General features: G+C 38.0%; 3 protein-coding genes across 3 annotated transcripts; all 3 read left to right on the plus strand.

Moving 5' to 3' along the window:
• Positions 1-21,503: 21,503 nt before the first annotated feature.
• LOC113562436 (histone-lysine N-methyltransferase SETMAR-like) lies at positions 21,504-22,007 on the plus strand. The gene has a single exon (XM_026971872.1). The coding sequence runs from the start codon at positions 21,504-21,506 to the stop codon at positions 22,005-22,007; it is 504 nt and encodes a 167-aa protein (XP_026827673.1).
• A 9,350-nt stretch (positions 22,008-31,357) lies between these two features.
• On the plus strand, positions 31,358-36,652 carry LOC113562437. Its single transcript, XM_026971873.1, has 4 exons — positions 31,358-31,912; positions 32,153-34,121; positions 35,838-36,330; positions 36,475-36,652. Exons 1-4 carry the CDS (start codon positions 31,358-31,360, stop codon positions 36,650-36,652), a joined length of 3,195 nt encoding a protein of 1,064 aa, XP_026827674.1.
• Positions 36,653-41,951: 5,299 nt separating this feature from the next.
• LOC113562403 lies at positions 41,952-43,584 on the plus strand. The gene has a single exon (XM_026971838.1). The coding sequence runs from the start codon at positions 42,685-42,687 to the stop codon at positions 43,135-43,137; it is 453 nt and encodes a 150-aa protein (XP_026827639.1). The 5' UTR covers positions 41,952-42,684; the 3' UTR covers positions 43,138-43,584.
• Positions 43,585-72,089: the final 28,505 nt, after the last annotated feature.

The raw sequence follows: 72,089 nt of genomic DNA on the forward strand, positions 1-72,089 counted from the left end.
GTTTGAGGATTTGTAATTTAAAATAATACTTGGCGTGCTCGGGTCGCATTGGACATGCATTCTTCTAAATTTGTACTGCCTTGAGTATTTTCGCTAATGACTCGTAAATCTTTGTATTTGGTAATAGTAAAACAAATACGTTTACAGTTTTGCACATTAGCGGAGTGATTATAAATATCCCTTTTCATTACTCACTCAATACAAATAATTTACACATACAGTTTACACAAAGTATAGGTAGGACGTACGTTTTAATGCGACCCGGGCACGCCAAGTATTATTTCAAATTACAAATCCTCAAAATGAATTGCTTCTAGGTACTTGGCTAGTTAACTATGGATTTCATCATATTTGGTTTTGCTTTTTTATGTACTTGACGTATTCTTTTACCTTTGTAAGGTTTTTTAGAGGGATCTCATTACTTTTTCTAAACATTTTTTATATTTCATTAATTTTTAATGTTTTTATAGAAAAGTACATAAAAATAAAAAATAAGGTACCGAACAATGAGAGTCACTGCATAAACATCGAGCGTTACCAAGTTCAGTGCATAGACGTCAAGCGCTAACGTATAGCTTATCTGGAATTCATATCATTTGACATGTCATAAACTTATGATTAAACTATTTCAGGAACTAAAGCCGTAATAAAAAATCTAACGACACTTTTATAAGATAATATGGGTGCAAACTTTCGGTTGCGACCACTCCAAATAAAAATGGTTCAGTCAATCCTGAAATATTGTAATTGAATGTTAGAATTGTGACGTTTCGTTCTTCTCCTTTTCCGAAATCAGGTTCAGACTCACGTACATATGTTCGCACATACACATTCAAAGCGATTTTGTACTTTTTTTTTCGTTGCACCACATCGACGACGACGACGACGTTGCACCACATCGACGACGACGACGAAGTTGCACCATGTCGTCGTCGTGCAACGTCGTCGTCGAATAAATTAAATCGTGCATGTATGAACGCATGTGTGAACGCAAGCTTGAGGGACAAAATCGCTTTGCATGTGTTTGTGCGAGCATACGTACGTGAGTGGTCTGAAGTCTATGGAAACCGAAACGTCACAGTTTTAACATAACGATTGCAATATCTCAGGATTGCCTGCACCAATTTAATTCTAATTGATCGCGTTCGAAAGCGTGCACCCATATTATATTATAAAAGTGCCGTTAGATTTTTTATTACGGCTTTAGTTCCTGAGATATTTTAATCACAAGTTTATGTGACCTGTCAAATGATGTAAATTCCGGATAAGCTACTTGGTAGCGCTTCGACGATGTCACGCCAGTGTTGTATCAAGCGGCTATTTATTTTTTTATGTACTTGGCGTCGCGACGCTACCGCGTCGCTTAATTATTTCAATATATTTCCCAAATGCACCTGACATTTCTTACAATCACAGTTTATTTATAATTTCTAATAATAAAGATTTACCTCATATATTTAACCACACATATTTTATAGTCACCTTTACAGTCTGAAAAACGCCAGCAATCCGCGTCACATGTTGTCTGCAATGGCGTCGCAACGAACAAATTAGCCCATATTGCCGCTAGCCAATCGCGATGACGCTGGTCACATGACCTCGTGTCGCCTCTCTCTCCTAGAGGCTCTCTAGCTAAACTGATAACGTAACTGGGATAAATGAGGCCATTCTGATAAATCTGTCATAGTTCGAGGCGCGTATTTTGTCAAGGATTTGAGATTAAAAGCGGTGGTGGAAAATCTGGGTTCGGTTTTATCGCGTGGCAATAATGTGATTAAAGCGGCTTGCTTGCAAGTACCAATATTGGCGCATCCTACGGCTGAAATCGTCTTAAAAGTGCGAGTGCGATTCAAGCGCACAGATTGCGCGAGGTTTTCACTAATAAATGTTACCTCTGAGCCTTGATCGATTAACGCTCTGATGGCCAGTGCGCGTCCCGTCGGAGCGGTCACGGTGACTTTACCGTTGCGAATAATACGACAGTCGAATTCGCAGTCAACGAGACAGATGACATGGCTATTGCAGCCGCAGCGCTTGAGTTTGATTCGGCCGGATCGAAAGCGACGGATGCTTCACTAGCTGCATTTGTGTTCCAGGAAGAAACCGAGTCAAGGTGTAAAAGAGAGTGATGTATACGTTGGCAAGTCCTACAAGCATGCTGGCTTTTGCAATCAGCAATAGAGTGTTTCGGGCTGAGACAGTTGAAGCATCGCTTCGCCTGCTTGACCCAATCCCGACTTAGGTTTTTACTTAGAAATTGAGAACACCTACTTAATTGATGTGCAGCTTTACATAAGTCGCACTAAGGTGTTACAGTATTCGCCGTGGTCGCATTATTTGATTTGATACTTCGAGACAGTTTCGAACTGTTCGCTGGGGAAAGTTCTTCTAGCGCGATCGCGCGCGATGAGAGAAAACGTATAAAGTCGTCGTATTTCGGCAATGATTTTTCGGTACTGCATTTTAATTTCCACGCCCGACGTGTCACCTGGTCCAATTTGCTGGATACAAAATGTATGAATATATCGCTCAACATTTTTTCACTAGTCCGATTAAGACGCTTAAAGGCGGATATGTTTTGTTCCGCCTGATCCCTGAGCGAATACAATTCGAATGCAGACTCACGATTGGCGGCTGGTAAGTCACGAAGAGCAGATATGTCTCGACTAACTTCCGTTTGTTTTCGAACCGCTCAGTTAAAGCTTTCCATGCTACGGTGAAATTATGGGCTGTTATCGGGAAGCCAGCAATTGTATTACGAACAAGACCCGTTAAGCTAGGCGCGAGAAAATGCATACACGCAAAATCATTAAGTTCGTGATTTTGTATGATTAACGCGTCAAAGCGATCGCGAAAGGTTTCCCATTCGTGAGCCTTCACGGAAAACGGAGATAACTGAATGGGCGGGAGATGGTTTAGCGAGAACGATGAATAGTCGGCTTTAAACGAATTACACTGATCGACAGCTCGGATCGGACTCACGCAAGGCTCGAGCTCTTCTAACCACTCCGCCATGAAGTCCAACGTCGTTTGGTAGATTTCCTCATGGATGTCTATCTGGTTCCCTTGGAAGTAAGGGATGACTTCCCTTTTCGACTCGGGGAACTGACTGAGTAGTTCGGCGTGTCCTTGGATGCACTTAGTCTACGTCTCCTTTAGCGATGTTATTCGCGAGCGAATCTTTGCCGCGATGTAGTTTGTGCGACCGAATTTCTTAAAATTGTCCAGAGCCTTGGTGACTGAATGCAGTAATGCAGACTGCTTGGTCAGTAACTCGCTCATGGTTCTGATTCCTTCTTATAAACAAAGTCACAACTCAAGAGGTAAATAGCCACTCGCGACACGGTCGCAATTCAAGTAAATAGTCACTCGCGACACGTTCGCGGTTCAAGAAGTAAATCAGTGACATTTATTGACATTTTCATTGATCGTGCCAAAATCAACGCTCAGTGAACGTCCGGGCAAATGCATACAGGCCGTAACAGACCAGTTCCCGGGAACTACCTCCAAATAATTCAGAGTTCATCGGGACAGTTTCTGTGATCGAGCGTATCGTTCTAGTTGCCAGTGACTATAAATCCGCATTCCCGGCACGAGTTGTGACCTCTATATGACGTCTAAATGGTGACATTGTCGCAGGTGAATAGTCAAACTGCAACTCTTTACACGGGTTGACGACTTTAGAGCTCTAGATATTACAAGAGTAGCGCAAGCCCCGCCATGTTGGACCTAACTGGGCTGCGTTCCGATTCGTCGCCAGGGTTGGTTACAAGTGACTCTGTCTTCTCATTGGACGCCAAGGTGATAGGTCCAACATAGCGGCATCGCAAAGATCAAACGTTTGCGCTACTCTTGTAATATCTAGAGCTCAAGACGACTTGCGCTTAGGACGTCACGTGGTCCACCGTAAGAGAAAGTTGAGACAGAGGGGTAGACAAAAGAGAGAGCGACTACTGCTCCAATCCTTCACCCTCACACCGTTCACGTTAAAATCGGAGTCTCGCTTGTAAATCGAACTCGGAGTTTCCACCGCCTGGCGGATGGATAAGGTTGTCCCGGATCCGGCACTTCGCACGCGATAATCCGGTCATTAGTTGCTACTTAGCGAGACGATATCATAACGAGCGCCGATTTGGACAACACTGAACAGGCTTCTGAGGGGACCGCGTCCCTTGGCCTTTTCTTTCCCGGTAGCGAGATATCGCGTGATCGATCAGACCAATCAATAAGCGCAACGCCTTATCGCGCGATTGTCACGTGGGTCGATCCTGCACGCAGGATCTAGTGTAACACGTCGAGGGAAACTTGGTTCCAGTTACATAGTTCCGCGGGGTTGCTTCCGGATGGCGCTATCGATCCGTGATCGATCGATGAGTCATCCTGGGAGCACTCGATGTCGTCGGATCCGCAACACATTTGTTAAGAACATTAATTTTATTGGAAAATAATTTTGCTAAATTTGCAAATTGTTTAGCTATAAGAATAAAATGATTTCTGTTGTATCAAATTCTGCTGTAATGTTGAATGTTAATAAGTTATAATAGAGAAATTTCACATGTACGTCGTCAAAGAAAATATCACATCACATATGCAGCAGTAACAGAAACAGTTTCGCTGCAACAGCAAAATTATGTTTTTTCGTGCAAAATTATTTTATTATTGAAACTATAAATTATTATTATTCTTATAGCTAAACAATGTTAATTTAGTAAACTTATTTTTCAATAAAATTAATGTTCTTAACAAATGGCATTGTCCATATAATAACTGACCATATAATAACTGAAAATGTACTTAAGACATAAGCATAAAATATACTGTGCGAATCTAAATTATTTTTCTCGGTGCAGATATCTGTAATTCGAACACATTTTTAACTTGTCTGTACATCACGTCGATCCAAGCAACTGCTATCTACGTGCCGGTCAGTTAACCAGAGTTGCAGTTGGTAATCTATATCTCATGATAAAAGGTTGGGACAGTCATTAAGATTCACCCTCTCTCTGTGTGTGTGTGTGTGTACAGGGTGAGCCATTTTAAACAGTCCAGTTGAATATGTCGAAAACCGAGTCCGATAGAACAAAATGTTTTAGATGAAATTTGTAGGATTCCAAGGGGGTCAAAATGTGGTGACCTTTAGTTCATACTTCCCTATGTATCATCCGGGATCCGTGCCGTGTATCAGGTGATCAAAATCTGTACGGTAAAATCTGTTACACTGGTTCTGGCGGGGGGGGGGGGCGAAGCCCCTGCCCCCCGCCCTCCCGCGAAGCGGGCTGAAACCGAGCGTATGTGTCCGGGGCTCCAGTTTCGGAAAATATATCCTTTTGCTTGTCGTGGACGGCTGAAAAATTCGTGCAAAATCATTAAACTTCTTTTGTTAATAACTTTTTAGTAAACAACGACCGACGGCTAAAACCTTTTGAAGGTCACTCAGGAGGGTGACCTCTATAATATATGTCAAAGACAAGGTAATAGGAGGTGGGTATGTTAATCGGTAGATTTACCATATATACAATACTAATATATACAATAATATATTATTATATAATAATATAATATTTATGATAATAATAATATTTATGATAGTATTCCTTTTTACTCGACCGAACTGGCAAATTTATTAATATATATTACACGACGTTTCGACCAAGATTCTGGTCCTTCTCAAGTATGCACACGGAATTAACAAGTCATTTTCTGTAATATAATAAAAAATAGGATCAGAAATAACTGTCAAACTAAGCGATGCAACCTTCAATAATCGATAATTTATAAAATATCGTGACAAGAACACTCCACGGTGTTCAGCAAGCAAATGATCAAGGAATACTATCATTCTTCCTGCCGATACAAATATTATTTTGAATAATAATATTTATATTACGTATATTTTATTATATATATTATATATTGTATTTTTACTTATATTCATTTAAAGCGGTAATTCAACTTAAAACCTGAATTTAAATTAAATGAAAAAATAGTCAGTTAGTGAAATAGTAAAATAAAATTATGTTATTTCAAGACTGTTCAGATGAAACGAATGAACAATTAATGTGGGCGGTAGCACAGGTTGAGGAAACTGAAGAAATAAATATTTTAAGAGAAAAATTAAATCAATTAGAAAAATATTAGAAGCAAAGAAGGTCATATCACCATCGCCACCAGCACCACCAGAGACAACTAAAAGAAGAAACTGACGGACCATCAAAAATTCCTCCTTCTCTACCTCCTACAGAAACAGAGACTTACAATGCGACGTAGGTATTGCATAAATTTTAAATCTTATATGAATTCGTACAACATGATAACATAATTAAATATTGTTATGTCCGGGTTGGCCACCCGGCATAACGAAGAGCCGGTCAGCTGCCGATCAGCTGAGCGTCGTCGGATCGGCCGTCGGCGAGGAAGACGCGATCCTCCTGGCGACGGGTCGCTAGGGGGAATAATAAACAACAGCGAAGTGACAGATTTGGACGTGATCCTGTGAACGGTGGGCGTGTGCTGTATCCCGCTCCTCATTATAATAAAGCTATCGTTCTTTCGTAAAAGTGTCGTTTCTTCTGGTGCGCGAGTGTCTCTGCGAGTGTGTGAGCGAGTGCGAGTGGTGCGTCGAGCGGAATCCGCCGCCCGGGCGTAACAATATTATATAATATTTTGAATATATAGAATATGCAATATTTTTTAGCAAACAGATGGAAACGCGCCGGACGTAGCACCAGAAATTTTAACTTTCACCGAAGAGGACGCGGAGGGCGTGGCCGACATTTTTCTTTAAATTTATATTTTTCTTACTTTTAATTAGTTTATATTTTAAATGTAATTGTTAAATGTTAAATTGTTAATTTGTTAAATTTTAAATGAAACGTTATTTCTAATTTAATTTTAATTCGAATTTTTAGTTCAATTAGCGTTTTAAAATCAATGTATAATCTAAATAAAATAGTTTACAAGTAATTACAAATAAATTATTTCCATAATTTAATAAAATAATTTTCTAAGTATAATTTAGATATTTTATTATCAATGTAATACAAATAATTTCTGCTATCGTCACTTATATTAATCACATCTTGATCAATTACGATTACAGATACGATTCTCATTGCTGGATAATATGATCAAATTCTCAAATCTTTCGTGATACTTCCGTCCTCGAAATTTACATCTGATACATCTGATAGGTTACTCGTTTTTAAAATTTCTTGTGCTTCGTCGGGTACGTTTCAATCTTTTTGCGAAAAAATATTGCATATTCTATATATTCAAAATATTATATAATATGTTATCATTTGGTATGAATTCATATATTTTTATTTTATACAATACTTACGTCGCATTGTAGGTCCTTCTGTTTCTGTAGAGGGTAGAGGAGGAGGTATTGTGGCTGGTGCGTCATTTTCTTCAGTAGACGTTTGATTTGTCCCTGGTGGTGCTGGTACTAATGGTGATGTGATCTTATCTGTTCTTAATTGTTTTGGTAGTTTGTTGAGTTTTTAAAAAAAATTTATTTCCTCATTCTCCTCAATCCGTGCTGCCGCCCATATTACTTCTTCGTTCATTTCATCTGGAAAGTCTTGAATTAATATAATTTTATTTTACTATTTCACTAACAAGGGGAGGCCACAGGATGTACCTGGACTTTTTGGACGAAACTTGGTGAGTATTTAGAGAACAATATGTAGATAACGGTAAGAGGGGTCTCCACCTTCGGAACTTTTCGGAACCCAAATAAATAAGATTACAATAGTCATTTTTTATTACATTCAATTTTTCCTTTCCCGAACAAAATTGAGTAAAAATTACTTCTGCAATCTTCTTTTCTAATCAAAATGGAACAACCAAAATTATATGTATATACAGGGTGTCCCGTAAAGACCGGATGAACTCTTAAGGGTAGATTCCTGAGATGATTTTAAGGCGAAAATCCTAATACTAAAATGTCGAGGCTATAATAGTTTTTGAATTATAAGCATTTATAGTAAGCGAATCAGATCGCCTAAAGTTGGCGCGCTCAGACGTGGCACAACGTAAAGTGCTAAAGGCGAAAAGTAAATGTCGCTCTTCTTGTTTACATCGATACAAAAATTACTTATGCGAAGATAAGATTACTTTTATTAATATTTCTGCAAACGCGCATTGCGCAATGTAACCTTTTACCGTTTTTTTTAAATATTGGAAGTGGATATTTTTGTATTTTTATGTGATACATAAAGCGCAAGCTGTCAGATGACATTTCCTTCAGAAATCCGCTGTCAATTTCATATTCTACAGGCAAAACTATAGTTATCAAACAGAATACTTAACAGAGTACTTTACTTGAATGAGTTTCATTTGGATATTAGCAATAATAGCTGCTTAGTTTGTTAAATAATTGTAAACTAAATACATATTATTGCTAATTACATAGTTACTGTTTGATAACTATAGTATTAGGATTTTCGCCTTAAAATCATCTCAGGAATCTACCCTTAAGAGTTCATCCGGTCTTTACGGGACACCCTGTATATACATATAATTTTGGTTGTTCCATTTTGATTAGAAAAGAAGATTGCAGAAGTAATTTTTACTCAATTTTGTTCGGGAAAGGAAAAATTGAATGTAATAAAAAATGACTATTGTAATCTTATTTATTTGGGTTCCGAAAAGTTCCGAAAGTGGAGACCCCTCTTACCGTTATCTACATATTGTTCTCTAAATACTCACCAAGTTTCGTCCAAAAAGTCCAGGTACATCCTGTGGCCTCCCCTTGTAAGTGACTATGTTTTTCATTTAATTTAAATTCAAGTTTTAAGTTGAATTACCGTTTTAAATGAATATAAAATATGAGTAAAATAAATTTACAAGTAATTACAAATACTTATTTCCATATACTTTAATAATTAGTTTAAATAATAAATAAATCAAAGGAAATTAAAATAATTAATTCCTCTTACTTGGCTCGAGAGGGCTCCGTTTGCCTACATTCCCAATTGCCTACAGCTTCGTTTGCCTACAACATTTTGCCGACAGCTCCGATTGCCGACATTCCCAATTGCCTACAGAGCGATTGCCTACAAGCGCTATTGCACACATGTAATAATTAAAAATACGAATGTACGTTTGCGCACATACATATTGCACACATGACTTTATTGTACACATACATATTGCACACATGACTTTATTGTACACATACATATTGCATACATGACTTTATTGCACACAAGAAATAAGAAAGTTTCATTATCATTTTGTACACATGACTTCATTGCGCACATGCATATTGCGCACATACACATTGCACACATGGCTTTATTGCGCACATACACATTGCACACATGACTTTATTGCGCACATACACATTGCACACATGACTTTATTGCGCACATACACATTGCACACATGGCTTTATTGCGCACATACACATTGCACACATAATTTTATTGTGCACATACACATTGCACACATGACTTTATTACATACATGAAATAAGGGATAAAGTTCCGAAAATGACTTACCTCCGATTTCGATGAAACTTGGTACAAACCTTCCTTTTTGGTCAAAATGAAAGCCCTTAAAAGGATTTTGTGCGACTAATATGGAAAGATCATTTTTCACCATCAAATACCAGAAAGAATATACGAGGCGCCCTAAGCGAGGTATGACAGGTTTCTATAAAAAATTGAATATTTCTATGCAAAGTAGGATGCTTTTATTTAGATTATGAGAAGATTAAGTTAAAAATAACCTAACCCAACCCAATCCCGATTTTTTATTTAAAATCGTCTTTCGTCTTGTTCATCTTTTATTGTATCTAAATAATTACCCTCCTTTGATATAATCAAACTCAATTCATAACTTCTTTCATATAACATAATAATAAGAGTATATAACAGTCAAATTCCAGTTTCTGGTATTTGATGGTGAAAAATGATCTTTCCGTATTAGTCGCACAAAATCTTTTTTAGGGCTTTCAATTTGATCAAAAAGGAAGGTTTGTACCAAGTTTCATCGAAATCGGAGGTAAGTCGTTTTCGGAACTTTATCCCTTATGTCATGCATGCAATAAAGTCATGTGTGCAATGTGTATGTGCGCAATAAAGTTATGTGTGCAATGTGTATGTGCGCAATAAAGCCATGTGTGCAATGTGTATGTGCGCAATATGCATGGGCGCAATGAAGTCATGTATACAAAATGATAATACAACTTTCTTATTTCTTGTGTGCAATAAAGTCATGTATGCAATATGTATGTATACAATAAAGTCATATGTGCAATATGTATGTGCGCAAACGTACATTCGTATTTTTAATTATTACATGTGTGCAATAGCGCTTGTAGGCAATCGCTCTGTAGGCAATTGGGAATGTCGGCAATCGGAGCTGTTGGCAAAATGTTGTAGGCAAACGAAGCTGTAGGCAATTGGGAATTTCGGCAAACGGGACCCCCCCTTGGCTGAACTGAGAATTAATTAAAAACTTGAAAATAAAATAGTTTAAATAATAAACAAATCAAAGGAAATAAAAATTATTAAGTTCTCTTATTTGGCTTGACTGTACGTGATTCTCTTATTCCAGAACTTAATATTGTGATGGTGTAAGTATAATTTAAAATGGAATACAAGAAATTTCTGTTATCCTCATCGTCACTTATATTATATTAATCACTGAAACTGTACTCGTAAACGACGTCGGACGTCGCTGTGCGCGTGAACTTGGTACGAGACACTACCATGTCTCTTGATACTTTAATCTGTCAAACTATAACCATAACAACAGATTGACATAAATAAATATAGACTTTTTTTTTATTAAAACAAAATATAAATACATATGGCGCTGGGAACTAGACCATATTGCCCACTCTTTACAAATTAAAAAAAAAACATTTCTTAAACTCTTAAGAAAAACATGAGTGATATGAACTCTTAACCTCTCGCACATATGTTGTAAACAATAACCACTTCAATAACTATGAAAGTCAAAGATTATCGAAGAATACAAAACTCATTCAGTACACAACCATATCATTACTTATAAATTCCTTTGCATAAATCTCATTATTAGACTGCGATTTTAATCGTTCCTAGAAAGTTAGTTAACGCTGTAATAGCGCCTAAGTTCATTGTATATAAAATTTGCTCGATACTATAAGGACTATAAAACTTATGCCTCTTTAACTCCCTGAGGAGCTGTTGTCTTTCATTATCGAATAGAAAACATTGCCAACAAACATGATTCGCTGTTTGATTGTAGTCATTACACAAACATAACGGAGAATCAACTATGTGGTGATTGAATAAGCTTTGATTTAGAGAAGTATGTCCGGAACGCAGCCTATTGATTATAACCATTTGTCTTCTATCTAAGTGTACATCGTGAAACCACGGTTTTCTGGTATTACTATAAAAAATATCACAGTATTTCATCCCCTTACTCCTATCTTCCCTTCTAACATAATTATCAAGATCAGAGAACATTTTTTCTTTCCAATGCGCTTTTATATCTTGTGCTGGTATAAGCAAGTCGGTATCTATACCCGTTCTAATTGCATTCTTCGCCAACGTATCCGCTAGTTCGTTATACTGTATGCCGACATGAGCAGGTATCCAGTAAATTGTGACCTGTCTGCCATTTTGTAACAGATTTTCTACTAAGTTAATGATTTCTCTAATTAAATAAGATCTATTACTTAAAAGATTAAATGATAAAATTGCTTGTAACACGCTAAGAGAATCTGAAAAAACCGAAATCGTTTTGACTTCCGTTGATTGGGCATGTCTAAGGGCACCACAAATGGCCATCGCCTCACAAGTAAAAATTGACGCTAAATTACTCGTTCTATATTTCCAACTTCTATTACTGGATACTTCCACTATCGAGAAGCCGGCAAAAGGGCCCTCTCGTGTTTTTGACCTGTCTGTAAAGTAGTTTGCCTCTCCGAACTTCTCATAAAAAATCTCATGAAACTTCGCACTCGGGTTACAAGACTTTTTAATAATCGTACCTTCCTCTGTCGCCACTACTGATGACCAATCTAAATCTAAACCTTCGTCTAGAAAAGCCTCTACACTGAATGAGGAAATCAGATGAGCAACTGTCTGTTGGTTTCTATAGTATTTCACCAATGGAGGCAAGCCGATCCTACTTACAACCAAAGGATTATCATAATGCTCGCTCATACGGTTTAAAATAGGACCGAGCGCATGGTTCTCTCTAGCAAGTGCCTTAGTTACATAATTCCGACCTAAAAAATTAAAGCGATCCTGTAATGGCGGTATCTTCGATTCTCCTATTATAACATTGATTGGGCATGATTTCCGGTAGCCCATTGCTATACGAAGAGACGCATTTTGTATTATATTCAACTGGGATTCTAAATATTTCGGCAAATCATTCCATATACAGGCACCGTATTCAATTCGTGATCTAACTAACGCTTTATATAATGATAATAATAATGTAGGATCGGTTCCCCACCATGTCGTTCTTAAAAATCTGATTAAATTCATTGAGCTGAAACATCGCTCCTTTATATGTGCAACTTGTAAGTTCCACTTGAGGTTTGCTTGAAAATATAAGCCCAAAAACTTTACATATGGCTTAGCTAAAAGTTCAGTGTCTCGAAAATGAAAAGACTGCGGACGAATGGTCGCTTGCGCGTTTCTTTTGAAAACACAAAAATTAGATTTGGAAGGAGCCAGTTCAAGACCTAATGACCTAAACCATGCATCCAACTGCGCTGCACCTTCCTCAACTGACCTAATGGCTACTCCCTCCGTTCTGTGAGAGAAAAATATGCACACGTCATCGGCAAACTGTAGAACTTCTAGGCCCGGTGATCGCGATACGACAGCCTCCAACCCCAAAACATATACAAAATACAAAAGGGGGCTCAATACGCTACCCTGCGGAAGACCTTTATTAACAAATCTCGTTTCCTCAAAAGAATCGAACCCTATGAAAAGAATTCTTTCTGAAACTAAATTATCTATAAATTGTAAATATAATTGAGGGACTTTTAATTCACGTAATCTATCCAATAAGATGTCACTCAAGACCTCATCGTATGCTCTCTGTATGTCCAAGAAAAAAGCCGCAGTCACTTCTTTATTTAACCAGCCCTTCACTATATAAGAGTGAAGAATCGCTAAATTATCCACACAGGATCGATGCCGTCTGAATCTATATTGACTGTTAGGTATAATCCCCTGACTTTCCAGCCAACCATAAAGTCTGTTATTCAATATTCTTTCTAATATCTTTAACGTACATTGTGACATAGAGATCGGCCTAAACTTAGTACTATCCTTTTTTGGAATAAAAAAAACCTTATAGTACTTCCACTCAATTGGATAAATACCCGACTCAAAAATTTCATTAAAAATCTTTAACACACATTGTTTTATACCCACTGGTAATTGTTTTAGGATATAATAATCAACCCTATCAGTTCCGGGACTAGATTTTCCTTTGGCGAAACTTATCGCCTGATTAAGTTCTGTCATTGAAATCGCTCTCTCCAAGAAATCATCCCTGATCCCCCTATTAAAATTAGGAGGCGCAGTTCTAACCCAAAGTGGGCATAAAACATCTACTACTGACTTTACCGCTAAAACCTTTTCCTCACAGTAACTATTGGCGGATTCCGTTTTATTATAAGACCTCGACATAGCCCTCACCTTTTGCCAAACATATTTCAAATTTGAGAACTTATTGAGGCCTGAACAAAAATTTAAAAAATACTCCCTTTTAAATCTTCTAAATGAACATTTGACTTGAGCGTCTAATTTCTTGTAATTCAAAAAATTATCTCTATTCGAAACAAATTTAAATTTATGAAGGGCTGCTTTCCTCAGCCTTATCAATTTACTACATGATTCATTCCACCATGGCGTAGGCTTAAAGTTCTGATTTGTCGAAACCTTCTGTTTCTTAAACTGACCTGTGTCTGAAAGTGACTTCGTCTTCTTTACTGGAGTGCCATCTTCGACACATTCCATAATAATAGCCATAACCGTAGAATACTTAGACTGAATGTCAATACCTGAATTGAGCGCAACCTCCTTACATTCCTCGGATCTTTTTTCAAAATTTGACTTAATTTGGCCCCAATCTGATTTAGTATAAGCGTGATGGTGCATAATTCTTCTTGTTAACTTTGATTCTACCAAATAACTCTATCTCTATGGAGTAATGATCACTACCCCACGGTTCCTCAATTACCTTCCATGTAATGTGAGGAATCAAACGCGTGTTACAAAACGTTAAGTCTATTGCCGATCCTCGACAGGTTAAAGAAGGCATAAAAGTGAGAGAACCGTCGTTTAAGACTCCAAAAACGGAAACCGATAAGACATCAAAAATTTTTTTCCCTACCGGACAAACACTCAAATTACCCCACACGGAATGATGCACGTTGAAATCACCGCCAACAATTACATCACCATCAAATTGCTCAAAAAATACCGACCATTCATTATCGGACACTGTGCTCAACGGAGGACGATAAACAGAAACTATAATTAATTTCCTACCATCAACCGTTAAAGAAATCGCACAAACCTCAAGCTTATTGTTGCAATTTGAAAGATTACGTACAATTGAATATCTGAAATTCTCTTTGATCAGAATGGCGACACTACCACCTCTTCTGTCTTGCCTCCCCCATTTTACTGTGTCAAAACCTTTAATTTTCAAAATATCATCCTGTTCAATCCACGTTTCAGATAATAGTACAATATAAAAACTCGGGATCTTAGCCTCTAAAAATGGTAACTTTCTTTTAACACTTTGGCTATTCCATTGAAGAATTTTAACCATTAATCTACCTAAAAATAAAAGAGTTTTTAACCCTATCTATTAGAGCAATGCTCTACATGAAGTGAATAGGCTTTCAAGATCCTATTAAGTAAAAGGCTAACATTAGGACACGATTCTATAATATTATTAATTTGGTTCCAAATATCCTTATCTTCTAAACTAAATTTCGACATTACCAACTTTGAGGCATAACTATTCTTATCGTAGGTTACTGTCTTCTGCTCTTGGTTATCCTTGGAGATCGGGGGTAATGTATTATCAGGGCTCCTCAGCCATGGGAAATCCTTACTTCTCTCGCTCTGGAATGCTGTAGCATGATGAGGCAACGTCTTTTCTCTGACTAATCTTCTGGCCTTGTTAAAGTCTATATTTTCCATAACCATTAGCTCGGTGATCTGCTTCTTCAAAATGACTTCCGTGCAGTCCATCGAGAGGGTCCTGTGATCACCTCGACAGTCTATACATGAGGTTTTCGCAGTACATACCTCTCCTGGGTCGTGTTTATTTTGACCACAGCTGAAACATTTAGCGACATTTTGACAAAACTTAGTGTTATGATTCAGCTGACCACAATTGAGGCAACAACGTATTCTTGGAATGTATAATGATGCCTCCACTCTCACTCGGGACATATAAATATACGACGGAATACTTTGTGTTCTTATATCAAGTTTAACCGATTTGCTATCGACGTATGATGCTGTACCATCCTTAGTAATTCTTCTTCTAAGCCGCGACGTTCCTTCTTCATGGACTCCTATACCAGGATTGCTACGTTTAACTTCGTCGTTAATTTCTTCTATGGATATATCCAGCGGCACATCCCTGATAACTATTCTTCGATACACCATAAACCATTGGATGAATATATCGAATTGCGATTGTTGTAGATATTTATTTTTAATAGCATCATTCGCTGCAGACCTATTACTGAAACAGATCTGCCACCTGTATCTACTGCATTTCTCCACATAATCATATTTAATACCCATTTTATATAGGTTACGTCCGACTTCTAAGATAGACAAAGGCTTTGGAGGGTTTTCCTTGTCAATTTTCCTATATGATAAAATTGCCCGAAAGGGGCCTGTGTCCGTTTTCAAATACAGAATGTCGTTTCCTTTGTTAGATCTCCCCTGAGTATCCGTTGGTATATTTACCGTCTTATTGACCTCGTTAATTTTCCTCTTGTTTGGAACGAGCTTCTTGTTATGATCTGGTACTTCTCTTTTTGCCGACTTAGCTTGCGCCTCATCCTGTAGATCATCACATTTCGGGCCTCTCTTGACACCATGGTGAGATTCCTCCACCTCCATCTTCTCAGTTTGTCTTTCGATATTCGAAGTAACTTCTACCTGGACCTCCACAATATCCTCTTCCGTTACCAGAATTGGCTGACTACTTGATTCGTCGTAATATACATCGTACGGTTGCCACTCACCCGCCATCGGGCGGGTGAGGAGAAGATGCTGATTGTTCAACCCTTAACTGTCGTTGTAGAAATTGTGGAAGAAATATTAGTTACCTCCTCTACCGTCCGACAACCTTCGGACGTCAGAAAGCCAGAGATAATACTCAAAATGCTTCTATGCAAAAACAAAAGGCTCAAATATTCCGACCAGCTCCCAATATCTCTAAATATACAGACTATAGCAACTGAGAGCAACTGCCCTCTGGCGACAAATGCTGCAGTTGGACGTCGATGACGACGAAATATGTCAAAAAATTATGACATAATTATGCAAATACAAACTTCACATCAAAATATCTCCGCAAATAGGGCACGAAGAAGAAAGGTAAAAGCAGTTGAGGTATGTAAAGCAACCCTCAGCTAATGATTGAGATTATTAAAAACTTGATCCGGTTAGTTGTTATTGAGATCTGATTATCGATGGCACGGGCAACAAGTTGCTTCGCGTATAAGATCCGATATTCGCTGCCAATCGCGTCCGCTGAATTAGCGAACTTTCTTTACCTAATTACTCGAAATTTTACGTGGTTGTCCTCAAAATGGTACAGGACTTTTTAATTCAGTTTGAGATCTACCTGTTGGCGAGAGGTTTTTCACCTTACGTCACACACCCTGTGTGTGTGCGTGTGTATGTGGAATTATTTATTTAATTAATGTAATATAAAATAATCAATAAAATCAAACGTATTAATAATACGTAAAATAATATAAAATATAATAGGAATAAGGAATAAATTTTGGTAAATGTTTACTTTGACCCGCTCACCTCAAATTGCGATGAAAATGCACTTATTCGATGTGTTTTCGCGTAAAAAAAAAAGATTTCGCAAGAGAAAAGCGTCGCTCTGCCCCACGAAACGAGATATTACTCGTTAAAGTTGGGCACCGCGTAGGTTAGGAAACCTGTCATATCGACGGTCTACAGGCGTAGCGCACACAAACCGAGTACCGAATGAAGTATTATTAGGGTGCTTTTAAAAGTAAGTTTTGAAGCGTAGTAAAAAAGAAACGTTTCTGCAAAAATTTTGATGCATACCAGCATACCTGCATACAAAGCTAGTGAAAAAATAGTTCACTAGCAACTCCAGGATCGCCTTAAGGGGATCCTGGAGTTGCTAGTAATACCGAAATCTAGTGACTTTATTGTAAACGCTTTACTCTTTATTGGTTTTACAGAATGGAAAATCCTTCTCCACGATAAAAGTACATACTGAAATACATTCAAAAGTGCTTGATTTTATATAAAAAATAAAGAAAAATTTTTAACTTACAGTTTTCTTACAGGCTTTGACCTAACCTCGTAAAATGATTTCCTTAATATAAAAGTTTGGCAGCTTGTACGCACAAAAGTGAGGCACATTTGAATGAAGACAGAATAAACGAATATAATGCGGCTTTTAGAAATGAATTTAGAAACGTAAGAGAAAAGAAGAGCGTGTTTGAAAATTTTGTACATACATCTGGGTTAGAAATCATGGTCAAAAGTCATGCAGACTACAAAATTAGTTGCTCGATATTGCGAGAGATGGCGCTACTCGATATGTCCCCTCGACGGGCGCGTATTCGGGCGCTGGGACCGGCGTTGCCACATATCCAGAAGGAAAAAAGCAAATTGTGGCAACAACGCGACGGACGATATGGCTACGGCAATGATAAACGTGGAATACGGGACCGTGCCGGCATCAGTGCCGCGATACGCGCCTCTGGCCCCCGCACCAGCATATGCTTTATATTTTCTACAATACAATACTTTATGCACTTTGTACGTACAAAATATGAATGACCCCGACTCGGAATAGAATGAAGGATTATTAGGGCGCTTTTAAAAGAAAGTTTTCGCGCGTAGTAAAAAAGATACTTTTCTACAAAACTTTTGATGCATACGATTTGCGTGAAATCACCCGGTAAAAAATTTTTTATATATCATCATATGAAACTGTACATAATTATATAGAAACATAAAATTATGTATCAAATATGTCCATACATGTCCATACATACTTCTTTTCTCTTGTGTAATTTCTGATCACATATCTGTAGAACAAATAATAAGAAAAATAATTGAAAAATAAGTAGAAAAGTAATTTGCGCATTGTCTTTTTGTAAAATTGTGATTTTGTATAATTGTGAGATAATTTTTATACATCATCATATATAATCGTATATAACATATTTCTATATATAGAAACATGTTATGTACGATTATATATGATGATGTATAAAATATTATTTATTTATTTATTTTATTTAGTTAGTAAGATAAATCTACCCTCTAGTACAATAAGAATAAGACCTGATAAAATGCAAAATACAAAAATCTCCAAATATAAACGTATAAAAATATAATGCAATATAACAAGTATTATCTCACAGTTATACAAATATTATATTTCTATATATAAATATTATATTTCTATATATAAAAACATGTTATATACGATTATATATGATGATGTATAAAATATTATCTCACAATTATACAAAATCACAATTTTACAAAAAGAATGCGCAAATTACTTTTCTACTTATTTTTCAATTATGTTTCTTATTATTTGTCTACATATATGTGATCAGAAAGTATACAAGAGAAAGAAAGTATGTATGAACATATATGAACATATTTGAAACATAATTTTATATGTTTCTATACAATTACGTACAGTTTTATATGATGATATATAAAAAATTTTTTACCGGGATTCGAACGAGTAACGTCCAACATTTCACCTCGACGCCTCTCTCGCCGGGCTACGCTCACAACTTGCAAAGTGATTCTACGAACTCGGTATATTCTTATTCTTGTAAACTATTGCACATTGCCAAGAGCTGTATGACAGTTTGTTACAGGCAGAACTCTTCTACTCAAAAGGTTGAACGACATCTGAGGTGTCAAACCTTGGATGTCTGCATAATAAAATATAAATGTCAGAAATATAAAGGAAACGGTATTTCTTACCAACAATAACATAATAGACTTCTTACCAACACGAAAGACAACACAAGGTGTTTATTTTACAATTTGTAAGAAAGGGGTACGATATTTTTGGCGCAATGGAAGGGAATTATAGTATTAGGACCATTATTATCGGAATAGGAAGATTCATGCAAAAAATATTGATTTTATGTGTTTATAAACTTATTTATTTATATTTATTATAATAAAGGAACTTTTTGTGTATTACATTTTGTGTGTGTGTGTGTGTGTGTGTGGGTAATCCATTTTTTAATAATAATAACCGTAATATGGTGGTGGCGCGTATCCCGGGGCTGGTGGTAGCGCGTATCCCGGAGCTGGTGGTAGCGCGTATCCCGGAGCTGGTGGTAGCGCGTATCCCGGAGCTGGTGGTAGCGCGTATCCCGAGGCTGGTGGCGTGTATCCCGCGGCTGGTGGCGCGTATCCCGGCGCTCGTGGTGCGTATCCCGGTGCTGGTGGTGGCGCGTATCCCAGGGCTGGTGGTAGCGCGTATCCCGGAGCTGATGGTGGCGCGTATTGATAACGCAACATTTTTTTGCGTTCACGCCGTCGCATATTTGCGGCAGCGTGCCGCACTGCATTTTTGAAACGCTGTAAATTAAATATCAGTACAATTATTATATTTTCATAATACGAGCTGTCCTAGAATAATCTCATGTGCAGTTTAGCAGTTTATGTGCGAGATCGAAATTGTCTAGATAATAGTCTACATAATATGAAAAATAGTGGGAGTGATGCGAGCGAGACAAGACATTCGATAGAAAGAGACATCAATAGCAGAGGTAATACCCTACTTTCCGTGTCCGTATGTCTCGCGCGTGACTACGGGATACCGAAAACCGGGTTCACATCTAGTATGGCTGTCTCTTTCTATCTCATGTCTTGTCTCGCTCGAATCACTCCCACTATTTTTACTATTATCTACACCAAAATTTCGGTCTAGCACACAGACACTCGACGCGCTTATTCGTGTATGTCTTGCGCACGACCATAACGCGCACGCGCAGGACCATAACTGCTGGTGTGTACACATTGCAGTATTACTTACTTTAGTTTCAGCATCTTTCTGCGCCACCATCGGGGCCACCGTCGCCGTCGTCGTGGCCATCGTCGCCGGGGTCGTCGCCGTGGCCGTCGTTTGCGTCACCCTCGGAGCCCCAATTCGCTTGCGAACCATTTTTCGCGTCGTACCGTATTGTTTTGTTGTAACAGTATACACGAAATACATTTAGAGTTATCATCAATGTGAGTCAACAATTTCTAGAGCGAAAGAAAAAAAGATTGACAAAAGAAAGAGAAAGAGAATTGTATAGAAAGAGATTATGTATAACGAAAAAATAGCAATAGATATACTTACGTCTGACTATCGTGGAGAGAACCATCCAACTGATCGTTTCGGATTTACACGAGCGCAACGTCATCAACAAAAGACAGTTGCTTCAGCGAGCGCACATTGTTGTTTCGCACATTCGTGCATCCATGTATGTTTATGCATATACTGGGAACTATGATTCTTACTCTCGTTCAGAAATCGATGTTGCCAATTCGTGTCATCTTTCAGATCATCTAACTTCATTATTACTCTTATTCGTTCACAACCACACAATCATTATATATATATATATATATATATATATGTATATATATAAAGTGTTTTAACATGCATCCTACAAAATAAAATTTTCTCGTTACTATATAAAATAAAAATAAATAAATATATACACTAATAAGAAAAATTATATATCGTTAACAAATTTTCTATTATATAATATGAAATAAATAATCGCAATTTATAAATAGCATTTTTTTCCTTGTATAATTTTTCAAACATTTTAAAAGTTTCCTAAAAATATTTATAGCGCATTTGTAGCGAAAATATTTAAGATTGCTAAACCCGCTGCAGTTTGTATGTACTTTATTAAATATTACATTGAGAAAGGAAGATTTTTTATGCATGGCAATTTGGGACCATATGAAATCATAACTCCTTTTTAAAATTATCAATATCTAATTGAAAATATATAACGGGTTTAGCAATCAAATAGTTTCGTGTGCTACAAATATCAGATGATTGCATAAGTTCGTGCCCGATTTTCAGATAGATGGGGTTAACTTACTGCGTGGCGGAGCTCCGGTGTTTTTGTGTGGTTATATTGCATGCACTGAATAGGTGACAGTGTCTTGTGTCACTTTAGCGTCAGGCATCGTTCAGATAAGTCAATTTGTGCGTAAGAGAAATTTTTAAAAATGGAGAACGAAAAGGTGCATTTACGGCATGTAATGCTATACGAATTTCGGAAAGGCGTGAGTGTTGGGACTGCACAAACAAACATTCAGAGCGTTTATTTGGACCGTGCTCCTGCTCTCCGGACAGTTAAAAAGTGGTTTGGCAGATTCCGAAATAGTGATTTCAACTTGGAAGATCAACTCTGCTCTGGACGGCCTTCTGGCATTGATGACGACATTGTGTGTGCCTTAGTGGAAGAAAACTCAAGGATTACAACTGAAGAGATTGTTGAGAGGCTGAAAATTGATAATTCGACCGCGTTTCGCCATTTAAAAAAGTTTGGATACGTTTCCAAGCTCGATACATGGGTGCCGCATCTCTTGACTGAAAGGAATAAGCTGAACCGCATGAATGTGGCCATTTCTCTCCTCGCACGTAACAAAAAAGAGCCTTTTTTGGATCGAATGATAACAGGCGATGAGAAGTGGATTCTGTACAACAACGTACAGAGAAAGAGGACCTGAAAAAAAGCAAGTGAAGGTGCAGAACCCGTCGCAAAAGCTGGCCTGCATCCAATGAAGGTGTTGCTGTGTGTTTGGTGGGATTGCAGGGTAATTATTCACTTCAAGCTACTCCGACGCGGCGAAACAATCACGGCGGACAAGTACTGTGAGCAACTCACTAGACTCGATGCGGCTATTCGAGAAAAACGTCCAGTTTTGGTCAATCGGAAAGGCATCATCTTCCACCACGACAATGCTAGACCGCACGTCGCCCAACAGACGCTGCGAAAACTGCAGGAGTTGCAATGGGAAATTCTCCAGCACCCATCATATTCTCCAGATATTGCGCCTTCAGATTTTCATCTGTTCCGGTCTTTGCAGAATAGTTTGAATGGCGAAAATCTTAAGTCCGAGGAAGCTGTCGAAAACCACCTCACGAACTTTTTTCAAGGAAAACCAAGCTCTTTCTTCAAAAATGGAATCAACAAGCTTGTAGATCGTTGGAAAACAATTGTAGAGAAGGGTGGAGACTATATAATTGATTAATAAAACTGTATTCTTTCGAATTTAACCTATTAAAGTTTATCTTTAAATCGGGCACGAACTTATGCAATCATCTGATATTTTTAGTAAACTTTTAAAATTTTTGAAAAATTATACAGGAAAAAATGCTATTTATAAATTGCGATGATTTATTTCATATTATATAATAGCAAAAACGATATATAATGTTTATTATTAGTCTATATATTTATTTATTTTTATTTTATATAGTAACGAGAAAATGTTATTTCGCAAAATGCATGAAAACACTTCATTTATATACAGGGTGTTTTCTAAGTAAGTAGACAAACTTAAGGAGGATATTCCTTGGCTTATTTTAAGAAGAAAAAGTCATATAAACATATGTCCTAAACTGCTTTGTTTTCCAAAAAAAGTACATCACTGTTTTCGTTCACTTTTCGGATAGCGTGCTTTTGCAGTACGAGTCAACAGCGGTGGGGATGGAGTGGGGATGGTCAATTTTTTAACAGGAAGTTTGCCAATCGATGGATCGGCCGAGGTACTCAAAGACCAAACCATTTATGGCCTGCAAGATCCCCAGACTTAAATCCAGTAGATTTTTTTCTATGGGGACAGCTTAAATCTTTAGTTTACGCTACACCTATTCAAAATGAAGAAGATCTCAGAAATCGCATAATAGATGGATGTGAAAGAATACGTAACACTCCAGGTATTTTTGAGCGTGTACGTCAATCAATGGAAAGGAGAGTTGAGGCGTGTATCATGGCTGCAGGTGGACATTTTCAGCAGTTACTGTGGTGTTATTATTTTTCTTTTTAGTTACTATTTTCTTTTTCGTTATAATTTTTCTTTTTGGTTACTATTGTTTTTCATTTGTTTCATTTGCAATAATACAAACTGTTCTATAATAAACGAAAAGTGAACGAAAACAGTGATGTACTTTTTTTTGGAAAACAAAGCAGTTTAGGACATATGTTTATATGACCTTTTCTTCTTAAAATAAGCCAAGGAATATCCTCCTTAAGTTTGTCTACTTACTTAGGAAACACCCTGTATATATATATATATATATATATATACCCTTAAGGGGATCCTGGAGTGACGGCCGAACTACGTCGCGAAAGCGTCATCATTTCGGTGTAACTAAATCGGTAATTACCGACATGAATACTTCGACATGATTACTGACATGGTTGACATGATCAATTATAATCGATAATATCAATATTATCGATTGATATTATTATGTTGGGAAGATGTCATTTATGACAAATGTTTCGAAATACTCTTTATTTGCTCTCGTTCTTTTTCTTAGAAAGATGAAAAGAAATACAAAGTATTTTGAAATATTTGTAATGTCAACTGGACTGCAGCCAGCATCCCAACATTATTTCGATAATGTGATATAGTGCAGTTAATGCATGCAACAGCGTGGTAATTAGCGTTCTGTTGCAACGACAATTTGCAACAGAAAGTAGCAAATTACAAAACGTCTCGCTTTATTTTTCATAAATGCCAGCCCACGAAATATCGTTTCTGGCTTTAGTTTTAGTAAGAGCCAGCCCACGAATGACCGTCTCTGACTTTATTTTTTTCAACTGCCAGCCCATGAATCACCGTCTCTGGCTGTATTTTCTTTTTATAAATGCCAGCCCACGAATAAACGTATTTGATTTTATTTTTCGGAAATGCCAGCTCACGAATGATCGTCTCTGGCTTTAGTTTTCGTAAATGCCAGCCCACGAATTATCGTTTCTGCCTGTATTGTTAGTATAAGTGCCAGCCCACAAATTATCGTCTCTGACTTTATTGCTAGTCCACGATTCGCCGTCTCTGGCTCTACTTATGATATCAACTCACAAATAAACGTATGCAATTATAATTCGTGTTATGTTGTAACGACACTTTGCAAAAGAAAGTAACAAATTACAAAAGTATGTGAAATAAGTATTTTATCGTGTATATATACAGGGTGTCCCATTTTAAAGTTTCCCCTAAAATATTTCAGAAACACTGCGTTAAATCGAAAAATGTTTCAAACAAAAGTTTTGTGACTTCGAGGGGGACATAAAACGGTACTATTGGTTTGACCTTGGGTGGCGTTGTCAAGGTCATATGGAGTTCAACTGTTTTTTTAAACGGAACCCCATACTCTTTATTGTAGATTCTGATTCTTCGTCGAAAGGTAAGTAATTTTAGTCCGAAACATTGTTTTTAAAAACGCCCTCCTCATCCCGAAAACTCAGGTTCAACCTTTAGCGGACCAATGATAATACTCGCTTTATAACAGACACTGAAGTTTTTTTTAGTATTTTACTGTTTACCATCAGCATGTGCGTGCGTGCGTATGCGTGTGTTCTACATCCAGCCAACTAAGGTAAGATCGATCACAGATCCGGCCAGTTAAGGCAAGATCGATCACAGATCCGGCCAGTAAAAGCAAGATCGATTACAGATCCGGCCAGTTAAGACAAGATCGATCACTGATCCAGCCAGTTAAGGCAAGATCGTGCTCTGATCCAGCCAGTTAAGGCAAGATCGTGCTCTGATCCAGCCAGTTAAGGCAAGATCATGCTCTGATCCAGCCAGTTAAGGCAAGATCATGCCGTTATGTAGTCAATTAAGGCCAAGTAAGGTAGTCGTAAATTAGTTTTGTAGGTCGTCTCTCTGCTCATCTGATGAGATGTTCAAACGTAGTTCCGTTGACTTGTTGACAATATTGAATCCATCTCTCGAAGTTTGTAACAGTACGTAAGAGAACATCACGTGGAATAATGTTACACGCTGCTCGGATCCTCTCCATCATGTTTTCTCTTGTCGTTGGTCTCTCCCGATAGACTACATCTTTCAGGTAACCCCATATATAAAAATCTGGAGAAGTTAAATCTGGTGATCTTGCTGGCCACCTTACTCGACTACCCCTTCCAATCCATACATCACGGAAGGTCTCGTTCAGATAATCTCTGACGATATTGGCATAGTGAGGACGTGCACCATCATGTTGGAACGACATTCTTCTCCGTGTATTAAGGTCAATATCTTCAAGAAGTATTGGAAGAATATCTCTTAGAAATTGTAAATAGTTCTGAGCATTAACCATACCATCAAAAAAGTAGGGACCAATTACATAGCCATTGACGATTCCGCACCAGACAGTGAGACTCCATCGATGCTGATTGTCTATTTGTTGCATCCAACGAGGATTAACTGGAGCCCAATAGTGAAAATTATGACGATTCAACGTTCCATGACTATGAAAAGTAGCTCATCGCTGAACAAAACGTACTTAAAAAAATCGCCATCGTGCAGAAGTTGCTGTGTTGCCCAGCGACAAAATAATAGCCGTTCTCGATGATCATTCCCAGTCAAGGCTTGATTTAGTGTAATATGATAAGGGTGGTACTTTGCAGCCTTCAAGTATCTAGAAGCAGTCGATCTTGGAATCCCCACTGTACGCTCAATTTCACGTAATGATACATGAGGGTTCAAATGAACCATCGCCAGAGGTACGAGGAAACGAGCATTCAGCGCGTAATCATCTACGTTGTAACATCTTTTTCGTCGACAGAGATTCCCTCTCCGAATCCTTATTTCAATTTTACGTATTGCAGTATGACTCGGATGTTGTCGTAAAGGAAATCTTCGGTACAATGCTGCTGCTCTTTTGTAATTACGTCGACATTCTCCTAGGATGAGAAGAATGTCGGTCAACTCGTTCGACGTGTAATCGGGCATTGTTTTTGCTTGGACAACAATGAAATTTTAGAAACAAAAAAATTTGAAAATCATTCACGAATGACGTGACGAGTTAAAGAGGAAGTGTCGAGAACAGAAAACTTTATGCTAATTTCTCAAGGACTCATACGTTGAGAAAGACACCAGCTGTCAATCGATAACTTTCAATAAGATGTATCAAATCCTGCAGTAAATAAGAATAACCAATAGTGTTTATTATTGAGATGGGAAAGTAATAGTGCAATAATCCTCAAACTCTCGAGCCGATTAAAGCGGCCCATCCACGATCAAACATGTTGAGCAACAGACAATGTTGCGCAACATATTTGATCGTGGATGGAAGAGATTGACGGTTTGTGCAACTGTTGCGGAAAATCAGAATCGTCCTGATATTTTTTGCGCAACATGCCTGTTGCGCAACTCATTTGTCTTGTGGATGGTGACGTTGCGCAAAACCGGTGCATCTTGGACCGCCAAAGTGTGTGCACGTATTGCGTGATTAGGTTAGAATGGTGTCTTTTAATGATAATAAAGAGTTTTGGTGCGACTTTATTGAAATATATAAAGGATTACCGGTATTATGGAAAATAAAAAGTGACTGTTATAAGAACCGACGCTTGAAGGATGAGGGATATAAAATTCTAACTGAAAAATTAAAAACTATTGTGCCAGATGCAGACAGAGAAATGGTAAAAAAGAAAATTAATGCTCTTCGCACCAGTTATAGAAAAGAGTTGGACAAAATTAAAAAGTCTATGCGCTCAGGTGCTGGAACTGAAGAGGTTTATATACCAACATTATGGTATTTTAAAGATATTGATTTCTTAAGAGACCAAGAAACTCCGATCGCAGGAATTTCAACTCTAGACCTTACTGAAGATGATGATAACGAAAAGGATGAAATTAATGCACAGTCGGTACGTATCAATTATTTTATTTATATACCTAATAATATGCAGTATTTATTTATTGTTGATTCTATATATACCGATACATTACATATTACTGATTTAGTACATATTTATTTTGCCATGAGACAGAGCCAACAGTATTAAAATAATGACAAAAATTGTTTCGTATTATTTTCGCAGATATCATAGGATTACGATTTTGATTATGTGCTAAATTTATTAACTGATCTGTATCTCTTCGCCAATCTCCATGTTCAATTCTACCATTATTAATATTTTCTATATCAAAACCATTATGAAAATATTTTTTCTCTTTTTTTTACCGTAAATAATTATGCAAATGACAGCATGTTAAAGTTATAATACGAGCCTTTTCAGGGGAAAGATTAATTGCATTTAAAAGTACTCGAAATTGCGACGCCATTATACCAAAAGTATTCTCAACAATCCGACGACTACGTGATAACCTATAGTTAAAAATTAATTGCTCCTTATTAGTTAAATTTTTTCTGGTGTAAGGTTTCATAATATTGTCCATAAGTGGAAATGCGTCATCGGCTACAAAAACATATGGCATATTATCATTGAAATTTAATAAAAGTTCTGGGGTAATACTTAAGGAGAGTCTCTTCCTCACCGATTTCCTTGAAACTTTGTATAATTGTATATTTTGGTCCTAAAACACGATTGCGAAAAGGAAAATCGTCGCTCTGAAATAGAAAAAAAGTTACAACGTACTGAAAAGTGACAGTTTCGGGGTTAGGAAATCTGTTATACCGGCGGTCTACGGGCGTAGTGCACACTGACTGAGCATGCGTGGTGACGTGAAGTGCGCGAAATGAGACACGTGACCGCTTTTGAATTGGTAAGTTTAATATATGTATAATACGAAATGTTGATTTTCTATTGTTTTCAATTTGCATTGCTTTTTCGTTTGTTGTCTGCTTTGTCATTCACGATGCAGCTGCACGCATTCTTAGCAATAACGCATGACAAAGAGAAATTGGTAGACTTTTTGGTGGAAAATAATTTGATACATGGTGAAATACAGTGTCCAAAGTGCAATAAGAAATTAAAAGTTAATAAAAGTAACCTTTCATTTCGCTGTCAGAAAGTATTTTATGAGAAAAATAAGCATAAAAAGTATGTAAAGAAACAATGTGCCTTTACAACAAGTGTAAAAGTTGATACATGGTTTAGCAAATCCAAATTAAGCTTGGAAACAGTATGCAGACTGACTGCATATTTCATCATGTTAAGGCCTCCGCGACATAGTTTTTTATGCACTGAACTTCAATTATCAGAGCCATCAGTTGTAGATTGGACTTCGTTTTGCCGAGAAGTAAGTATAGTTTGATACATTTAATATAATTGAATATAGTAATATATTATATACAATTAAATTTGTAATTTAAAAACTGATATAGGTTTGCTTTGATTGGTGTCTAAGGACCTCGACGACACTTGGAGGGCCAGGCAAAATCATCGAAGTGGACGAAGCAAAAATCGGCAAGCGAAAATACAATCGAGGCCGGATAATTGAAGGCAAATGGATCTTCGGTGGATACGAACGAGACACAGGGAAAATATTTCTTGTGCCAGTTCCGGATCGTAAGGAAGAAACTCTCCTCGAATTAATAAAAAAGTGGATCCTACCTGGGACGACAATACTGTCAGATTGTTGGAAGTCTTACAACTGCTTAAACAGTGAAGGCTTCCAACATCTGACAGTAAATCATTCCAGGAACTTTGTCGACCCAGATACTGGTAAGTACAAACATTTGAAATATAGTATAATGTCCTTTTATAATGTCAAATGAAAAGATAATTTGGTAATTATCCATTTATTTGGCAGTTTACTAACTGTAATTCGTAATATCGTATATATAATATTTATTTTTATGTATTACTTCTTCAGGAGCCCACACTCAACACATTGAACGTGTTTGGAGAGAAGTAAGAGCTAATATCCCACGATATGGCACGCGAACAACGCACTTAACGGGGTATTTAGCGGAATTTCTCTTCAAACGCGTTCATAAATACGAAGAGAGAATAAACAAGTTCTTCCAAGCGATTGCGGAACTGTATCCACCAAAGACCCAAGAAGACCAAGAAGAAATGTCGGAAGATCCATAAGGAATTTTTGTTTTATTTTTAATGTTCGCTGTCGCGGAGACCTTAACATGCTGAAATATGCAGTCAGTCTGCACACTGTTTCCAAGATTAATTTGGATTTGCTAAACTATGTATCAACTTTTGCACTTGTTGTAAGGGCACATTGTTTCCTCACATACATTTTATGCTTATTTTTCTCATAAAATACTTTCTGGCAGCGAAATGAAAGGTTACTTTTATTAACTTTTAATTCCTTATTGCACTTTGGACGCTGTATTTCACTATGTATTTATTATTTTGTTATATTATCTATATTATCTATGTATTAAATTATTTTATGTGTTAAATTATTTTATATGTGTTAAATTATTTGGCTGCTCTCAGGTTCCTCTCTGGTTCTCACTTTAATATTAAAGTGAGAACGTTTATAAGACCTGGACACGGAAAGATGGACATAGTTTGTTTGCGCGCGTGCGCACATACACACACACACACCGAAGGAGGGGTGCGGGGGGCCTTCGGCCCCCCACCCGCACCCCCCCTCACAGGATGTGTGGGTGGAAAACGCTTTTTTTCATGTCTTTCCGTGTCGAAATAAACGGTGTCCAACTGCACGGTGCACAATTGAACACTAATTTGCATTGCAAGTACACACGCGTTTAATTACGCGCACTTTGACGTCACCGCGCATGCTCAGTCAGTGTGCGCTACGCCCGTAGATTGCCGGTATGACAGATTTCCTAACCCCGAAACTGTCATTTTTCAGTAGGTGATAACTTTCTTTCTAGTTGAGAGCGACGATTTTCCTTCTCGCAATCGTATTTTTTCATCAAAATAAACGATATTGTAAAGTTTGAACGAAATCGGCGAGGAAGAGACTCTCCTTAAGTATTACCGGTTCTGGCTCTGGAATTTTCAACAGTTTGTCTTTTAGTTGAGAAAAAATGTAGTATTTGCAAATACTCCCCCATCAGAGCATCGACCGTTTGATCCAACATCTACCATAATAAACTCATAATTGACATTTACAATTGCCATAAGTATAACACTAAATGTATTTTTATAATTAAAATAGTATGAGCTATATCCGACAGGTTTTCGTATCTGTATATGCTGCCCATCTATAGCTCCTATGCAGTGGGGATAATTCCATAGCTGTTCAAATTCTGTAGCTATTTGTTTCCATCCATTTTCGTCTTGTGGAATCTTAAAAACAAATTGCAAAATTAATTAATATTGTGATCGAAATTGCTACTAGAGAATGCAGTAATTGTCTTAAAATGAATTACATTGACTTAAAAAATAGTCCCTCATTTATTGTATATTAATATAGCTCAGTGTATGTATATGTATATTTCCTATTATAATATTATTTATTACATTATATAATTTCAGGAAAATACTGCCATTGAAGATGATACGCAATCTAGGGAGAGGTCAGCAACACCAATTCAAAATCCTCGATGAAAAATATTTAAGAACAAGTGTTCGGACAAACCTACTCAACCTATGTCTAAATATCCGCTTAAAATATGTTTGGCGAACAGCTGTTTCACATCTGTAATGTAACCCTGAACTCGAATCACTAGCGCGATGTCGCGTCTCTATTTTTGTTTTGAACTTACACATCAGCAATGTCCAGGTACCCGATCTAAACCCGCGTAGTCACTATCTTATACCCCCACCATCTGAAAGAACACTCGAGTGATCGAACACAAAGCAATCACCTTCTCGAATCTAGTATGTACTCGGCAGTTGGCTTAAATAGACATAGAATCTAATCTACAAAATAATCGGCTAATTCATTTCTACCCAGCTCTTCCTGACTCACCAGTCACCGGATTACCGTTCCTCTCTTGTTCTATCTTTCAACATAAATTTTGGTCCTTCGAGCCGGATACGGTACGGTCTCAAATTGAGAAGAGCTACGGAATTCCGTTACCGCATGTAAAGAGTGGCCGCGTGATACGGACGCGAACGGTCACGAGTGGTGTGAAAGTGACTCGATCTCGCGCTTACTCCGAGGAGCGCTCCCTGTGCGGAAAGGTAAATTGCTCGTTTATAAAGTGAAAAGAAACCACGATGGCATCTGGTGAAAAAATGAAAAAGGTGATCGCGAAACAAATGGATCTTTTCGGCCTCATCTCTCGAACCATCGAAAACCTCGAAAAGAAAGGCGCCGCGAAGCGCACGCGTGGTAACGTAACCAGCCGTATCGATAATTTAAAGATGAACTGGGCGAAATTTGTAAAAATGGATGAGGCAGTGCGGGATTACATGGATGCCGAGTCGGCCAAGCTTCTTTATTTTATGGAAGGAGTTCGTGAACAATGCGAGGAAAAATTCATCGAGGCGCACGGCGATCTTCTGGACATTCTGCATGAACTGACAGCACCGGCCGGGGAAAAACCGTCGATCTCGGACTCACCTCAGGCTATCTCTGGATGTTCTCACTCACGTGATCTCCCAAAAATTTCTCTGCCAACCTTCGCAGGCGATTACCTGCAATGGCGAAGTTTCCGAGACTTATTTTCGTCCATGATCATCGACAACTTGGACATTTCAGAAGTAGAAAAGCTCCATTACCTCAAGACCAGTCTTCTCAACGAGCCAGCTCAACTGTTAAAAAACATCCCGGTATCTACAGAAAACTTCCAACGAGCTTGGACTACGCTCACGGCTCGGTATGAAAACACCCGAATTTTAATCGATACACAACTCGTGCAATTCTTCTCAGCTCGCTGCGCGAAGGCCGAGTCTTCGCAAAATCTCAAGCGACTTCATGGCGATATAACCGAGGCAATCGGCGCATTGACCTCTCTCGGCTGTCCCACTGAACATTAGGATCATATCTTAGTCTACATTGTTGCTCGGAAGCTCGACACGGAGTCTCTTAAACAGTCGGAAACGACAATAAGCGAGTCCAGCGTTTACGCGAATTTCGAGCAGCTTGACAGTTTTATTCTACGAAGAATAAATACTCTCGAAGCGGTTGAGCGCGCTCCCGGCCGGAAGGGCGGATCTGCAAACGGCAACTCATCTCGTGTCGCGACACCAGAAGCCCGCGCTCATAATGCCATTTCTCATGATCAAAAGTGTGTGCTGTGCGGTGCGAATCATTATATATCGAACTATCCGCAATTTATTGCGAAGCAGGCAACTCAACGACGCGAATTCGTCATCTCACGAAAACTCTGCTTTAACTGCCTCGGGCCGCATCAAGTAAAAGCGTGTCGATCGACCAAGCGATGTCGTCAATGTCAAATAAATCATCACACTCTACTCCACGGAAATCGCTCTTCCGCCGACAACGAATCGCCTTCCGCGCTCCCGACGGCTCAATCCTCGCCGGCTAGCAGTCAAACCTCCTCGACTGAAAGCGCGTTGCGACCCTCTCCGAGCACGCGAGAATCTACTCTCGGCTCAGCAGCTCTGCAAATCTCGAGTCATCTAGCCTTGCTGACGGTAATTCGTAGATCACCCGTTATTTTCGCAACGGTTCAAGTTAATGTGACGTCCCGAGCCGGAAAACAAGTTCGCGTGCGAGCTCTTCTGGATCAGGGCTCGGAAGCCTCCTTTGTATCGGAATCTCATGTACAACTTCTTCAGCTTCCACGACGGCCAGCCTCCGTTCCAATCATCGGAATCGGAGCACATCGATCCAGTCATGCTCACGGAAAAACAACACTTAAGATCTCATCACGAGTCATCTCAACGGTTCATCTCCACGTCGAAGCTCTTATTTTGTCGAGCATCACAGCCTATCTTCCACCTAGAGTAAGTCTGCCGCTCAATTGGCCACATCTCTCAGGAGTACAGTTGGCTGACCCGGACTACCTAGCACCAGGAAAAATCGATATCCTTCTTAGCGCCAATGTCTACTCCAAAATCCTCGAAGAGGGACTTCGTCGTGGACCGCCAGACGCACCAATCGCTCAACGTACCTCACTAGGGTGGATTCTCTCGGGACCCGTCGCGGCCGATGACGAGCAACCAACATCACAGGTTTCCAGTTTTCAATGTACTTCCGACTTCGAGCTCTCGACTCTCATGCAAAAATTTTGGATACAGGAAGACACGGTTCAAATGGCGCCGTCACTGTCGCCTGACGAAATTCAATGTGACAATCACTTCATCGCTACACACATCCATGCCTCGGACGGCAGATTCATCGTGCAATTACCACTCAGAACTCTTCCGGCTACCTTTGGCGACTCAAAAGACATCGCGCTTCGAATGCTCCTGCGTATGGAAAGACGGTTCCAATCGGACAATGTTCTCAAAACTCAGTATATCGAATTTCTTCGCGAATATGAGGATCTCGGTCACATGCGCGAATCCTTCAGCAACGAAAAATCAACTTTCTCGTGCGAATTCTATCTCCCACACCACGGAGTGCTTCGACCCAGTAGCTCGACTACGAAATTACGAGTAGTCTTTAACGGATCGCAAAAAACGAGCTCAGGGAAGTCATTGAACCAGTGCTTGCACATAGGACCGAAACTCCTCACTGATCTCGTTGATGTTCTGCTTCGATGGCGCCTCCATCAGTATGTTTTCGCTGCCGACATTACAAAACTGTACCGACAAATCCAGGTGCATGAAGACGATTGGCCATTACAACAGATACTCTGGCGAGAATCTTCTCATGACAAGATTCGCTCGTTCGTTCTGTGCACCGTCACTTATGGGCTCGCCTGCGCACCTTATCTAGCCTTACGCTGCTTACACCAACTCGCGGACGAGAATTCCAGAACTCACCCAAGAGCAGCTAACATCATTCGTCGGCAATCTTATGTGGACGACATTCTAGCCGGAGCTGACTCTATCGAAGACGCTCAGGAGAGTATCCGTCAAATCCAACACGTTCTCAGGGCGGGCGGGTTTCCTCTACGAAAGTGGATGGCCAATTGTCCCGCAGTTCTCGCACAGATTCCTGAACAAGACCGGGAAGAAGCAACTCTCTCCCTTGACGATCGCACATTTCGAACACTAGGAATAAGCTGACATCAACAGTCGGACCTTTTTTTCTTCTCAGCACCAACTCTATCAAACGCTGACGCAGTAAATAAACGTACAGACCTCTCTCAAATCGCGCAGCTGTTCGATCCGCTCGGGTAGCTCGCTCCGATTATTATCGTCGCAAAAATTTTCATGCAAGAACTCTGGGTTATTCGACTCGAGTGGGACGAGGATCTTCCCCACGAACTCACCTGCCGATGGAGATCATACTTACAAGGTCTTACATTCGTTTCCGCGATCACCATTCCGCGATGGCTCGGGTACTCAGACTCGGTGCTTGACGTTGAAATCCATGGATTTGCGGACGCCTCCCAACTCGCTATGGCTACCGTTGTCTATCTGCGTGTTCTCCGGGATCTCGATGATATTCACGTTAGACTCGTGTGTTCTAAAACGAGAGTCGCACCTCCAAAACACGTAACCATCCCGCGACTCGAACTTTGTGCGGCTGTCCTCCTTGTGCGACTCGTTACTCAAGTGCGAAAGACCCTCCGTTTCGAAGAAGCCTCAACGCATCTGTGGACGGATTCCACGGTCGCGCTCTTGTGGATTCGCAGCCATCCATCCCGGTGGAAGAATTACGTTCGCAACCGAGTCTCCAAGATTCAAGAGCTATCGAATTCACGGTGGCACCACGTACCAGGTGATCAGAATCCTGCCGATATAGTGTCAAGAGGCACTACTCCTTAAGTTCTCGGAGCCAATGAACTCTGGTGGTCCGAACCGAGCTGGCTGCGTCAATCATCGGCTAGTTGGCCTGAGCCCACACCTCCGGTCGACAGAACACTAGCACTCAACGAGAGCTCAACAGCTTGCATGACGATCCAACTCGTGGACAAAACACCATCAAACTTCCTCATCGATTGCTACTCCTCTCTGTCTCGACTGCTCAGAATCACGACACATTGCCGACGAGCAATTCAACGATTTAAAAAACCAAAATCATCTGAGGCATACTCCCGCCCGCTCAACCCGAAGAGCTCGAGGAATCCTTGATGCACTGGATAAAATACACGCAGACCAGATCGTTTTCAAAGGACATCGAGCATCTTAAACAAAAAAGGCCTCTCGACAGATCGTCGCATCTACACAAACTGACTCCATTTCTCGACTCAGCTGGACTACTGCGACTAGGCGGTCGACTGCGCTTTGCCCCGCTTCATCCTGATCAACGGAACCCGTTCATACTCCCTCGTGAATTGCCGCTCACCACTCTTCTTATCCGCCATCATCATCTCGCGACGCTCCACGGCGAAACCCAACTCACTCTAGCCTCCCTACGACAACGATTTTGGATCCTCGGTGGACGAGTACCTATTCGGATGTTCATACATCGATGCCTAACGTGTGTGCGTCATCAGGCATCCACTCTTCAGCAACGCATGGGTCAACTGACCCTGTCCCGTGTAACTCCGGCTCGCGCCTTCCTTAATACTGGAGTAGACTACGCCGGACCGTTTACTCTGAAAACTTTTCGCGGACGAGGCGCAAAACGGTATAAGGGATTCTTAATCCTTTTCATATGTCTCCTCATCGGCAGTACACCTCGAGGTTGCCACCGATTACTCCACGGCTGGCTTTCTAGCTGCTTACAGGCGTTTTGTCAGCCGCCGAGGGATTTGTTCTACGCTCACCAGCGACTGCGGCACAAATCTCATCGGCGCTGATCGGGAACTACGACAATTATTCGCGGCCGCCTCTAAAGACTGGAGTCATCTTGCTAATGTCCTAGCAAACGACGGAACCTGCTGGAAATTCAACCCACCCGCTGCCCCTCATTGCGGCGGAAAATGGGAGGCCGGAGTTAAATCGACTAAGCATCATCTAAAACGTATCATCGGTGACACGGTCTTAACCTACGAGGAATTCGCCACGTTGCTTGCTCAGATTGAAGCGGTTCTCAATTCGCGGCCACTCGGCGCGCTCTCTGATGATCCAAACGACCTCTCAGCATTAACTCCAGGGCATCTTCTCATCGGCACAGCGCTCACGACGATACCGGAACCTACATTGATCGAGCTGCCCGACACTCGGTTGTCTCGTTGGCAACTTTTACAGAAAATGACCGAATCCTTCTAGCTGCGATGGTCTCAAGAATACGTACATCAGCTTCAAACTCTACCGAAATGGCAAAAGGCTCAAACATCTATCGGAACGGGGTCCTTGGTGCTTGTCAGGGATGAGCGTTATCCACCGACAAAGTGGCCGTTAGCTCGCGTTATTGAGACGCACCCCGGCCAAGACGGTCTAGTGCGAGTCGTAACAGTGAAGACTCAATGCTCGATTTTGAAGCGACCAATCACAAAACTGTGTCTGTTACCTATTGAAACCCAATCTAATAAGACCGCGTCATAACATTACAGCACTACTTCGGAACACAACCCTTTCGTTGAAACTCGCAGATTAATATGTAGTATACGTTTTCTTCAATAATCAGGCGGCGCGAGATTGTCCACTCAGTTTGTCAACCAACAAGGTTGACAAGTCGGGAGGAAATGTTCGGGCAAACCTACTCAACCTATGTCTAAATATCCGCTTAAAATATGTTTGGCGAACAGCTGTTTCACATCTGTAATGTAACCCTGAACTCGAATCACTAGCGCGATGTCGCGTCTCTATTTTTGTTTTGAACTTACACATCGGCAATGTCCAGGTACCCGACCTAAACCCGCGTAGTCACTATCTTATACCCCCACCATCTGAAAGAACATTCGAGTGATCGAACACAAAGCGATCACCTTCTCGAATTTAGTATGTACTCGGCATTCGGCTTAAATAGACATAGAATCTAATCTACAAAATAATCGGCTAATTCATTTCTACCCAGCTCTTCCTGACTCACCAGTCACCGGATTACCGTTCCTCTCTTGTCCTATCTTTCAACAACAAGGAAATCGAAGATAAAAGAAATGAACTCCTTTCAATGGCTTGTGAACATCTACGTACGAGCAATGATGAAGCTAATATTTTAGGGAAATCTTGAGCACTAGAATATATGAAGTTACAACCTGACCAACAAATATTAGCCAAAAAAGCTATCAATGATATTTTATTTGAAGCTCGGCTTGGTACATTACATAGATATTCAATAGTTATCAATGGCCCTTCGAATTCTCCACAAATGCCAAGACCATCTTCTACATGTTCTAATCGTACTTTTGCTTATAACACAACACCTGTACCTATGCCTCTATATCCCCCTTTAGTTTCTACGCCCCTCCCTTCCCCTACCGACACATCATACAATGGACAAGAATATATTTATAATGTTATGAGGGATTCACAATATTAATAATATTATGTTCCAGTTATTATAAGTATATATATAAAAGCATTTAAGGGGTAACACCTATGTAACCGGCTGAAAAAGAGGTCTATTTTTGGAAATTTTTTTTGATTTACTGAATCGTGCTGTCAAAAAATGAGTTTGATAACTTAATGAGGCATGTCAAAAAGTACAAAAAATAATTTTTTCATAATTAAATTTTACAAAATGGTGGATTTGCAGCAGTGTGAAGGAGACAGTCGATTTGGCAAGGTGGTCCGCGGCTAGCAGCATAAATGCCGTAATTTTTGGTTTAGAACCAAAAAACAATTTTTTTCATTTTCTTTACTTCAATACCTAGAGAAATACGTAGCCGTTTTTGAAAATATTGATTTTTGATAAAATGGCGGAGTTTTAAAAAAAATCCAATTTTTCACAAAAAAAGTTGAGTAAAATCAGCTGTAACTAAAAAAATTTTTAACTTATCAAAAAAATCCTACGTATTTCTGTAGAAAATTGTATTTTTTAGATACTGTTAAAATTTGAAGTAAATTGGTTAAAAATTATTTGAGTTCTACTGCTAGCCAACTTTAAAAATGCTGTTTTGAGAAAAACGCGTTTAAAGTTTCGAATGTTGATATTTTTAGATTAACTATTGAAATTTTTTACTTGTAGTGAATTTACCTTTAGTCTGCGATCCCAGGACCATAAAGTTGCCCTTCAACAGCAAGATTTTCATCCTCTTCGTCTTTTCTCGCAGATTTTAAGCTCAAGCGAGCCTCTTTCGCTGCATCGCTGAGTGAGCGATCGGAGAGCTTGATGCTTTTTGAAGTATATACTTTCTTTCCTTTGTCACTCATTGTCACTTTTACACGAAACTTTACAAAATAATTATTAAACAACGGTATTTAAATTATACAGTAAGAATCAAGGAGACGCTCAATGCGCGTCCGACTAGCGTCTTGTCAACAGCTGTAGTGCGAGAGTTATACTAATACATCTGAAAGAAATAGAGTACTCATAACATCAATACGCTTATTCGACAGCTTAGAATCGTCACAGATACCTGCAGGTAAAAATATTTGTACCCTACGAACCCAAATGTTTCGAAGTACCGCGCGCTCTAGCAGCACTGTGGTGAGGCGCTTGGCGCGAGAGCCTATAACTTTGGGAAAAAAAGTTTAATCGCCATAAAACCACTTGCACTTCATTTTTAAGACCTTAAAGTGTATTTTAAAAGAAAAAAACGATTTTTTGAAAATTTTACATAGGTGTTACCCCTTAAGTTACCTTAATATTCTTTTTGAGAGTCTTTATTAAAGCATCACAAGTTTCCATTATTATTTTTCCAATTGTCTGCGGCGCTAGTGCAGTTGAAAATTTCAGATCTTCAAAACTCTGTCCGGCTGCAAGAAATCGTACTGTTGTTGAAAGCCTCTCGTTAGCAGAAATTGCATCTCTCATTACCCTGTTTTCTTTTTGTATTAGCGGCGAAACCATATCCAATAACTCCAAAAATGTTGGATACTCCATTCGCATAAAATTATTGTAATCCGCAGGAGAGATTATTATTAGTTCTTGTAATAAATTTTGATTCGTAAATGTGGCACGTTTTTTATACCATTCTTTCGTCCAGTATTTATGTGTTCTTTTTTTATTTCTTGTAGGACTACATTGTAATGCCAATATTATGGCGGCACAGGCTTCAGTAGTCATATTTCTTTTACAACATAATATATTAAAATGGAACGAAATTATTTATCACGTGCGCCCGACGAAGCGATCACCACCGAGATCTAGGCACGACTGAAATTTTGCACAATAAGTGTCAGCGTGTGTGGGATTTTAATTTGTGCAACAATATTTTGCGCAACTACTTTTTGCGCAACATGTTTGATCGTGGATGGGCCGCTTAAAGCAAAGACCATTTCTGAATGTTCCACTCTTGACTTTGAAATAATAATTCGGAACTACCTACTGTTTGACCTTGAAATTACGTAACCAACAACATGGAGTCTGAAAATTTGTCGATCTTTCCTATACAGTCAAAGTTAATTTCACTATTTAGAATATTCACATGACCTTAGAAATTGATCCCAAGGAAATTGATCCGCGTGGTACAACTTGAGCAATGGGTATTGTAACTTTCAAGCCTTATAACTCGAAAAGTACTTAAGGGGTTTCACTACAGTAAAATTTTCAAAACATCGAAAAATGTTTTTTTGCATTAAATGATGCTTTAGAGTCTTAAAAATAAGGTGCAATTGGTCTTATATGTGAAAAATTTTTTTAAAGTCATTTTAGAACCGATTTTGTAAAGTGATACATAGCACAACATCGAACATTTCGGAACAGTGCGCAGCGGTTCAAGATTTCTAAGCTCCGTAAAATACATTATATCAATTTTCAATGAATAGCAAGCTTCAGTATGTAAGTATAGTAGATGGTGCTAATCTTTTATAGCTTCCAACGCCATCTATTCAATAAAGAAATACACTATATAGCATCAATATAACCGTTGAAGCCACGCTGTTCGTACGTTACAGGACGCTTGTTTTGAATACTTGATAGTCGCTGCTCCAGTTCTTGTTATCACTTACTTTTTCAATAATTGTCATCATCATGAGTGATAAAGTGTACAGATCACATAAAGGTAAAAAAGAGAAAACTTGGTCTTCGAAAAGAAGTAAAATTTCAAATAGGCGGCCGCTGAATCGATACGAGATTGAAGCAGAATCTGAGAGCGTCAGTACATCCGCAAACAAACTGAAGCTGTCTGAAGACAATTATGACATTGAAGTGAACGCATCATTTGGATACCGACTGATAAACTTTGTTGCAGTTTTTTCTGCACTTTCTGAAATTATTGTTTGTAAACAGTGCGGGAAAAATGTGGTTTAGGCTTCACAATTGTAGTTACTTGCAGAGAGTGCGACAACGTTTTTATAAATAGTTGTCCCTTAATTAATAACTCATACGAGGTTAACCGCCGAATAGTACTTGCAATGCGTTTATTGGGAATTGGTTTAAACGGCATTATTAAATTTTGTGCATTTATGGATCTTCCACGGCCGGTTTTTCAAACATGTTATGATCGTATTATTCAAAACATTTTTGTCGTAACGGAAACTGTTCGTGCAAAATGTATTAAGAAAGTAGCTGAAGAGGAGAAGAAACTATCTATAGAAAAAGGACAGACTAATGGGATTACTGTGTCCGATGATGGGTCGTGGAGGGAGCGGGGATTTTCGTCGCTCTATGGATTAGTCACGCTCATCGGGTGGTACACTGGCAAAGTGGTCGACGTTCTTGTTAAATCGAAATATTGTAAGGTCTGCGAATATTGGAAAAAGAAGGAGGATACTGCAGAATATCAAGAATGGGCGAAGTCGCATTCGGAGCAGTGCCAAGCGAATCATGAGGGGTCAGCTGAAAAGATGGAAATGGATGCAGTTGTCGAGATGTTTTTACGCTCCGAAACTCTTCATAATGTTAAATATTCCCATTACATCGGCGATGGAGACAGCAAGACTTTTAAGGGGGGATTCTCATGTAACGAGTCAAAAAATTTTTTTTGCTTAAATCAACTCTAATACATGTGGAAAATATGTTCCTAAAGTTACAAATCGATATTCGACCTCTACGTATAGTTATAGTCGAGTTTTCGACCGCGCGTTGAGTAGGTAGCTGGGAGCGCTTGGAGCGGAGACACGCGTCTCGTCTGTCCTCACTCATACACTCGTACATAACAAACAACTTCGCAGGTATACGTCTAATGGTTTTCTTTTGTTGTGATATACCTTCGCGTACTTGTATAGCTGAGGCAGGAAATTTTTACGAGAGCTTCAATTCGTGTGTTTGGCGTTTGGCTCCGAAATATTTATATTGTGGCATCCGAACAGTGGAAATAGCCGCATATATTGCTGCAGGATTATTCAACGAAGGCTATTTCGCCGTTTTAAAAATTATGGACACATTAGAACTAAAGATCGGTACCCATTGTAAGGAGTATGCAGACTCGTATGACGCCGCGCGAATACGGCAACAGGAGTGACGAAGCCTCAGTAGCTCGAAAGAAGCTCGAACTGCTCGCAAAGAACTGAATTTACAACAGCAGCAATTATACGAGGATGCAGAAGGCCTACTATATGGCCCTGGAATCGCCGATTAGGACTGTAAGTATTGAAAAGCTTTACTTTTTATAACCGAAAACTTTAAACGCGTTTTTCTCGAAATCACTTTTTTCAAACTGGTGTGCAGGATAACTAAAAAAATATTAGACCGATTGGGCTCTTTCGGGGCTCTACATGTAGACAATTATATTGTTCATCGTATGAACCTCAAAAGCAACAAAAATGTTTAAAGTAAATAATGTTTATTTCACAATAACAATGAAAATTTTAATGAAAAAACAGCTTTTTTTTTCAAATGTCGCCATTCTTTTCAATTTGGTTTTTTTTCTTGCTTCATGAGGTTCAAACGATGCGTAATGATCTATAATTAATAAATATTGTTGAATATTCTGTTTCAGACCATTATAGCGGATGCTAGACTGCACACCGTTTGACGCCTGCGACGCCGAAGCCGCTGAAGGCGGCGTCCATACCTATATCTATATATGTTTTTTTTAACCAAAAAAATATTTTTATATTCTCTTTACATGTATTGATGTACTATTAAAGTTTGAGATCCTTTGACTAAATACGTTCTTGAAAAAAAATTCCGAAAAATCTGCTTCTTTTTGGCTCTTTACATGAGAATCCCCCCTTAAAGGGATTTTAGATGCTAAACCTTATAAAGATTTTATAGTTTCTAAAAAAGAATGTATAGACCATGTGCAGAAGCGTATGGGCACGCGTCTGCGAAATTAAAAAAAAAACACGAAAGGTCTTGGCGGTAAAGGCAAGTTAACTGCCAAATTAATCGACGAACTAACTGTATATTACGGCTTGGCCATCCGGATTCCGTCGAAAAAATGCGAAACGACATTTGGACAACTCTTTATCACAAACTTTCCACGGATGAAATGCCGCAACACGATAAATGCCCGGTCGGTGTGGATTCGTGGTGTTCGTGGCAAAGAGCGTAAGCCTTGGACAATTTATGTGAATATCAACATAAGATGCCTCTTCCAAAAGAAGTCTTTGACTGCCTGAAGCCAATTTATGAAGATTTAAACAGCAACGATTTACTCAATCGTTGCTTAGGAGGTTTCACGCAAAATAACAACGAAAGTTGCAATTCGATTATATGGTCGATCGCTCCTAAAATAGTTTCAAGTGGCAAAATGGTGGTCGACATTGTATCCAATATTGCAGTTTCCACATTTAACGACGGATTATCAAGCGTAATGGAAGTCATGCAAGTAATGCAACTAACTGTGGGCCACAATTGCTACAATTTCTGCGTCAAGACAGACGCGCGCCGCGTGAAGGCTGCCGAGCGCTCACTCACAGATGCCGCTAAAGATGCTCGTAGGGCCTCCAGATCATCAAAAAAAAAAGAAGAGGAGGAGAATATTAATCTGGAAGGACAGTTGTATGGTGCAGGCATCGCAGAAAAAAAGGTAAATTAAAAATTTCTAGAGTTAAATACGAAATAATGTTACTCAAAACTTTAAACGCGTTTTTCTCGAAATCACATTTTTCAAATTGGCTTGCAGCATACCTTCAACGAACTTTATTCGATTCACTTAAAATTTTAACAGTAGATTCTGAACTAAATTCTCTAAAGAAGTATATAGGATTTTTACGATTGGTTAACAACTTTGTTTGTTATAAAAAATTTTTCACTGAATATTGTTTAGGTGAAAATGAAAACTGTTTTTCGAACGTTCGCCATTTCTACAAAAATCAATATTTTAACATATCCCTACGCACTTCTATAGCAAATCTAATGTAGATTATGAAAATATTCCATTTTTTGTTCTAGATAAAAGTGTAGGACACTTCTGCTGCAAGCCCCGGAAGCCCTCCAGAAAAAAGCATTTTTGTTTGCAGAGCTCTAGCGCTGCCATTTTGTTTAAAAAATTTTTTAAATTGTTTTGTATACTTGAAAACATGTACAATCCCATTAAAAAAACTTTATAAAGGTGAAAAAAGTACGCCAAGTACATAAAAAATCTCACCTTGTACGCTGTGACGTGACGTTTCGGGACGTCCGTCACAAGGTGCAATAGGATTGAGGAAGCACAAATATTCCGTCGGGATCGTTCCTCTCGCAGTTTGGGGGGGGAGCGATACTTTACCGAGCGGCGTCTGAGCGCGTGCATAAATAGTGTTAAGAATTTCGCAGAGTGTAGACCAATCCATGGAAGAACTGTATCTCACACCTCGGGACAGCAAAACGTCGGAACGGGGACCCGGCGGGAGAGAAGAACGAAGAAGGGAAGCCTGAGCGTCGCGGGAGCGTTGGAGGTTCCGAGCCGTGCCAGGAAACGATGCCGCCGACCGCCGAATCAAGATGCCGAGCAGCAAGGAACGGAGCTGGGAGCGCGGATCGTCAGCGAGGAATTCCGTGCCGACCCGAGAAAAGGAGCACAGCCAGCTCGACCGCCTGGGAGGGGGTGCGCAACCCCTTGGCGACAACCTCGAGTCCCCTCGTTTGGGCCTGGCCAGCCCGGCGAGGAAAAGCGGAGACCGGGGAAGGTCGGCGTGGCCAGCAACTACCGCGATCCACAAAAAGCACCTGAAGAGCGGCTACCCGCCGTGCGAAAGATAACGGCGATAAGTCGGTGGTGGATCGATGCGCGGATCGATGCGCGAACGGGGAGGGACCTCGCGACGCGCCCCGCGACTCGTCACTTGGAGTTTGGTTACGCTTGCGGATCGATCCTGGTGAGGGCCCGAAAACGAGAGAGAAGTAGCGAGCTACGACGCAGAGGACGAGATCATATGTAAGGTACTCTGCGATATCTTTTGAAATTACACCGGCTACGACGGCGCCTCGAGCTTAGTCGCCTAAATAATTGTTCCGCCCCGTAAATAAGGGGGATAGGTTATCATGTAGTGCCGAGAAGAGCGAGAAAAGAGACGAGGCCCGTCCGCCCCGGTGTCGCGCATAAGGGGGGTAGAACTTCCACCTCAAAAGCCAACTCCAGCCGATTGTCGCGTGATCTTGTCGTCTTTGTATTCTAATATACGTTGCCAAGCTTTGAATCGGGGAATCCGTTTGTCGCGTGAAAGTGCCGTATTTGTATTGTTTTAATTGCATTGCCGAGCCGTAAATGGTGCGTTGCCGAGCGGGGAATCGGGAAGTCTGTGAGTTCGAGTATTTCGTCGCGCGTCTTACGTTGAGTTCGAGTATTATGTGGTCGAGTGTATTACGTTTTCTGCGTTGATGCCGAGTAGTCTAGTCGCGGGGTATCGACTGCCGAGTGGTAGACGGTCGAGACTTTCCGGGTAACGCCCGTGAGAGACAGAGTCGGGATTGAGGCGAGATCGCGAGAGGGAAGAGGATTTCGAGCCGACGGTAACGGCTGTTTCCTAACCGGACCGCGGAACCTCACGGAAATCACCGAGGAGGATCTCAACACCGGGTGCCGAGAAGGTCACCGCGAAGTAAAGGGCTGACTCGCGCGTCCGCTCGGAATGGTGCGGTGACGACCGCATCGCGTATTGAGTCGTGTCTTTCGTATGCGTTGTGGTCTTCGACATTGCGTTCGTGTATCTGCGTTGTTGGCGTCCATGAGATTCGGAGTGACGAATCCCTGTATCCCCGGAAGTTCTCGAAATACATTATTTTATACTATTGCGTTGTGTCTTACTGTCTTCCTTCCCACGGCCTTATAATACCCTAACCCACGACGGCTGACTAGTCGAGCTATCGAAGTTTTACGTGCTGATTTCGTGAGCGGCGCAAGTGATTGCGCCTGGCGCCCAATTACCGTATCATTTATCGTGTCGGTGATCGTGACCACGAGACTCAGACCCGGTGGATAGAGAGACGTTGTCGAGAGAGAGAAAGAGAGAGAGAGAGAGAAAGACTGAGTTCCGAGCGAAAGAGTGTCGAGAGGACTTGCCGAGGAAAATCTGAGTCGTCACGATCACGGTTGTTCGGGAATAATTATCGATTTGGTATTTCGCGTGAAATCTGATTTGCGACGCCGCGCCTACGCGCCCGGCGGACCGTAGGCCAGCGACGGCCGTCGCAACGCAACAAAAAGTGTAAAATGCTATTTATAAAAATCAAAACTAAATATGAAATCAATAGTTAACTAGCTAAGTACCTCGAAGCAATTCAGTTTGAGTATTTTATCCAAATGTTTTCCATATTCATATATTCATATATCAATATATTCATCACTTTTTTTTAAATATGATGCACATTCTGTCAGATCTTGAGCAACGAGTTCTATCTTATCCGAAGAAATACGATCTAACATTGCAATATTCAAAATATCACATAATGCACAAGTTGGAAGTAAACAAACTGTATCCATTGGTAAATTTTGTAAGTAATTACATAATTCTTGTAATCGGTTGTCACAATTAGTTTCTCTAAACTTCATTTTTCTCGTTTCTAAAATAATTACATTCGAATCAGTTAGTGTTCCAACTCGAATTCTCGTTAATATATCTCGATAAGAGTCATCGCCTTGTTGTCGCACATTAATTTGTAATTCATCATAACTGAATAAAGACCATAAATTTACAGAGCCCATTGCACCAATATACTTCTGAATTTTTAATTTGGATAATTCAATAAAAGGCGGACCTTCATGTACAGGTGGAAGTTGTAATAAATCTCCAAAAAGAAGTACAGGATGTCCCATGGGAAGTTGCTGAAACTAATCAGCTGTCATTTTTAAACGTATGCAGTTATTGAAAAAACAAAAATTGCGTTGGAAAGAGGAAAGTCTGCAGTTTTTGATGGATATAAATAAAATTTAGCAAAATGTTTGTATATCAGTTTATTTTATTAATGAAAAATATGCTAATAATCAAGTAAGCTAATGATAAATATTTTCAAAGTGTGCACCATCTGAATTTGTACAAAAATCAATTCTTTTACGAAAACTTGTGAAAACTTTTTCTAACATGTCGTCTTTAATGTTGCTGACGACCTTTTTAATAGCTACTACTAAATCTGACACTGTTTCTGGATTTCAGGCATAACAATGGTCCTTAATGTATCCCCGAAGAAAGAAGTCACATGGATTTAAATCCGGCGAGTACGGTGGCCATTCTAGCCCCCCCTGGGCAAATTTGGGGTATCCCAGACCGATGACTCGATTGCCATAAACTTTATGGATTGTTTCGAAGACCTCCTGGGTTCGATGTGGTGTCGCTCCATCGTGCATGAAATGAAATCCTCTGACCAGGCCTCTTTTTTTTGCATGAGGGAAGAATTGTGTTTCGAGAAGCTGCTTGTAACTTTCACCAGTGACTGTTGATTCGAAGAATTGCAGATAAATTCCTTTTACCGAGATCGCAGCCCATGCTGTTATTTTTTGTCGATGTAAAGGTTTAGCCAGGGAAACGTTGGGATTTTCCGACCCCCAAAATCTATAATTTTGTTTATTAACATAACCATTTAGCCAGAAATGTGCTTCGTCCGTGTAAATTATCAATTTTGCATCAAGTTCTCCATCTTCAAACATTCTATTTATCGTCTTGCAGAATTCCACACGTTTCGTCATAGCGCGTTTGGTTAGCAATTGATGCGATGTTATTTTATAGGGATGCATTTTCAGGAAATGTTTTAAAATCCTGTGTAACGTTGTTTTGGATATTTCAAGAGCTTGGGCAGCTTTCCGAATGGAAGAATTTGGATTCTCTTCAAAATACTTCTTAATATCTTCAATGTTTTCTTTTGCAGCTACAGACACAGAAGGACCTGGCAGATCATGTCTACGGTCTTGGATAGTTCCATACTGCATAAAATTATCGATAATTCTGATAAAAATAACACAAAACATTATTTTAATGCAGATTTATTGCCAAAAAATGGAGTGACGTAACGCATACGTTTAAAGAAATAATAAATTCTAACCTTTTCAGCGTGTTTTCGCTCTTAATTTTATGTGTTCCGTATTTAGTACGAAACCCCCTGTAAGCATTGCTATAAACTTTTCCTCTGGAAAAGAAGCACTCGACAAGATAAATCTTTTTTTCCGTCGTCAGATTACTCATTTTGACGCGCACGGACTTGCATCTACCACAACCAGAATAAAACTGCGGACACTCAGATGAACGACCGTTAACCGTAAGACCCTTTCTGAAGTCATGGAGGGGAGAACCAATCGTTTACTTTCAGCAACTTCCCATGGGACACCCTGTATATGTTTTTTTTGCCGAACCATCCATTATCACAATCCATGGTATTAAATATTTCTGTTAGTCGAAGATGAATGTACATTAATGTAATATTTGAAATCATTGAAACTTCATCGATAATTATTAAAACAACATTCTTAAGTTCGTCCCGTATAACTTTAAGGGCTATATCAGAGAGTTGTTTATATTTAGCAGTACGGCCATGTTCTACTGGCAATTGAAATAATCTATGAATAGTAAGTCCATCAATATTAAAAGCTGCTATACCGGTTGGTGCAGTTACCGCTGTGTCTTTGTCTCCAATATATTTTTTAATCCAACATCTAATAGTTTTGATCAAAAAACTCTTTCCAGTACCACCTTCACCGCTAACATAAAGTCTAAGAACTTCATTATTATCATCAGATATAGCAGCAGTAATTCTATCAAAGATTCGTTTTTGATCAGTATTTAATTGCGTCACCATTTCATCGACGTTAACTTCAAATTTATTACTATCTTCATTAATATCTGTAAAGTCCCTCATTGCTCCTTCAACTTCGACAGGAACACATTCTAATGCACAATTTTCAGGACAGTCATTTTCCTCTTCATCTTTTCTAATTTCTGAAATTTCTTCTTGTATTAATTCTTTAATATTATCTATACCTTGCTGAATGACGGTTATTCTTTCGTGATACTGAAGAGCATCTTTCAATTTAAATTGTACTAAAGAAAATGCTTCTGCATAACTATCACATTCATTATTTAATTCACTAATATCTCTCCAAGGCTGAAATAATAACAATAATGAAAAGTAGTAACGCTCTGGTTGAGTATGGACATTGTATTCGTAATGATTGATAAGATATCCACGTTTACGTTTCCTTAAATATAAAGATTCACCGAGCACGTAATATTTTATTTTCTTAGAAATTGGTTTATCTTTCGTAATATCATACCATTTTGCATACTCATACAAATTAGTAGATTCTAGTTCTTTAGGTCTGCTCGGATAATATGTATCAATTAAAGAAGGACAAAAAATATCGGCAGATTCAGAATTTAACATTTCAATCTCTTTGTGAGACTTAACTTTTCTACTTCTAATCATATTTACATCTAACCATCTTATAGTCGTTTCCTTGTCAGTACCGTATAATGATATTCCTAACAAAGTGTCAGCAGCTTCAAGAGCTCCACATTCCCTGTGATTCAACATGCGCACTCCAATATTCCAAAGACAACTTCTCAACGATTTTGTTGAATTTATCTTTTGAAATGTATCTTCTGCATTATTACTCTTTTCTGCTTTGGAAACATATTTTGTAGTATACCAAGTTAATAACGTAGATTTTTCACCTACAAATTGAATATCCATGTTTCCTTCCCAAGCAACAAGTATAGCTGGATTATAATCATTAATATTGATTTCTTCTTTGGATCGTGGCAGATCATACAATCTGCTTTTTGTTTTCAACTTTCTTCTATCCGCTATTGAAACAGCAACATCTCTAATTTTCAAAGTATTTGCTACGGATCTTGGAAAGCCAAACCTGCATACTTTCGAAAAACCTACTTTAGTTTTTTTAGTACGCAAGCAGTAATCATTATGTTTATGTCGTTAATGTGTATTTACACGTCGATATAATTCCGATGATAATTCTTTATTTGGCATTCTACAAGTGACATATTTTAAGATAAAAGATGTAATTTCTTCATTAGAAGATGTACCAATTACCGGAGCATCTTTTATCCAAATTAACAAATGAAAATACTGCATACCTCTGCCTTGATATTCACGACGCCAAAAGTAATGAGTGACCTCTCCGATTGGATTATCAGGTGAACAAAGAAAATCAAGCATAGCTTTAAATTTATTATCTATGAATCTCGAAGTTGATACAGGATCGAATGCAATAAGTTCGTTTGCAGATTTTCCATTGGCAATTGATTCATTTATTTCTCGAAGATATTCTATCAAATCGGTCGATGTCGTGTCGTGGGGGCCGGTAAGCACGCTTTAAATGAACACACTGTGGGTATACTGAATAACTGGATGTATATATGTTAGTATACAAACTTGCTTAGTAAATATCTTTGACTCTTGCGTCTATCGCTCGTGTCCGTGCTCTGCCGCGCGCCTCGCCTGCGCACATGCGCATCGCCTTCCTCGTAGTATCGCGCAGCAATACACTACAGTCCATAACCATTCGCATGGATTAAGAGTAAGAAACCAAGTAGCAGGTCCGTAATTATTTATCATACAACGCAAATTGCCTCTAGGTATTCTCCAATATTGTTCTGTATTTCGTAACTTAGAAAATATAGTACTTAAGTTAGATTCAAGCTGCTGGTTAGATAATTGCTCCAAATAAGTAGCAGCTGTATACTTTTCACGAGGATCAGTAACATTCAGTTTATGAAATATGCCAGCATTTAATTGTCGCATATTGTTATCATGTAATGAATAGAAAAGAAATTGTGGATTTGTCCGAAATTCCGAGTGTTCCGACATAAGTCTTAATTTAATATATTCGAAATCAGTTATCCGGACACATCTATCTTCATGCTGTCCATTTACACCATATGGATATAAATCAGGAAAACATTTTGTATCCAAATCTTTATTACGATTATCCAATGGAATATCTTGAATTTTCTTCATTTGATAAAGTTTAGTTGCAGGTTCATTTATTCTTTTTTCATACATAGGATATATTGTACATTGTTCATAATATTCATCTGTTTGCGACATTTGAGTCAATAATGCCTCGTGTGTTTTCTTAATGTTATTTTCTTCATTATCATAACATTGAGAATCATGTTCTTGAAACTCAACGTTTTGTAATTCGGAATGTAACAAACTTTCAGGAGATGTTGGTAGTATAATGTCTGAATATATAGGATTATTTTGTTTTAACTATATTAAGGCTGTCCATACTTTTTTTACATCGACTAATTTTTCCCAGATTATATTTGCTTTAGTTGGAATACCACGAACTAATATATATAGTTCATGATTTAGATTAATAGGTTCATTAAAAGGACAAATCTTCTTTAAGGTTTCTTCCATAGGCAATGGCAAATAGAACGTTCTACCTTTTACTTTTGAAACCATGTGTTTATGTGGTAAATTTTTATTCATTACCGTACCCATTCTTTGCACAACTTGAAATGCTTTAGCTCGTTTTATAAGAATTCGTTCGTAATCATTTAATGTTGTAATTTCTTTTGGTACAGGTAACACTTCAAGCTTATTGGTTCTGCATGTTGGCGGTATTTTGTTATTTTTAAAATATCGATCACAAAATTTGCAAATTTTATAATTTTCATTGATTTTTAATCCTATATCATTAATAAAATTATTCCAAACTGTTGTACCATTTTTCTTACAAATTTTTACTCTAATAATATCTCTTTTAAAGCAATATTTTATGCAAGAAATACAAACATGTTTTGGAACATCTAGTGATCGTTTCGTAAATGCTTTAAAGGCCAAGTTATATTGAGACTGAATTTCATCCTCATTTAAATTAATTTCCGCAATAACCTGTGATGATGCAGTCGTTGCTTTTTGTTGAGCCTCAATTGCAATATCTCGGAGTCTGTTTATATCAACATCATTTAATGCTTTGTTTAATTTATTTAATTTTTTATTAAGATTGATCAAATCATATATTAATCTTTTAATATTTCGTATCATCGGAAAATGGGGAGACATTATCTCAATAGATAAAAACCATGATCTACATATTTCATAGTCAATATAACAGCCATGAGAATGACCTAGTTTGTCTTGATGTATCCGATTGTAACAAGTATGATAACATAAAAATTTTTTACGAAAAGTCTTTAATGTACAATTTACAAGTTCTTGAAAGCAGCTCTTCAAATCGTTTATAATAATCTCTTCTATTTTACACAGGAAACTACAGCGCCATGCTTTTCTGGTTTTGTGTTTTGATTCTATTAAAGGTAAAATATTAACTGCTTTGCCTTCGGAATCCATTACAATAGGTTCAGAAACATTATATACACGATAGGTAGTTTCAGCAAAATATGATTCCGCAGAAGTGGTATGTTTAGCTTGTCCACAAAACATATTTACATAATCTGTAAATTTTAATGATGGACATTCTATTGCACGTGTCACACAAACTTCAATTTTTTGTTTACATTTATTAAATATTCTTTTCATTTGTAGAATATAAACGTTTCTTATATAAAAGCACCATTTTGCTATACGTTCAGCCTCCAATCTATAATAGTTTCAGACAATGATGCCATTCTAAGAAGCTTTGATATATTTCTAATACACCTTTCTTTATTATATTTCAACATAATATTGTTATTAATTTTATGATTATTTTTTAATCCTTCATGTATCTTTTTTTTATAGTAAAGTTTTCTATTTACTAGCACATTATTTTTATGTAATCTATAATATTCCTTATTCGATTTGTTTATATCATTTATGTGTTTTTCATAATATTTCTTCTTAGATTTCTTTATATCATTTCTGTGTTTTGCGAAATATTCCTTATTTCGTTTTTTTATATCAATTTTATGTTTTTCATAATATTTCTTTTTCGATTTCTTTATATCATTTTTTCTGTCTTTTCCATAATAACTTTTTTTTGTTAATAAATCCTTTCTATGTAATTCATAATATTGTTTTTTAAGAACTCTTTTTTTATTTTTACGTAAACTATTAGGTTGTTCATTAAGTTCTGCGGTTTTCTCGATAGATAGCGTTTGTCCATTGAAAAAGATAGCATGCATCGCCTGAACCGCGGATTGCCGCATACTCCGTGACAGGTTAGACAACGCTTGACATTTCGCCAGAGTCTTTGTTGTGTTTTGACGTGTTGTGTGTACGCGCTATTCATTGAAATTGGAGGATCAAAAGGTGCATTTTCGTCACATTTTGCTATTTTTCTTCCGCAAAGGAGTAAAAGCGACGAACGCACAACGTGAAATATGTGGCGTGTACGGGGACTCGGCCATAAGCGCTGACACTTGTCAGCGTTGGTTTGCGCGCTTTCGTTCCGGAGATGTGAACGTCTCCGATGCTGCTCGCTCCGGTCGTCCATCCACCACTGACGACGACCAAATCGTGGCCGCAATCAAAGTAGACCGACACCTGACGACGCGGGAGATCGCGGAGCGCTTCGACATCGCCCATACAACGGTTGCGCAGCGATTAAAACGACTTGGGATGTCGAAAAAAGCAGATGTTTGGGTCCCTCACGAGCTCACCGAAAAGAACATTTTGGACCGCGTCATGATCTATGAATCCCTGCTGAAATGGAACTCGCTGGAGGCCTTTCTGAAACGGGTGGTCACGGGAGATGAAAAATGGGTAGTATACAACAACATTCGACGCAAGCGGTCATGGTGCGGTCCGGGTGAGTCGTCACAATCGGTTGCCAAAGCGGATTTGCATCCGAAAAAGTGATGCTGAGTGTGTGGTGGGATTGGCGAGGCGTCCTGTACTTCGAGCTGCTTCCGCGCGGTCAGACCATCGACGCCGAGAAGTATTGCGCTCAGTTAGAAAAATTGAAGCAGGCAGTGGCGGAGAAGCGGCCGGAATTGGCGAACAGGAAGGGCGTTGTCTTCCACCACGACAACGCCAAACCACACACTGCTTTGGTGACCAAGAAGAAGTTGAAGTGCTTTGGCTGGGAAGTTATGCAGCACCCACCGTACTCCCCAGACCCTGCGCCGTTGGATTACCATCTGTTCTGGTCACCCCAAAACAATCTCGACGGGCAGCGCTTTAATTCAGTGGACGATATTCAAATGTACTTGGAGGACTTTTTCGCGCAGAAGTCGCGCGACTTCTATAAACGCGGCATTATGTCCCTTCCAAAACGTTGGCAGAAGGTGGTCGATCAAGATGGACAATACATTCTAGATTGAATAAATGTGTAAGTACAATAGATTTATGTTTTAATTTAGGGCAAAAAAACCGCAGAACTTAATGAACAACCTAATAATAATATCTGTCTTATGCAATAAAACGTTTTCTGAATTATCGTTCTTATTTTGCTTTTTATTACTATCTCTATAATTATAACAATTTATTTTTCTTTTCATACTTTGTTGGTTTTCAGTTAAATGTTTGGTAATTGCAATGTTATTAACATAGATAATATCTTTTTTTATACTATCTTTATTGAATTCATAGTTATTATTAATTTGTTGTAAGTCAGGTAATACTGTAATTTGTGGAAAGTGTTCTATTTTATTTAACTGAAACATTTCCGCTAAATGCTGACGCATTACATTATGATCATATATAATTCTATCCGGTTGAAGATCAAATAAAAGAGATACTGCAAAGGCTATTGCAAAAACTTCGCAATCATTACCATTGGGTTGCAATTGAACCGTTGGAAACTGTATTGATTGTTTATCAAAAGAATAGAAAGGATATAATTTTTCAAGATAAATTTTATGGTGTGCATGTAATTGTTTCATATTCAATGAGTCATAGATATAAATCATTTCAGTATCATAATAGCTGCAAACCCAATGACCATTTAAATTAGTTGCTATATCACTGCAACTATGCAATATTTGAACATGTTTCTGATTTTTAGAAACAGGTTCGATTCTATCAGGACATTGAATTTTCCAGGATTCACGTGGTTGATATTGTGAGCAATGTTTTAATAATAAACCGAAATAGTCAATATGAATATCCTCTAACCATTCACCTCTAAGAATAGTCTATATATACCGCTGGCTTAGAGGTGTAATATTTATTACAAAATTTGTATATTTATGATCATATATTTTTGTTATACAAGAACTGATATTTGTTAAAAATGTGTTTTCGTGAATATATGTAGAAAAATTATTTGCATAATTCGTTTTATTATCTTGTGTTTTGCCTGTACAAACATGCAATGATGAAAAGGAATTGAAAGTGCCATGAATAGACTGCTTAACGTTATTAGATTTATTTAAAATATCATTATTTTTATTCATTATATTATAACAATCTAATGGATCGGACATTGTATCATCTTTGTGTATTATTTACTCTATTATCATTTCATTATCAGCACTGTTTTTTAATTTTTTTATTAAACCTGAAGACTTTTCCTGTTCAACTCTTTCTTGTCGATATTTTCGTTGTTTGCTAGCTAATACTTCTTTTCTTCGTATTTGATCCAAAGTAAAAAGTTTCTTGGGATCAGTGGATCTTATAATTCGGGGGAAATGTTCTATTTTATTTAGTTTAAACATTTGTGCTAAGTGTTGATGCATTAAAGTATGATCATACATAACTGTGTCCGGTCGAAGACCGAATAAAAGTGATACTGCAAATGCTATTACAAACACACCACAATCATAACCATTAGATTGATTTTGAACTGTCGAAAATCGTACTGGCTTCTTATCAAAAGAATAAAATGGATATAATTTCTCAAGATATAGCTTATGATGAGCATGCAAGCGTTTCAAATTCAATGAATCATAAATGTGAATAGCTTTTGTATCATAATAGCTACAAACCCAATGTCCATTTTCATTAGTAATCATATTGTTGCAGCTATGCAATATTTGAATATGTTTCTGATCCTTACAGATTCGATCGTATCGGGACATTGTATTCTCCATGTTTCACGTGGTCGGTACTCCGAACAAGATTTTAATAATAACCCAAAATAATCAATGTGAATGTCTTCTAACCATTTATCTTCAAATATCATCTGCATCGCATAAATATTTAAAGATTGCATATTATCATTTATTTTATTAACAGACATAAAAATTGAAATAACAATAAAACTTATAATTTATTATTATTATTTAACACTTTAAAAGCAGATTTTTTAATACTTAGGCGTTAAACTTTAAATATTTAACAATACTTAAATTTAACTCTGTGTTAAAGCAAACAATTCTTGCCAATAGTTAAATTGCTAAGACTAAAAGCACAACGTAGTGAGCGCTAATACAGCTGAATCTTTGGTAAGACTTCCGAATAGCCCCCCCTCCGATTTTCATGAAAGTTTTAGGATATATAGAGGTAGAGGTGAGGAAGATGTGGGTGGAAGGATTTTGTGTGAAAACGCCTCCTAACGAAGAAATTAATAAAAAAAGTTTAATGATTTTGCACGATTTCCAGCTGTCTACGCAAATTAAGACCTTGACCCTAACATATGTTGTCAAAGTCAATGTCTTGAGTGGCCTTCAGAAGGTATTAGCCGTCGCTCGTTGTTTATTAAAAAGTTAATAACAAAAGAAGTTTGATGATTTCGCACGAATTTTCCGAAACTGGAGCCCCGAACGTACACGCTCGGTTTTCAGCCCGCTTCGCGGAGGGGCGGGGGGGAGGGACAAAGCCCCTCCCCCTGCTGGGATACCTGCCGTGTACCAGGTGATCACAATCTGTACGGTGAAATCTGTTACATCGGCTCCGGCGAAGCCCCTCCCCCCCCCCCGCGAAGCGGGCTGAAAACCGAGTGTGATACTTCGTTGGTTAATAACTTTTTAATAAAGGTCAAGACCTGACCTGACCTGACCTAACCTAACCTAACCTAATTAACTAACCTGGTTAGTCTCTACACACATCAGTATATTATGTTTTGACCACTAATTTTAAGTAGTATAGTTTTCAAACTTCGTTTGTTAATAACTTTTTAACAAACAACGAGCGACGGCTAAAACCTTCTGAAGGTCACTGAAGGAGGGTGACCTTGACAACATATGGCAAGGTCAAAGTCATCGGAGGTGGGTCCCCTAAACAGCAGTATTACCAATATTTGTTAACACAAACGCGAGCAGAGATAACATACTAAGGTCCGTTAAGATTACATATGCGTGCAAAATCCTTAAACTTCTTTTGTTAATAACTTTTTAATTAATAACGAAGGAGAACTAAAACCTTCTACAGGCTACTGAGGGAGGTGACCTCTATAATATATATCAAAGTCAAGTTCTTGATTCGCGTAGGCAGCTGGAAATTCGTGCAAAATCATTAAACCTTTTTTTGTTAATTTCTTCGCTAGGAAGCGTTTCTGCAAAAAATCCTTTCATCCACACCTTCCTCATCTCTACCTCTACATATCCTAAAAATTTCATGAAAATCGGAGGGGGCGGCTATTCGGAAGTTGAGCCGAATCTTTTATTCAGTTCTTATAGCAGCCGACTTTTTCTTAATGCAGCGCTTTTTTAATGCAGCGCTTATGGCAGCCAAAACCCAGCGCCAGTGAACAGCCGCTAATGTTTTTAACGTTTTTCTAGAAAACGTTCTCAACGTTTAACCTGCAAATAAAAATATTTTATATATATTATTCATTACTAATTGCAACATAAATCCATATTTACTTTATAAATACAAATCTTAAATAATAAAAGTGAGAGTAAGAGTGAGTAAGAGAGAAAGACAGAGAGATTAAATAATTACTGAAACTAAAGCAGAGTATTATATTTATAGTACGCTTTATATCAAGAGAGAAAGCGTGTGTAAGAGAGAGAAAGGAGAAAGAGAGAGGAAGAGTGTGTGAGAGAGAAAGAAATTATAAGTAGGACCCTGATCTCATTACTCACAAGGAGTTGCTAGAGACCCTCAAGGGAGAGTCTGGAAACGTGACTCCATGTTGCAGTACACTAGTAACTTCTATAGGAAGTTGTATAGGAAAATGAATATGTCAAATAATAAAAATAGTAAATGTTATATGTAAGATAATATTATTTATTTAATTGCCGTGCATAGATTTGCTACTATATGATCTTTTGATTATTTTCTTTTTATTAGCAATTCTTAACCGAAATAAAATATATCTCGAAATAATTTTATTTTTTAGATTGTGACAATGTGGAATATCACAATTGAGTTGAGCAAATTGGACATCATAGTATTTCTTTAAATTGATGTTTGTATCTTTAATTACAGTAAAAGAACTTCTAAAAATAGTTTTCATTTGTACAAAAAAATTAAATACCTCTGAATGAACAAAGAAAAGGGTATTTTTCTGGGAACGTCGAAGTAAAACTAAATTATTATATTCGCAGTTTTGAATTTCTTTTGATCCCGTAGATAATATGCAGTTATCACAGCAAGTCATATTCTTTCCTATAAAAATATGTTTTACTTCGATATATATTTCGATGACGTATTCAGGGCCACTTCAACCAAATTCCGGTTAATTTAATCGTCGATTAACTTACAGGGCGATCAACATAAAACTTATATTATTTATACGAGAATTATGTTATTAGAAATTTTTATGTTGATCGTCCTGTAAATTAATCGACGATTAAATTAACTGGAGTTTGGTTGAAGTGGCCCACAATATAAAAAACTCACAACCTCACAATTAACACTTACGGTGATCTAAAAGGCATCCAAAACATCAAAAATAGTAACTTTACTGCAATATGGCTGCACCATTCAGAAGCTGAACGTCACGTTTTCAGACTCTCTCTTGAGGGTCTCTAGGAATTGCTAACAACTGCGAACTCTACTTTCGAATGAGTCATAGTGCATTCGAAAAGGGAGGAAAAAATATTTGTGTCGTGTCCGAGGATTTGGGTGTATGGGTCTTAGGTTCGGAGAAAATCGCATCGAAATGTGGGTATTTTCCAGCTGTACGTAAGTACAATGAAGAACTAAAATTCGGCATGAAGCGCGATAGCCTTAGTGGTTGAGCGCGCGCCTCGCGTATTGCCGGCCGCGCAAGTTGGGTTCGAGGCGTTGTAACAACTTTTTCTTCAGTTTTTTTTTCTTTCTCTGTTTAATGAAATGGTTTTATTCTTTATATAATGATTTATTCTTCGATTTTATTTTATTTTGCAGTTATTTGTGTGGAATCAAAAATAACAATAGGTTTTATATATTGATTATTTATTCATACATAACTGATTAACGTTATAAAATATGTCGCGTTCATTTGCTAATTTTGATGCATACCAAGCAAATTCGATCATTTTTTCAAATTTCGGAGCACATAATAAATAATGAATCAGTGATTGAATTCGTATAGCGTCATATCGCATATTCAATTATCTTCTTTCTTCGTTAATCATAATATACGGACAATTTTGAATGCATTTGATAATAATAATGCGCTTGGTATGCGACAAAGTTAGCAAATATAAATTATCACACGCAACATTGTACAACGATTTCAGATTTTTTTATATAATAACTAACAAAATAGGTATAATAAAATATACAAAAACTATTGTTATTTTTGATTCCACACAAATAACTGCAAAATAAAATAAAATCGAAGAATACATCATTATATAAAGAATAAAACCATTTCATTAAACAGAAAAAGACAAAAAACTGAAGAAAAAAATTGTCACAACGCGGTCTGGAACCCAGCTTGCGCGGACGGCAAAATGAGAGGCGCACGCTCAACAACGAGGCTATCGCGCTTCATGTCGAATTTTAGCTATTCATAGTACTTATAGTACAGCTGGAAAATACTCACATTTCGATGCGATTTTCTCCGAACCTAAGGCCCATACACCCAAATCCTCGGACACGACACAAATATTTTTTCCTCCCCTTTCGAATGCACTATGACTCATTCGAAAGTAGAGATCGGTTGTCAGATATACTAAAAGTATGGATATAGGATTACTATAATAATATTCCAACCGATTTAATAATTCGCCAGTAACCAATGCAATTGTATAAAACTTTATTAATGACCAGCTGGCAAAGAATTGATGTAAAATCAGCACAAAGGTTCGGCCGTAGATTTCGGTCCCTTTTCAAGTATAACAACAATAAACATTCGCATCAATTCTTTGCCAGCTTGGTCATTAATAAAGTTTTGTACAATTACTACATTAATGTTATATAAAGTATTGATATACTTTACTGAGAGACAGAAAGAGAGAGGGAGAGAGAGAGGATGATATTCTCTTTCAAGTTTATACAATATTTAATTTAATACCTATTTACTGAAAGACAGAAAGAGAAAATATAATATTCTGCTTGAATTTTATACAATATACAATTTATAAATTATTAAAAAGGGAGAGAGAGAGAAAGAGAGAGAATGATATTCTCTTTGAATGTTATACAATATTTAATTTAGATATTATTTAATGAGAGACAGAAAGAGAAAGTGGTGTGCGTGTGTGTGTGTGTGAGAGAGAGAGAGAGAGAGAGAGTGGTTTCTTTGACTTTAACGTAAGTGTACTGTTAAAGTGTAGTAGAACATATATGTATAATTATAATTACTTTATGTTCTTTATGCTCTTCGTTTTTCTCTTCCTCTGCCCCGATGGAAATGGGCTGATGCGAAGAGGTACACGTTCCGCAAAAATAGCTTTTGCTTCCTTCGTACTCTTCTACCTCTTGTGTTGTGATCTATAAGTTATTAAAAGTAAGAAAATGTACACGTAAGTATTATGGGAAGTATATAATCATTTGATATATTAAAGTTTAATAAATTAAAGACAATTACTTAATTAATAAAAAATGATTAAAATACTACCTGTTCTGATGAGCTGATGCGAAGAGGTGCAAGTTCCGCAAAAATAGTTTTTGCTTCCTCCGTACTCTTCTACCTCTTGTGTTGTGATCTACAAGTTATTAAAATTAAAAAATTATACACGTAAGTATTATGGAAATTATATAATTGATATATTAAAGTGTATTAAATTAAAGACATTTACTTAAGTAATAAAAAATGATTAAAATAATACCTGTTCTGATATTGTCAACGTGGAGACGACCTGATTGACAACGAGAATAGCAGTGACGCTAAGATCGAATATAAATTTTCGATTATGATTAAATCGATTATGATTTAATCGAACTTCGCGATGCTAACACATCGCTTGATCAATGATTATATTAATTATTTATCAAGAGACACGGTAGTGTCTCGCGCCAAGTATACGCGAAGCGAGACCGCCCCGTGTATCTTTACACGAAGCGACGTTTTCAGACACGCTCTGATTATCAGATCTTAATAACCTCTGAACAGATCATTTTCAGAGTAACCTCAATGGATAGCTTGGGGTCGAATTATATAATAAAAGTGTTTTTATTTTTTTTCTATGTGCATTACGAGTGCAGATATTACGATGCAAAGTCTGAAATTGGAAAATTTTCGATTAAAAAACGTCGACGTCGTCGTCGTCGTCTATGGTGTCTCTCTAGTTAATATTCTAATATACTGGGTGTTGACTTTGGATTATAATGTATAGGGTGTCCAATTCTAATATACTGGGTGTCGACTTTGGATTATAATGTATAGGGTGTCCAATTTTTATTGACCAACCAAAAAACTTGTATTTACGATTTTATAATATAATGGGTGTTGACTTTTGATTACAATATATAGGGTGTTCGATTTTTATTGACCAACCGAAAAACTTCTATTTGCGGTTTTATAATATACTGGGTGGGACTTTGGATTATACTGTATAGGGTGTCCAATTTTTATTGACCAATCAGAAACGTGAGTTTACGATTTTATAATATACTGGGTGTTGAATTTTGATTATGGTTTTTACGCGCTATCTCGCGAACGGAGCGTCCTAGAGGGTTCGTTCAGGGCTCATTGGACAGGGATTTTCGAGCCGCGTCAAATGCTGCCAGAAACAACCCTCTATCTCTCATAGTTTCCGAGATATTCGCAATTTTCTGTATAAATGGTTTTTACGCGATATCTCGCGAACGGAGCGTCATAGAGGGTTCGTTCAGGGCCTATTCGACAGCCCCTGAGCCGATGCCCCTCACGGCACAACCGGGGGCTTCGTCCATTAACGCCACAGAGGCCCAGGGGAGTTTTTAGCATTTTTTCTCCCGCAAAAAAGGGCCCATTCGACGGGGATTTTCGAGCCGCGTCGAATGCTGCCAGAAACAACCCTCTATCGTGTGTATGTACGTGTATGTACGTGAGCTGTACGTAGATATGTACGTGCGTATATAGATGTGTATGTACGTGTGTATGTACATGATTATGTACGTGTGAATGTACGTAGATATGTACCTGTGTATGTAGATGTGTATGTACGTGTGTATGTACGTGAGTATTTACGTACATATGTACATGTGTATGTACGTGAGTATATACGTAGGTATGTACGTGTGTATGTACGTGTGTATATAGATGTGTATGTACGTGCGTATGTACGTGTGAATGTACGTGTGTAAGTACGTGAGTACGTACGTAGATATGTACGTGTGTATGTACTTAGATATGTACGTGTGTATATAGATGTGTATGCAAGTGTGTATATACGTGCGTATGTACGTAGATATGTACGTGTGTATGTACGTAGGTATGTGCGTGTTTGTACGTGTGTGTGTGTGTGTGTGTGTGTGTGTGTGTGTGTGTGTGGGATAGATATTTACAGTATTTATTGTAATTATACGTATAATTATATATAAAGATAGGTACATTGTACTATACTGTTCCAAGGACATGGATACAAAATAATGAATGAAAATTAATGAAACAAACGAAAGACGTTTTCCGGCGTAGTCCTTGGATTCGGTCGGCTGCACAGAGGTTCTGTAACGTTGAGTGATTGATTATAAACTGATCGAAGGAAGTAATGAAATGTAATTAAAATAGTAACGTTTATGACAACATAACTTACTAATTAAATGTGATGTTATAAGTGTTGCCATCTCTTCCTCGTCCGCGTCCGCGTCCGTGTCCGCGCTCTCGCCACTTGTAAGCTCCTCGCCCATTTCCATGTTTACTTCTGTACCACCGTCTGGCTGCAAAAAATAAATTGTGATTAATTTGTATAGTACTATTAGATGACATTGTTTATTTAATTATGTCTCTTATTGTACAATTCTACTTACGCGTTTCATCCTCTTTCTTATCTTCTGGATGCTCCTCCTGCATCGGCTCATCCTCGTCGGATGATTCCGGCGCTTTTCGTGCTGCTTGTAACGAAGCTTCGGCGGTATCGAGTCAACGTCGAAGGTTTTCTATCTCCCATTTCTGACGATGGATTTCAGCGTCTTTTGATTCTTCCTCCGCCATTTCACTTATGTGTACTTTGCTACTAAACAATATAGAAAGTATTTTATAAAATATATGTTAATAATGTATTGTTGTTACTTACATGTCTATCTCGTCTTCCATCTTCTCGTCGTTTGATTGTAATTTGGTTACCTTCCCTACTTGCGCCAAATACGGGGGGTAGTAGAATCTGTAAGATCTGATCGATAAAAGTCCGTCGATAAAAATCCGTCGATAACTGATGATCGTAAAATAACAATAGAATAAATGTAGTTTAATTTTTTATATGACCGGACCTATTTTATGATATTTACTTTTATAATCGAATTGAAAACATCATAGACAGTAATAGAGTACATTAACCATTCTATAATACATAAATTCATTATATAACTATTATTATATTATATAATAAAGATAAATATAAATATATATATAATAATATGGTTAATATAATTTATTACTATCATGTTTTTAATTCGATCATAAAAGTAAATATCATAAAATAGGTCCGGTAGTATAAAAAATTAAAGTACATTTATTCTATTGTTATTTTACGATCATCAGTTATCAACGGATTTTTATCAACGGACTTTTATCGATCGGATCTTTCGGATTCTACTACCCCTCGTATTTGGCGTAAGTAGGGAAGGTAACCAAATTACAATCAAACGACGAGAAGATGGAAGACGAGATAGACATGTAAGTAACAACAATACATTATTAACATATATTTTATAAAATACTTTCTATATTGTTTAGTAGCAAAGTACACATAAGTGAAATGGCGGAGGAAGAATCAAAAGACGCTGAAATCCATCGTCAGAAATGGGAGATAGAAAACCTTCGACGTCGACTCGATGCCGCCGAAACTTCTTTACAAGCAGCACAAAAAGCGCCGGAATCATCCGACGAGGATGAGCCGATGAAGGAGGAGCATCCAGAGGATAAGAAAGAGGATAAAACGGGTAAGTAGAATTGTACAATAAGAGACATAATTAAATAAACAATGTCATCTAATAGTACTATACAAATTAATCACAATTTATTTTTTGCAGCCAGACGGTGGTACAGAAGTAAACATGGAGATGGGCGAGGAGCTTACAAGTGGCGAGAGCGCGGACGCGGACGAGGAATAGGTGGCAACACTTATAACATCACATTTAATTAGTAAGTTATGTTGTCATAAACGTTACTATTTTAATTACATTTCGATTTTATTACAAATTACATTTCATTACTTCCTTCGATCAGTTTATAATCAATCACTCAACGTTACAGAACCTCTGTGCCGCCGACCGAATCCAAGGACTACGCTCCAAGGACTACGCCGGAAAACGTCTTTCGTTTGTTTCATTTATTTTAATTCATTATTTTGTATCCATGTCCTTGGAACCGTGTAGTACAATGTACCTATCTATACAGGGTGAATCTTAATTCCTGTGACAACGTTTTACCATGGAAGATGGGTTACCAACCGCAGCAGTGATGAATCGATCGATCCATACATGTCAGCCGCTTGGATCGACCGTGCGTGTGGTAATGTTCAGGTATGTAAAAGATTAGGCGTCAAATGATGTATGTGCTACGCATGCATACTTTTCAAATATATCTAACATCATTTATCGCATGAATCTTTTTTATCTTTTTATATGATTTTTTAAATAAATAATGAGTTATTTTTTTATAAATAACGATTTATTTGTTTATAAGTGTGTTGCATATACTTTAAATATATAAAAATATTATAATAATTTTAAAGAGTACAAAATAATAACGGTGGATTTCCGCACCACTATTGAAGTACCACCAATGGCGCGTTCGGTTTTTTTAACGTGGGCCTTCGCCTGGAGCCATATTATACCACACTGTTTTAAGACCTATTTTCCAGTACAGCTCATACAGATATATTGAAGTCATATTGCGTAAGAGCACACGCAAACGAAAAACATCAGCGTGTGGCCGTGCGCAACATGTCATCAATGTAGCATTGTTATTTTAACAGGTGCTCAAAGTGGCCCCCTTCCATCTGCTCACAAAATGTGGCCCTATCCAAGAGCGAGCGACGCACCCGGCGCAAGATCTGAGGACTTATTGCACGGCAAGCACGTACAATTCTGTCCTTCAGATCTTCAACGCTGACAGGTCGCGTTGCATATACCTGCTGCTTTAGATGACCCCATAGAAAAAAGTCTAATGGTGTAAGGTCAGGTGAACGTGGTGGCCATTCGTGGGGACCATGAAGACCGATCCAACGGTTACCGAATTTCTCATTTAACAAATCCCTCGTTGCCTTGGCAGTATGTGCAGAATGGCCATCTTGCTGGAACCACATATTGACACGTAATTCCAGCGGCACATTATCCAACAAGGCAACAAGTTCATTGTTGAGAAATCTTCGGTATCCGTCACCATCGATCCTACCATCAATGAAATAAGGTCTAATGATGTGGTCACCGAGAATACCCGCCCAAACGTTCACTGACCACCTGACTTGCGTATGCGCTTGCTGCATCCAGTGAGGATTCTCGGTTGCTCAGTAATGTGAGTTATGGCGGTTGACATTGCCATTATTGTGGAAAATACATTCGTCGGAAAACAGAATGTATTTGGAAAAATAGTAATTTTCCTCACTCACATCAAGGAGCTACCGAGAAAACCTCAATCTACGGGGTCCATCATCTGCACGCAGCTCTTGAGTTAGCGTTACCTTGTAGGGATGGAAGTGAGCTGACTTTAAAGCCCTGCACACTGTTGCTTGACAGACTCCTTGATACCGCGCGACGGCTCGTGTACTGATAGTAGGGTTCTCAGTGACCATTTGTAATATTGGTGCCGTATTTATGCGCTGTGGTCGTCCTGCACGAAGTATAAAAGTAACGATAAAAAGATACAATATTTAAATTATATTATCAGAAGATCTTATAAATTATGTACCTGTCCGCTTAATAGGTCTAAATTGACCATCTTTTCGCAGCCGCGACTCTAATCTCATAAAAAATGAGTGATGCGGTTGTCTTCGCTCTGGGTATCTACGAGCATAGATTCTCGCAGTTTCCCTCGATCGTCAGCCGCACATAGCATATAGGAATATCATGTCGCACATCTCGTTATTTGTAAAATTGTGAGCCATGTTGACCGCACGTTTTATCACGTTTTGCGAAATGCACAGGATCGAAGTGAGACATGAAGTGAACAATTTGAAATACGAAAACAATAAAAGAACAAATTTGCTTTGTATTTGTTCACTTCATGTCTCACTTCGATCCTGGGCATCTATCACGTAACTTTTCCCCTAGGATGGAAAATGAAAAATGAAAATTTCGCGTGAACTTTTACGTTATGATTTGCTGCTGAGATGAAGAAATTTTCATTTTTCATTTTCCATCCTAGGGGAAAAGTTACGTGATAGATGCACTGTGCATGAGATGTACGATATGATATTACTATATGCTATGTGCGGCCGACAATCGAGGGAAACTGCGAGAATCTATGCTCGTAGATATCCAGAGCGAAGACAATTACATCACTCAATTTTTATGAGATTAGAGTCGCGACTGAGAAAAGATGATCAATTTAGACCTATTAAGCGGACAGATACATATTTATTTATAAGATCCATGATAATATAATTTTAAATATTGTATCTTTTTATCGTTACTTTTATACTTCATGCAGAACGACCACAGCGTATAAATACTGCACCGATATTACAAACGGTCACTGAGAACTCTATAATCAGTTCACGAGCCGTCGCGCGGTATTAAAGAGTCTGCCAAGCAACAGTGTGCAGGGCTTTAAAGTCCGCTTACTTCCATCCCTACAAGGTAACGCTAACTCAAGAGCTGTATGCAGATGATGAACCTCATAGATTGAGATTAACGTTTGGGCGAGTATTCTCGATGACCACACCATTGGACCTATTAGACTATTTGGGGTCATCTAAAGCAGCAGGTTTATGCAACGTGACCTGTCAGCGTTGAAAATCTGAAGGACAGAATTGTACGTGCTTGCCGTGCAATAAGTCCTCAGACCTTGCGCCAAGTGTGTCGCGCGCTCTTGAAAAGGGCCACATTTTGTGAGCGGATGGAAGGGGACCACTTTGAGCACCTGTTAAAATAACAATGCTACATTGATGACATGTTGCGCACGGCCACACGCTGATGTTTTTCGTTTGCGTGTGCTCTTACGCAATATGACTTCAATATATCTGTTTGAGCTATACTGAAAAATAGGTCTTAAAACAGTGTAGTATAATATGGCTCCAGGCGAAGGTCCATGTTAAAAAAACCGAACGCGCCATTGGTGGTACTTCAATAGTGGTGCGGAAATCCACCGTTATTATTTTGTACTCTTTAAAATTATTATAATATTTTTATATATTTAAAGTATATGCAACACACTTATTAAAAAAATTAATCGTTAGTTATAAAACAATAACTCGTTATTTATTTAAAAATCATAAAAAGATAAAAAAGATTCATGCGATAAATGATGTTAGATATATTTGAAAAGTATGCATGCGTAGCACATACATCATTTGACGCCTAATCTTTTACATACCTGAACATTACCACACGCACGGTCGATCCAAGCGGCTGACATGTATGGATCGATCGATTCATCACTGCTGCGGTCGGTAACCCTTCTTCCATGGTAAAACGTTGTCGCAGGAATTAAGATTCACCCTGTATATATAATTATACGTATAATTACAATAAATACTGTAAATATCTATCCCACACACACCCACACTCACACACAAACACACACTCACACTCACATGTGCAAACACGCACATACCTACGTACATACACACGTACATATCTACGTACATACTCACGTACATACACATCTACATACACACGTACATACACATGTGCATACATACGTACACACACACGTACATAAGTACGTACATACACACACACACACACATCATGCACGCAAAATATATTACATGGTGTCCCAGACCTACCGTATAATTCGATCTTTGTACACTGTTTGCAAGATCAACGAATCTCATATATTGTTTCGAATATTGTTTCAAATAGAGTAATGTTATGGAATGATCGTTTTCATATGCGACGTGCCTGTGCGATACCTGATTGGTGAAATTCAAACATTTCTCGTTTAAGAAGTATAACAGCCTCGATTTTGGTATTAGGATTTTCCTCTCCAAATGAACTCAGGAATCTACTATTAAAGGTTTATACGGTAGGTGTAGGACACTGTGTATATAGCATTTTTTTCATCTGAATTTAAATTTCTTTAATTGCTTTGATATCTTTTTGTAATGTAGAGATTAATTTTTTCAGGTTCTACCAGGTTTTTTTTTAAAGGGGAGGTAAGTATTTTTGTACGTATATTATATTAGTGTATAGAATTAAATACAACCAATATATAATAGCTACAGATATCAAATTGGGAAAATATAACTGTTGTGCTTATAGTAGGGTGCTGTGCGTCTGTAAGGAACGGGTGCTGTGCGTCTGTAAGGAACGGGTGCTGTGCGCCTGTAAGGGACGGGTGCTGTGTGCCTATAAGGAGCGGGTGCTGTGCGCCTGTAAGGAGCGGGTGCTGTGCGCCTGTAAGGAGCGGTGCTTGTGCTTACAAAAAACGTGTGTTGTGAGGTTATAAAACTTGGTTACTGTGTGCCTATTGAATAAAATGTTTCCAACGACACAAAATATTATTTTACAATCTGCAGATAGAAATATAATCAGTCGAGGCGAATGGCTTACTGACGTGCATATGGATCTTTTCCATCAACTTTTAAAAAATTGTTCGGATTATAGACCTGTCGAAACATGGCGAATACAACTTATTGATACGATACAACCTGTATTACAAGGTACAAAACACATTCAAATATTGTACAGTTCGTCACATTGGGTATGTAGCTATTACGATAGAAAACATATATTTATATATGATTCTTTGAATAATAAAACATTGAATAATGATCATAAGCAATTCTTGAGAAGATTATTTCCAACGTATGACTTTGAGAAACATCCTGTTAAATTTCCTACTGTGGACCGTCAACCGAACGGTAACGATTGTGGTGTTTTTGCTATAGCTTTTGCAACTTCGTTATTATTTAATATTAAACCTGATAAAGTAAGATATGAACATAAGTTAATGCGTTCGCATTTAATAAGAATTTTTGAAACGAATGTAATTGAGCACTTTCCTCAAGATGTGCAACATGGCGTTGTTCGAAATGTATTTCCATTATCAGTTATAAAAGTAAGAGAAGCTAAAGCAGTTCGTAAACGTGAGATACGTCAATGTGAGACGGAACAACAGAAGTCGAATCGATTAAGAAAACGTCGCGATATTTATAATGAAAAAAATGTAGGAAAGTAGAAGTCAATCAGAAAGAATTAGAAAGTATTCGTGCTAAAAATCGTCGCCGATATCAAGAGGATTTAGAAAATAATCGTGCGAAAAAGCGTCGCCGATATCACCAGGATATAGAAAATAAGCGTGCAGAAAAACGTCATCGATACGAACAGAGTATAGAAAATAATCGTGCAAAAAAACGTCATCGATACGAACAGAATATAGAAAATAATCGTGCAAAAACACGTCATCGATACGAACAGAATATATTGGGTTGGCCAAAAAGTAATTGCGTTTTTTTCCAATAGATGGACATACATGTCTTGAAATGTAACTAACTTCATTCTAAACCGCAAATTCATTATGTAGGTTAACAACTCACAGTTCAAGCTTGTTTTAGAAAAAGAAAGTACACGATTTCGTTAACAATTGTTTGTTTGCCGTCGATTTCAAAATGGAAAATCAAAAAGAACATTTTCGTCATATTTTGTTTTATTACTTCCGAAAAGGGAAAAACGCTGTGCAAGCTCATAAAAAGTTATGTCATGTATATGGTGAAGATGCTTTAAACTGCGGCAGTGTCAAAATTGGTTTACTAAATTTCGATCTGGAGATTTTAATGTGAAAGATGCACCACGCTCAGGAAGGCCAATCGAAATTGATGATGACAAAATAAAGGCACTGATCGATTCCAATCGGCGTTTAACGACACGAGAGATTGCTGAGAATCTTAACATATCGAAATCGAGTGTTGAAAACCATTTAAAACGACTTGGATACATTAGTAAGCTCGATATTTGGGTACCACATGAGCTCAAAGAAATTCATCTCACTAAGCGTATTGACACCTGCGATTCTCTTTTGAAACGTGAGGAAAATGATCCATTTTTGAAACGTATGATAACAGGCGACGAAAAATGGATCGTCTACAACAACGTCAAACGAAAAAGATCGTGGAGCAAGCGTGATGAACCTGCTCAAAGCACTTCAAAAGCAGATATTCACCAAAGAAAGATTATGCTGTCAGTCTGGTGGGACTTTAAAGGTATTGTGTATTTTGAGCTGCTTGCAAGGAATCAAACCATTAATTCAGACGTATACTGTCGTCAACTGGATAAATGAAATGATGCCATCAAACAGAAACGTCGAGAATTGGTGAATCGCAAAGGTGTTGTGTTTCACCATGATAACGCTAGACCACGTACAAGTTTGGTCACTCGTGAAAAATTGTTGCAGCTTGGATGGGATGTGTTACCACATCCACCATATTCGCCAGACCTGGCACCATCATATTACCATTTGTTTCGTTCTTTGCAAAACGTCTTGAATGGTAAAACCTTTACTGCTGATGAGGATATCAAATCGTTCTTGGAATTGTTTTTTGCTGAAAAAGATAAGAACTTTTTTGAGCGCGGAATCATGAAGTTGCCTGAAAAATGGCAAAAGATAATCAAACAAAATGGACAATATATTGTTTAATAAAGTTTTTGTTTCCCATAAAAAATTCGCCTTTTATTTATATAAAAAAAAACGCAATTACTTTTTGGCCAACCCAATAGAAAATAATCGTGCAAAAAAACGAATGTGTTACTTAATAAATGTTGAGCACGAACGAAATAGGCAAAAAAGAGTGAACTGTGATCGTAAGTGGCTTTATAATAAGCGATATTATCAGAAAAGAAGGTCTAATTCGATCTTTGACAAGAAAAATCATATTGCCGAAAATATTTGTAAAAAATATGTCAAAATTCGAGCGAGGAATTTTATAAAAATTCGCGATTCTCCGGAAGTATTCGTAAAAAATATTTTGCACAAGCTCAATATTACAGATTGCAGCAAAGGTTATATTGAAAAACGATTAGAAGTTGAAAAAGTCATATGCTGGTGTATGCATCTAAGAGACTGTAATATTCGTAATATACATAAAATGTTAACTCTGCTTAAAAACAAATCAGAAACATGTTTGACTGTTGTTGTAGAATGTTCTACAGTTGATGACAAATTACGTGCACTGTGTGGCATATCTAGACATACAGCTTCGTCCGAAAATTATTTCGTTGATTCGATTTATCACGATATAATTTCATCTGAAGTCAATATAAGGGAGCCTCTAATAATAAATACGAAAGGACAGACTGAAAATATATTACCCTTGATGGAGGGAAGAGCAAAAAGGTCGTGGTTGTGCAATTCTTTATGTAAAATTAACGATCCGCTTCTAATTGATCGATATCAAAAATTTCTAGAAGCTATAAATATATGTACTTTAAAGAACGTATCAAAACTCATGCACAATATTTATGAATGTACCGTGAAAACTTCAAATGATAAATTGGGTCATACGCATAGCTGTTATATTGATTTAAATCTTTGTAAAGCGATGTCAGTTCCAATGCAGTTATTATCGCCTCATTTCCTCAAAGTAAGAAATATTAAACGTTTAATGTATCAACTTAAGAATTTTTATCAAAAATTGTTGTATTTGGACGAAGCATTATATTCTGCTGATTTGAATATATTAAATGAAATTGTAACTTCAGCACAAGAAAAAGTAGATATGTACAAGCATAAGCAAACTGGAATAATTTTGAGTGATGATGATATTATTTCTAAATATCATAATGCATTTACGATTTTAAAAAAAACGTTCACTGGACACACCGCGGTATATTTGTATATCGTGTGAGAGACTTTGTTATAAAAGAAGTGTTTCTAAACTTAGTGAACTTAAAAAAACACGAACTAATCTAATTTGGAAAGATTTGATGGCATATGTAGAGCAAGAAAAAATCAATCCGCAATATATATGTCATTATTGTGATAGGAAATTTCGTAGCGGTTTGATGCCTGCTTACTGCATTCTAAATAATCTCTCTGTACATGATGTACCTGAGGTAATATCGTCTCTTCATGATTTTGAGAAGTTGCTTTTACAAAGAGCTAAAGCT

The sequence above is a fragment of the Ooceraea biroi genome, chromosome 8 (genome assembly GCF_003672135.1).
Source record: "Ooceraea biroi isolate clonal line C1 chromosome 8, Obir_v5.4, whole genome shotgun sequence".
NCBI lineage: Eukaryota > Metazoa > Arthropoda > Insecta > Hymenoptera > Formicidae > Ooceraea > Ooceraea biroi.

What these genes read in the sequence shown, in the direction of transcription:
- LOC113562436 (XM_026971872.1), top strand. Translation starts at nt 21,504, where the DNA reads ATGGAGAACGAAAAGGTGCATTTACGGCATGTAATGCTATACGAATTT.
- LOC113562437 (XM_026971873.1), top strand. Translation starts at nt 31,358, where the DNA reads ATGGCATCTGGTGAAAAAATGAAAAAGGTGATCGCGAAACAAATGGAT. An exon ending in TATCGAAGACGCTCAGGAGA is followed by an intron (nt 34,122 to 35,837) that starts GTATCCGTCAAA and finishes CCTCATCGGCAG; the next exon opens with TACACCTCGAGGTTGCCACC. An exon ending in ATCGAGCTGCCCGACACTCG is followed by an intron (nt 36,331 to 36,474) that starts GTTGTCTCGTTG and finishes GGTGCTTGTCAG; the next exon opens with GGATGAGCGTTATCCACCGA.
- LOC113562403 (XM_026971838.1), top strand. Translation starts at nt 42,685, where the DNA reads ATGCCTCTTCCAAAAGAAGTCTTTGACTGCCTGAAGCCAATTTATGAA.